General features: G+C 43.9%; 1 protein-coding gene across 7 annotated transcripts; it reads right to left on the bottom strand.

The window, feature by feature from the left end:
- Positions 1–5,225: 5,225 nt before the first annotated feature.
- LOC100558179 (TLE family member 3, transcriptional corepressor) lies at positions 5,226–54,659 on the bottom strand. 7 transcript variants are annotated; one of them, XM_062963182.1, is made up of 20 exons: positions 54,177–54,659; positions 49,853–49,953; positions 48,211–48,274; positions 43,594–43,638; positions 31,824–31,886; positions 30,701–30,805; positions 25,619–25,826; positions 25,461–25,477; positions 19,672–19,791; positions 19,458–19,508; positions 19,107–19,259; positions 17,895–18,042; positions 16,874–17,073; positions 15,688–15,764; positions 15,239–15,488; positions 14,019–14,266; positions 12,987–13,134; positions 10,430–10,580; positions 8,687–8,763; positions 5,226–7,184 (listed from the first exon to the last, which is right to left on the bottom strand). In XM_062963182.1, exons 1-20 carry the CDS (start codon positions 54,198–54,200, stop codon positions 7,077–7,079), a joined length of 2,358 nt encoding a protein of 785 aa, XP_062819252.1. In that variant the 5' UTR covers positions 54,201–54,659; the 3' UTR covers positions 5,226–7,076. The 7 variants fall into 7 exon arrangements, with proteins under 7 accessions (XP_062819252.1, XP_062819254.1, XP_062819253.1 ...); XM_062963184.1 differs by having other exon boundaries at positions 17,895–18,027; XM_062963183.1 differs by having other exon boundaries at positions 25,619–25,823.
- Between the last annotated feature and the right edge of the window lie 1,671 nt (positions 54,660–56,330).

Raw genomic sequence — 56,330 nt, 5'->3', positions numbered from 1 at the left:
AAGCCTCCCACAAGGATGGTCAAAACATCAAAACACCCGGGCAATGTCCCCTGCGCAACGTCCTTGCAGACAGCCAATTCTCTCACCCCAGAAGCGAACTGCAGTTTCTCAACTCCCCAGAGCAAAGAAGACGAATGAACAGACATCAACACGAACGTAAGCATTGGCCTAAAGTAGCCAGGATGATGCAGAATGAATGGCAGGGCTTTGGAAAGGCCCCTTTTGGGGACCTTCAAGCTGGATGGGGGTTCTGGGAGTGGTAGTCCAAGGGCTGGAATCAAAGCAAGAGGAAGCCTTGAGGTAGCTTGACAAGGCCCTGGGAATGGGAGACATAGAACAGGGGGTGGAGGAGCCCGCAAAGGCAGAGCAAAGACTCTGCTTCGGATTTGGGAAGGAACGGCATGTGCTTTGGAAAGAACGCAAAGCGGTCCAGCTGGAATCGAGAACAAGCCTGGGTTTTATGGTTGGGGAAACGGACAGCGTGCTCCATTCCTCCTCTGACATTCACAATTCCAAAAGAGGATTTCTTTTCCAGAGAAAGAGATGGACTTGAATTGTGTCCCACTCGCACTGGCAGCCCTTTCTTTTTAATCCGTGACCCAAAAAGGCTTCGTGCAACCTCTCCGCAAAGAAAAACAACCCTTTTTCCTCCTGCCTGCTGGTCATTTTTCTTATTTTCTCCTACGTTTAGTTTCTTTTTCAATGATGGATGTTGGAATGTGTTGCTTTTTTTCTGTTTCGCTCTTTTGAGTAAATGGCTTTGATTTACTTTCATGGCCGGAATCACTGGGTTGCTGTGAGATTTCCGTGCTGTCAGGCCATGTTCCAGAAGCACTCTCTCCTGATGTTTCGCCCACATCTATGGCAGGCATCCTCAAAGATTGTGAAGTCTGTGGATATAATGTCCATGGTGGGAGGCTTTCATGGCCGGAATCACTGAGTTGCTGTGAGTTTTCCGTGCTGTCAGGCCATGTTCCAGAAGCACTCTCTCCTGACGTTTCGCCCACATCTATGGCAGGCATCCTCAAAGATTGTGAAGTCTGTGGATATAATGTCCATGGTGGGCGGCTTTCATGGCCGGAATCACTGGGTCGCTGTGAGTTTTCCGTGCTGTGTGGCCATGTTCCAGCAGCACTCTCTCCTGATGTTCCGCCCACATCTATGGCAGGCATCCTCAGAGATTGTGAGGTCTGTGGATATAATGTCTGTAGATATAATGTCCAGAGTGGCAGGCTTTCATGGCCGGAATCACTGGTTGCTGTGAGTTGTCCGGGCTGTATGGCCATTTTCCAGAAGCACTCTCTCCTGATGTTTCACCCACATCTATGGCAGGCATCCTCAGAGGTTGTGGGGTCCCTTGGAAACCAGGCAAGTGGGATTTATATATCTGTGGAAGGTCCAGGGTGGGACAGAAAGAACTTTTGTCTGTTGGAGGCAAGTGTGGTTGTTGCAATTGGCCACCTTCGTTAGAAAAATCCTCAGAAAACAGAGGAATTCTAGACACAAAACAATCAGGGCCAGCTAACACCTCCCAACAAAGGATTCCCCCAGGCAGGAAGCAGCCAGGCTTTGAAGATGCAAGGCCATTCCGTGCTAATAAAGGTGATTAATTGCGACATTCACACTTGTCTCAAACAGACAAGAGTTTTTTCTCCCACCCTGGACATTATTCCACAGACCGCTTTGAATCCCACCCACAAGAGAAAAGCGGGATAGGAATGAAATAATAATAATAATAATAATAATAATAATAATAATAATAATAATAATAATAATAATAATATATTATGAAATCCAGCATATCTGTCTTGTTTGCTGTGTCATAATAAAATAATAATATAAACTCCCACTTGCCTAGTTTCCAACAGACCTCACAATTTCTGTGAGGATGCCTGCCATGGATGTGGGCGAAACGTCAGGAGAGAATGCTTCTGGAATATGGCCATACAGCCTGGACATCTCACAGCAACCAGTGAGTCCAGCCATGAAAGCCTCCCACCCTGGACATTATATCCACAGACCTCACAATCTCTGAGGATGCCTGCCATAGATGTGGGCAAAACATCAGGAGAGAATGCTTCTGGAACATGGCCATACAGCCCAGAAAACTCACAGCAATGCAGTGATTCCTGCCGTGAAAGCCTCCCACCCTGGACATTATATCCACAGACCTCACAATCTCTGAGGATGCCTGCCATAGATGTGGGCAAAACATCAGGAGAGAATGCTTCTGGAACATGGCCATACAGCCCAGAAAACTCACAGCAATGCAGTGATTCCTGCCATGAAAGTGTCCCACCCTGGACATTATATCCACAGACATTATATCCACACCACAGACCTCACAATCTCTGAGGATGCCTGCCATGGATGTGGGCGAAACATCAGGAGAGAATGCTTCTGGAACATGGCCTCCCGCTCTTTAATTCACAAGGAAAGGCCCTGGCTTTCAACTCAAGTCTCTGGTCGAAGAACTGGGAGGGGGAAAGTCAATAAGTTTCTATAAAAAACACCAGGCTTCAAAGCAAGATAAAGATCAAAGCGAGGAAGGTCAAAGCAGAAAATGTAATATCTTCAGCAAGATAAAAGCCGGAGAGGAAAACACAGGAGAGGAGATGGGTCTGCAAAAGGCAAAGGAGCCGGGTAATGGACAGGAAAGGGTAATGGTCAGAGAAGAGGAAGGGATGGAGGAAGAGAGGCCCAAACGGGGCTTATTTGATTGACCAGGGCCAGCCCAGGCCATGTCTCAATACCCTTGGAATGGACATTGGGTTATTTATTCCAGGTGCGCTCTGACCAAAGCAGAATAAACTGGGACTATGACTTCCATCGACCTGGACTCTATATTCCTATTGATGCATCCTGGCATCACATTGGCCTTTTTCGTTGCCGCATTACACTCTTGGCTCCTAAGACTCCTAGATCCCTTTCAATGGGCTATATACAGAGAAACCTCCCCAAACACTATATTCCTATTGATGCAGCCTAGAATCGCATTGGCCTTTTTTCGCTGCTCCATCATACTCTTGGCTCATGTTCATGGTCTACTAAGACTCCTAGATTCCTTTCAATGGACTATATATAAACTTCACTAGACACCATATTCCTATTGATGCAACCTAGCATCGCATTGGCCTTTTTCGCTGCCGCATCACACTCTTGGTTCACGTTCATGGTCTACTAAGACTCCTAGATCCCTTTCAATGTGAAACCTCCCTAGGCACTATATTCCTATTGATGCAACCTAGCATCACATTGGCCTTTTTCGCTGCCGCATCACACTCTTGGCTCACATTCATGGTCTACTAAGACTCCTAGATCCCTTTCAATGTGAAACCTCCCTAGGCACTATATTCCTATTGATGCAACCTAGCATCACATTGGCCTTTTTCGCTGCCGCATCACACTCTTGGTTCACGTTCATGGTCTACTAAGACTCCTAGATCCCTTTCAATGTGAAACCTCCCTAGGCACTATATTCCTATTGATGCAACCTAGCATCACATTGGCCTTTTTCGCTGCCGCATCACACTCTTGGTTCACGTTCATGGTCTACTAAGACTCCTAGATCCCTTTCAATGTGAAACCTCCCTAGGCACTATATTCCTATTGATGCAACCTAGCATCACATTGGCCTTTTTCGCTGCCGCATCACACTCTTGGTTCACGTTCATGGTCTACTAAGACTCCTAGATCCCTTTCAATGTGAAACCTCCCTAGGCACTATATTCCTATTGATGCAACCTAGCATCGCATTGGCCTTTTTCGCTGCTGCATCACACTCTTGGCTCACATTCATGGTCTACTAAGACTCCTAGTTCCTTTTCAATGCGAAACCTCCCTAGGCACTATATTCCTATTGATGCATCCTGGCATCACATTGGCCTTTTTCGCTGCCACATCACACTCTTGGCTCACATTCATGGTCTACTAAGACTCCTAGATCCCTTTCAATGCGAAACCTCCCTAGGCACTATATTCCTATTGATGCATCCTGGCATCATGTTGACCCTTTTCGCTGCCACATCACACTCTTGGCTTGCCGCCACCCAGCGGTCTCTACGACTTCTAGATCCCTTTCCACATTCCAAGGCCTGAAACATACGAAGGATGATGAGAGCAACCCAGAAGGGCCTTCTCTTCCAAGCTACGTCCTTCGCCATTACAGGGAGACAGATGTAGCTTGTTTATGCTACTTGTTGCTGACTTTGTCGCTTTGTTTTGAGAAAAAGAAATGGTGAGAAACTCCAGCAGCAAGTTGTTGTCAAAATATTTCCAAAAGCATCCTACAAAGTAACAACTGAAATTAACCAGAAAATCAAAACACCAAGATAGTAACATCAGTCAACTGTAACATTGTGATATCCCTTTTTAAACCAAACAGTAAGTAGTTACTAGTTAACTCTTTATCCCCAAGTTTGGTTTTTTAAAGAAAAAATCAGAGGTGTTTTAGAAAGGTTTTGAGCCCGAAAGAGTGTTTCTTGCCCAAGGCCACCCAATGGGTTTCTATGGCCAATCTTGCACTGGAAACGTGGCCCACAGAAGCCGGGTCCAACCACCCAAACCCATGGCGTGGCTACAGTCAGCCCTTCGTATCCACGGATTCTGCACCGGTGGACCCAACCATCCACAGCTTGAAAATATTTCAGAGAAAAGTATCAAAAAATCAAAGCATAATTTCACAATCTTACATAATAAAAAGTAAAGGTTTCCCCTGACGTTAAGACTCTGGGAATTGGTGCTCATTTCCATTTCTAAGCCGAAGAGCCAGCGTTGTCCGTAGGCACCTCCAAGGTCCTGTGGCCAGCATGACTGCATGGAATGCCGTTACCTTCCCGCTGGAGCGGTACCTATTGATCTACTCACATTTGCATGTTTTCGAACTGCTAGGTTGGCAAAAGCTGGGGCTAACAGCGGGAGCTCACTCCGCTCCCCAGATTTGAACCCAAAACCTTTCGGTCTGCAAGTTCAGCAGCTCAGCGCTTTAACACACTGAGTCACCGGAGGCTCCCATCTTACATAAGGAATGCCATTTGACTACTCCATTGTATATAATGGGATATGAGCCTCCATGGATTTCGGTATCCACAGCAGTTCCTTGAAACAAACTCCAGTGGATACCGAGGATCCAATGCAATTCTTCTTCCCCAAAAACCATCTGAACCATTCTGGCAAGCGTTCCTGAACCAGAAACCAAAACAGGCCCAAATAACTTCCACACTCCGTTTTCCTTTATGCACCAGCATGGCCTTTAATAAAAACAGGTAGTTTTTCCTTCCTTTCTTTCTTTCTTTCTTTCTTTCTTTCTTTTTTTTCACCTTTTTAAGCCATAGTTACTTCGTCTTCTCTTTCTTAAAACCAGATCAAAATCAAAAATTAAAAAATAATCCATAAAAAATGTGGTATAAAAATTCACTTCCATCTGCTACATCACAGGGCGAGATCTTCTGCTACACAAATATGCCGACTTCCCGTGGTTTAAATTTCATTGATGCCTTTAAGTACAAAAACTGCACCCACTTGCCCTCCTTTCCCCTCGAATCTCCCCAAAAACCGGCAAAAGCCACCAGAAACCCACACCGTTGTGGCCCCCTCCCCACAGAAACCATGTTTGTTAGTAAACTTAAGAAAAACAACGACCTGTATTTAAAACGTTATCATCTCTATTAGATTAACTTTCAATGGAGTTAAAAAAAATCCCACGTCAGTTGCGATTTTCTTTATTTTCCCTTGGCTCCCTGAGCGTATTGTTTAACTGTTGCTATCTTGGAGGAAAAAAACAAACAAAAAAAAGAGATTCTCCGTTGATGGAAACCCACCGAGATATCCTTGTTTGCTCCAAACCCACAAGTGCTTCTTGAAAAACAAACCAAAAATGAGAGAGAGAAATCCACAGAAGAAGAAAGACACAAGAGTTTGGTTGAAGTTGCCATCAAAAAGCAGGAAGATCCAACCAATATCCTCCAAGACCCGTTCCAGCACAAAACAAGGGGCTGTTTGTGTAGATGATGGTAGATTCAACTCCTTGGAGGAACAGCTTTCATGGGGGAGAACCTCAAAGACATCCATGGAAAAGAGGATGGTCATCACCAATGGACCAAACGGGAAGATGGAAATCGTCAATGGACCAAACAAGAAGTTGACCATCACCAATGGACCAAACGGGAAGACGGCCATCGTCAATGGACCAAACGAGAAGATGGCAATCATCAATGGACCAAATGAGAAGTTGACCATCACCAATGGACCAAACGAGAAGATGATCATCACCAATGGACCAAACGAGAAGATGGTCATCACCAATGGACCAAACGGGAAGACGGCCATCGTCAATGGACCAAACGAGAAGATGGCAATCATCAATGGACCAAATGAGAAGTTGACCATCACCAATGGACCAAACGAGAAGATGATCATCACCAATGGACCAAATGGGAAGACGGCCATTGTCAATGGACCAAACGAGAAGATGGCAATCTTCAATGGACCAAATGAGAAGTTGACCATCACCAATGGACCAAACGAGAAGATGATCATCATCAACGGACGAAATGAGAAGATGTTGTTTGCCATCAATGCCAATGGACCCAAATCACCAACTCAACAGGGAAGATGGCCATCCACCGTTGCCAACGAAACCCCCAATGCGACAGAGTTTACAGCAGACCAAACAAAGAAGGTAGATGGAAAGCCAAAAATACGTAGTCGAAATCACCGCCCCTCGCCGTATTAAAACTCATCCGCTATTTACATTTCCCAAAAGTCTGGCAGAGAGGCAAGAACTTCACCATCTCAGTCGAAAAGCCAACAGACGGTGTTCGCCTCCCGAAAGCATCGTAACAGATGCCAACTTGGTGAGGTCTCCAAAGCAGTAGCAGATCATCCAGGACCAAGCTGTAAGGCCTCGAATTTGCCCAGATGGTTCCAAGATCCACTCCGGTTGCGTTGACTCCAAAGGCTGGGTCAGGATGGGATGCTCGGCTGCCCCCGCGTTGCGTCCATCAGCCGGAGTCCCTCGTGACATTTGGCCGGATCGCGTCCAGCCTGGAGTGTGACGTCCTTCCCTGAAAAGCCGCTCAGTAGATGACCTCGTAGACAGTGGCCTTCTTGTCCCCGGAGCCGGTCACGATATACTTGTCGTCGGCTGAAATGTCACAGCTTAAGACGGAGGACGATTCTTTTGACTGGAGGGAAGCAACCAAAGGCAAAGGGGGACAATGAGGATTTTAAACACTCTTCCGTCTATTTTTCCTTACCACGCTGTATCACAATCAAGATAGGAAACAATAATAATAATAATAATAATAATAATAATAATAATAATAATAATAATTTTATTTTTGTACCCGCCACCATCTCCCCAGAGGGACTCGGGGCGGCTTACAGATATAAAACCAGCATACACTATACAGCATACAGTAATATCAAATACAAAAACACACAAATAAATTTAAAAGGTATTAAAAATCACAATAATTATAAAACACATGAAAAACACAGCAATAAAAACATAAAATGAGCTGGGCAAAGTGCACTGAGTGGAACTTGTAAACAAGAAGGAAGATTAACAGGCATCCTCAAAACTGCGGCCCTCCAGCTTCTTACACCTCCAACTCCAAAATTCCTGATCACTGAATAAGCAGGCAATAGGGGCTTCTGGGAGTTGGGGTCCCAGACAGCTGGGGGGCTGCAGTTTTGGGGGTGTCTGCTACAGAATAAGCACATCACAGAAAATGGGGTTTTCTGACCCTAGTCAGAACTCAAGGGCCACCTAGTCCATCTGTCCGCCAGGAAGGAATTGATGACCAAGGCATTCTCACGAGATGCCCACCCAAACTCTGTTGGAAGACCTCCCAAGGTGGAGGGTCCATCACCATCTGAGGCTGAATTTATTTATTTATTTTATTTATTTATTTACAGTACAGTAGTTTCACTTATCCAACACTCACTTATCCAACGTTTTGGATTATTCAATGCATTTTTGTAGTCAATGTTTTCAATATATCGTGATATTTTGGTGCTACATTCATAAATACAGTAATTACTACATAGCATTACTGCGTATTGAACTACATTTTCTGTCAAATTTGTTGTATAACATGTTGTATAACATGATGTTTTGGTGCTTAATTTGTAAAATCATAACCTAATTTCATGTTTAATAGGCTTTTCCTTAATCTCTCCTTATTATCCAACATATTCGCTTATCCAACGTTCTGCCAGCCCGTTTATGTTGGATAAGTGAGACTCTACTGTATTTATATTCCACCTTTCTCACCCCGAAGGGGACTCAGGGCGGATCACATTACACATATAAGGCAAACATTCAATGCCTTTAACATAGAACAAAGACAGAAGACAAACGCAGGCTCCGAGCTGGCCTCGAACTCACGACCTCTTGGTCAGAGTGATTTGTTGCATCTGGCTGCTCAACAGCCTGCGCCACAGCCCAGGCTCTTAGTCCAGAAGTTCTTCCTATTATTGAGGTGGAATCTCCTTTCTCACATCGGTTCATGTTCTGGTCTCTGGAGCAGCGGAAAACAAGCTGGCTCCACCATCTACTAGGCGTCCCTCCTGATCCCCTTTCAGTCTTCTCTTCTCTCTCATATCCCTGAGCCATTCCTTCCAAGGCTTGGTTTCCAAATCTCGCAAAACAAAACCCAAGGTGGCCAAGAGACCCTCTTACCTGGAATATGCTGGCTCCGTAGGGAGTCCTCCACGCGTTGAGCAAGTTGTCCTTCCCGGTGCTCACAAACCACTTCCCTGCAAGCAAAGCGGGGGGAATGCCCCGAGATTAGAAGCCAGAGTGACCCCGAGGAACATTTTAAAAACACCAAAAACCCGTAAATATCTTTTGTGTAAGTCAGGGTGAAAGCAATGGGCCCAATTTTCACCAACACGTTAGACTTCAGCAACTTTATCTGAGCCGCTGGGAGGCACCTTCTCAATTTGTACATGCACTGTTTAATAAATGCCTGCTCCAAATACACAAGCAGAGGCCCCATCCACACAGATATATAACAATACAGTTTGAGGGTTGTTGTATGTTTTCCGGGCTGTATGGCCACATTACAGAAGTATTCTCTCCTGACGTTTCACCCACATCTATGGCAGGCATCCTCAGAGTTTGTGAATATATGGAGAAACTAAACAAGGAACGTTTATATATATCTGTAGAAAGTCCAGGGTGAGAGAAGAACTCTTGTCAGTTGGAGGCCAGTGTGAATGTTGTTGTTAATCACCTTGATTAGCATTGAATAGCTTCATCTCCTGGCTTCTTCCTGCCTGGGGCCATCGTTTGTTCAGAGTCGTTAGCAGCCCCTGGTTGCTATGGTTTTTATTCTTATGTCTTTCTCACCCCGAGTTTTAACTTAAAGTTCATGTGGTCCGCCCTTGTTTTCATTGTTTCCTTGATTTGTATTGTAATATTATTATTTTTATTTAAATATAAATTTAAATATAAATATTATTATTTATTGTATTGTTCACTGTGTTGTGGTGTGTTGTTCTTTTATATGCTGTTTATATTGTATTGTTCTGGGCATGGCCCCATGTAAGCCGCCCCGAATCCCCATTGGGGAGATGGTGGCGGGGTATAAATAAAGTTTTATTATTATTATTATTATTATTGATTCATGTCTGGAACTCCTCTGTTTTCAGAGTTTGAACTGCATTATATGGTCAGTGTAGACTCATATAAGGTAAAGGTAAAGGTTTTCCCTTGACATTAAGTCCAGTCGTGTCCAACTCTGGGGGTTGGTGCTCATCTCCATTTCTAAGCTGAAGAGCCGGCATTGTCCATAGACACCTCCAAGGTCACATGGCCACTGGCATGACTGCATGGAGTGCCGTAACCTTCCCGCCAGAGCAGTACCTATTGATCTACTCACATCGGCATGTTTTCGAACTGCTAGGTTGGCAGAAGCTGGGGCTAACAGAGGGCGCTCACTCTGCTCCCTGGATTTGAACCTGTGACCTTTCAGTCCATAGGTTTAGCAGCTCAGCGCTTTAACACGCTGTGCCACTTGGGGCTCCATATGAGTCTATACTGCCGTCTAATCCAGTTCAATGAATGGTAGTATCGATGGGGCCAGACATACACGCAGGCATGCTTTGCGCTTTGCTTGCATCCTCTCGTGTTGTGGGTTCTCCACTGAAGGCAGCCATTCACCATGACTGTAATTCATATATGCCTTCATGAAATGACAAAGTCCCTTCTTGTCTCCCATAAAGCCATTGATGTGCAAGGCAGGGCTTCCCTGATTCACGGCAGTCCTTGGCTGCCCCGTCAAGCTCCAGTGGGGGTCCCATGGGTCGCACCTCCCCGCTTTGCCTGGCTGCCTGTCCCTCCGCTTGGCAACGACATGCTTCCCCCACCAGCACATCCTTCCCCAACAACCCAGGGACCCTCCTGCCCCAGGCCACTCACCACAATAGGCAAACTTCAGCGAAAGGACACAGCTCTCGTGGAGGTGGAGCTGGTATTTGTCGGGCTTGGTGTGGTGCAGGACCTCCACGTTGCTGCTCTCCATGCCCACCGCCAGCCACTCGCCCGTCGGGCAGTAGCCCAGGGAGAAGATCTGGGGAGGGAAGAGAGCGCAAAGGTGGGCGCAGCCAGGACGGGGCCAGACTGGGACCACCCTTGGACACACATCACACAAAATACAGCCTCGGATAGTAATCTAGAGGATACAAACCCTCCCTGAGTTGCAAATATCCAACTTCCAAATGACTCCTAGTGAAGAACGGGGTAAGACAACAGGAAAGTGACAGAACTATCCCTCTGAAGAAAGGGAAATCCACTCCTGAAAGAGTTATTATCATTGGGGGGGGGGGGGAGGGTCTCCTCCGAAGCTTTTTCCCCAATCCTCATTTCCACAACAAGCCAAATTTTCCAAAATCTAATCACTATGTATCATGATTTTTTTTTCTGGGTAATAAATGTCATTTTCTATTTGGTTCCATCATAAAAACATGGAAAAAGTTTATCAAACTGCAAGGAAATGAAATCCACTCCCGAAAGAGTTATTATCACAGGGGAAAGGGGTCTCCTGAAGCTTTATCATCAGTCCTTGTTTCCAAAATTCCATTCTCACAGGGACAGAAAGTGAGGTGCAAACTTCTGAACAGGGAACAGGCGGCAAAATAAACATCAGTTCTATGGTCATTCAAATAATAATATAATAATAACACTTTATTTACTTATATTCTGCCCTATCTCCCCATGGAGACTTAGGGTGGATCACAGTACACATACAATGCCATTTGGACAGGATAGAACACAACAGAACAGACAGAAAGGAGGTATGTTGGGCCGGGCTGTGGTGCAGGCTGGTGAGCAGCCAGCTGCAATAAATCACTCTGACCAAGAGGTCATGAGTTTGAGGCCAGCCCATGGTGGGGTGAGCACCCGACAATTAAAAATTAAAAATAGCCCCTGCTTGTTGCTGACCTAGCAACCCGAAAGATAGTTGCATCTATCAAGTAGGAAATTAAGGTACCACTCATAAAGTGGGGAGGCAAATTTAACTAATTTATGACTCCATGAAAATCATCCAGCTGGCGTTGGAATGAGGAAGTGCCTTCGCAGTGGATGATGAAGCAGCTTCTCCCCCGTGGCCGGAATCGAACATCTCCTCAGGAGAAGGTTAAATTGCCTCTGCGTCTGTCTCTGTCTTTGTTCAAGGTGTATATGGCATTGAATGTTTGCCTTATATGTATACAATGTGATCCGCCCTGAGTCGTCTTCAGGGTGAGAAGGGCGGAATATAAATACTGTAAATAAATAAATATGTTGTGTGGAAGTCCAGCTTCGGTGCCTTGGAGGCACAATTATTCAAATGCCTTCATAGGCCCATATTAAAAACTAAGAGCCACCGTCTGGCTTGAACCCTTGGGTCTATGCAAAACCCAGTCATTTCCTTTTCAAAAAATAAATTCAGAGGGAGGTTTTCTGAAAGAGGATTCCAGAGTCACAATGGTCCCTCTGAAGTCAGTTTTCGGCCATCAAAAACATTTTGGAAGGTCGGCATTCGCTTTTGGAAAAAAGTAATGAAAGGAAGGTGCTAAGGGCCATGCACGTTTTCCCCACAATGGGTTCTCCTCCTCAGCCCAAAGAACGCATTCCTCCTTGGAAGCCAAGAAGGAAGGAAGGAAGAGGAAAAACAGTGGTCCCTCTTGAAAGTATCACCTGACGTTCACACCCTTATACATTTTCTCATGGGAGCATTCATATAAAACAAAAGACTGAGGTTTTCTCCTAAGACATAGTGTAACATCAGAAGAAACCCACTCCTGACCGCTTTCCCTCCTGGTTTAGAAGCAGGCTAAGCCCCATCAGAAGAAAGTAGTGGGCCCGTTTTGAGACAGCATGGTGTCGTGTAGTGGTTTGAGAATTGGACTACGATTGTGGCTTGATTCCCCACTCAGCCATGGAAACCCACCGGGTGATCTTGGGCAAGTCACACACTCTCAGCCCCAGAAAACCCAATGAAACAGGAAATAACACTTTGAAAACAGGAACAGATTTCCTTATTCAAAGGCTGATGGCCATCTGTCAGGAGTGATTTGATGGTGTACTGTGATTTCTGTTCCTGGGTGATAAATGTCATTTCCTAGTTAGTTCTGTCATAGAAACATGGCAAAACTTGATTACACTGCCAAAACTTTGTCTTTGCACAAGGGACATGGTGCTATGATAGCACATTATGGTTTGCTGGGACACTGTCCACCAATTTCACTGCGTTTTAGCTACAAAAACAAAGTTTCTGAAGTAGAACAAGGACTTTCAAAGTAAAGACAACCCAATGAAACAGGAAATAAGACTTTCAAGCTAGGAACAAATTTCTGCAATTATTAAAAAAATGTTTTTTATAAAAACTTTGAAAATTCACCAGAAATCTGAGGATAAGTCAAACATTCTTAGATTTGGTGAGCTAACAGTGGTAAATGTATAAAGGTGAAAGAGAGTCCGAGGGTGTTCTCACCTGGGAGGTGAAGTCATGCTGCTGGAGCTGCCGCCCTTCCCGGAGGTCCCAGGAGCGGACTGTGTTGTCCAGGCCGCCTGTCCAGAGCTTGGTCCCGTCGTGGGAGATGTCGATGCAGCTGGCCCCGTCCGTATGGCCCTGGAACTGCCTAGAAAAGGGGGCCCAGGTGAGGCTGGGGAAAGGATGCGGACCCCACCCCTGACCCCGACACCTGAGGAAGCGGTCCACGGGGTTGGATGCGGGAGCCCTGTGTCCAATTCTGGGCCAAACAACCCAAGAAGGATACAGACAAGATGGAAAGGCCAAAGGTTTGGAAACTAAGACTCTTTCTGAGGAGCGCCTGAGGGAGCTGAGGAGGGTTGGCTTAGAGAAGAGAACGTTAAAAGAAGGGGACGTGAGAGTCATGTTTAACTATTGGAAAGTAGAAGCACTCTTAATGCTTACAAATGTGTAAGCCTGCAGGTTAGTCGGACTTTTGGATCTTGACTTTCATAACCTGACTCTTGCAGCGAAGACAACTTGTTCCCCTACCATGTCATTAATTCCATGTAAGCGTGGGAATCAAAGCCCCATTCACAACCTCCTTTCAATCCCGCCTCCCCATCCTGTCGCCTGGGCCTGCAAATGGGGGTCATCAGCCTCCTCATGGCCATCAGCCTCCTCAATCCCAGTTGTCTTCTGACTCTGTAATTCTGAGAGGCCACTGAGTGGGAACCCGTGGAAGGATCCCCAGATCAGGCTGGTGAAGGGATTGATTTTTTGATGCTCTGCCAAGGGCCAAATGAGGAAGAGATGGGACAAAGGATGAAACTCGGTACAAGGGAACTTCGAAGGAGAAAGTCCTGGATTCAATCCTCAGATGTCTCCAGGAAGGACTACGAAAGAGCCTGCTGTAGAACCCATGGAATTGACAACAACCCAAAATAAAGCAGAAGGTCCCAGATCCAGTCTACATCTCCAGGTATGAATCCTGCTCAATGATTACTGGGAACAGGTGGGCCAAGGGGTGCTTTTAGCATGGAGTCCTCTCACCTGACCAGTGTCTGGTTGTGGAGGTCCCAGACGGCGATGTTGCCGTCGCTGCAGCAGGAGAAGCAGACCTTGGCGTCGGGGCTGATGGCCAAAGCGTAGCAGGCGGGGGCCGAGGAGGTCAGCTCGGCCTTGATGCGGGGCGTTGGGGAGGCCAGGTCCCAGATGGTCAGCGTGCTGGCCTCCCCGCCCACAATCAGCGTCCGGCCATCTGGAAGCAGCTTGCAGGAGCGGATGTAGTTGTCCCGGTTCTGGAGATCAAAGAGCATTATATATAGTTCGTGTGGACTCACATGCCATTGAGCTGCAGTATACAAGGCCCAACATTTCAGTCCCAAAGCTCTAAGCCAGTGATTTCCAAAGTGGGAGCTACCGCCCCCTGGTAGGCGCTGGAGCAATCCAGGGGGACGGTGATGGCACCTATTAGGACACGAGGGCTGGGCCAGGGGAGGGGCGGGGCCTCTTTCCAAGAGCCTGAGACAGGGCTGAGGATCTATGCCTCTCCTGAGGCTCTTGTTGGGACACAGAGGGCGGAGCTAGGGAAGGGGGCGGGGCCTCCTTCCAAGAGCCCGAGATAGGGCTGAGCCTCTATACCTCTCCTGAAAGGCCTTTTAGGACTAAAGGGCAGGGCTAGGGGTGGGGCCTCTTCCCAAGAGCATGAGACAGGGCTGAGCCTCTATACCTCTCCAGAGAGGCCTTTTAGGACTAATGAGTGGGGCTAGGGGCAGGGCCTCTTCCCAAGAGCGCGAGACAGGGCTGAGCCTCTGTATACGTCCCCTGAGATGCTTGTTAGAACACAGGGCGGGGTATAGAGGTTCAGCCCCATCAGGCACTTGGGAAGAGGCCCTGCCCCCTCCTCTAGCCCCGCCCCCTGTGTCCTGGTAGGTGCTGCAGGACAGGGATAGAAGCTCAGCCCTGTCTCAGAGCTCGTAACTCCACCCATCCCAGTCCTGGCTGCCCATCTGTAGCCCCGCCCACCTCCCCCTCCCCCTCCCAGCCCTGCATCTTGGACTGGGGAGATACTCAGCCCCGCCTTCTTGTGCAGGAGCCACACCCACACCTCTAAGCCACACCCCCTTTCCAGGGGGCACTGAGTAATATTTTTTCTGGAAAGGCGGCTGTAGGCCAAATAAGTTTGGGAACCACTGGACTAGATGGCCCCTCTGTGGGTCTCTTCCAACTGTGTGAGTCTATGCGTCCACGTGTGCCTCCCAGGTGCTTACCAAGCAGTCCAGCTGGGAGACGGGGCTCTTGGTGCCCGGCTGGCTGATGTCCCAGATCTTGACGCAGCCCTTGCCCCCGGTGTAGACGTGCCGCGTGGGGTTGCTGATGGTCACAGCGCAGACCACCTCCCCGTGGCTGAGCGTGTTGATCTGCCGCGCGTGGCGGGGGATGCCGGGGCCGGCCAGCGCGTCGTGGGGGAAGGGTACCGGCTGCATCTGCCCGTCCGCACTCACGTGGAAGGAATATGCTCTGCAGGGGGAGAAGAAGCCCAGAAGCACCTACATGTGAATGCAGAAGGCCAACTCTATCTATCTTCCATCTAAATTAAGAGTGAAGCCCTTCCATTGAAGTTAAGGGCTTCAAACAGGCCTCGCACATCAAAAGCAATGCTTCAGATAAATAAAACATGGAGTGTTTGGAGGAGAAAAATAGATAGGGTTTGACTCACGGTTTGCCACCGGGGATGGAGGCCAGGCTGGTGGGCAGGACGGGGGCCCTCATGGGCGGATGGGGGTCAAAGCCGACCTGGAAGCAAAGAAACACCTTCAGGCTGGAAAGAAAGCTCCCAACAGACCCCAAGAGAAGGGCAACCAGACAGAGGTATTGCAGATTCAGATGGAAATGCTGAATAAGACAGCCTTTGGTTGGTTTTATTTTCTTCCCATTGATTATACGAGGGTTATCCAGAAAGTAGATTACGTTTTGGAATTAAAAATGAACAAAGTATAGGAAAAAATATTTACGATATAAAGTTGAAAGCCACACCCAAATACCACTTCTCAACATAGTTGCCATTCAAATCTAGGCACTTATCATAGCGATGAATGAACTTGGCAACTCCTTCCCCACAAAACTCTGCCGCTTGCATCCTCAACCAGCCGGTCACCCCTTTCCGCAGCTGCACATCGTCGCCAAAATGCTGCGTTGAGGACACAAGTGGCAGAGTTTTGTGGGGAAGGAGTTGCCAAGCTCATTCATTGCTATTGCAAGTGCCTAGATTTGAATAGCGACTATGTAGAGAAGTGGTATTTGGGTATGGCTTTCAACTGCATATGGTAATTGTCTTCTCCTATACCTTTTGAGGACGCAAGTGGCAGAGTTTTGTGGGGAAGGAGTTGCCAAGCTCATTCATTGCTATGATAGGTGCCTAGATTTGAACAGCAACTATGTTGAGAAGTGGTATTTGGGTGTGGCTTTCAACTACATATGGTAAATGTCTTCTCCTATACTTTTGAGGACGCAAGTGGCAGAGTTTTGTGGGGAAGGAGTTGCCAAGCTCATTCATTGCTATGATAAGTGCCTAGATTTGAATAGCGATTATGTTGAGAAGTGGTATTTGGGTGTGGCTTTCAACTGCATATGGTAAATATTTTCTCCTATACTTTGTTCATTTTTAATTCCAAAATGTAACCTACTTTCTGGATAACCCTCGTACAATACCGTCCACACCCTAGACCAATAGTTCAATAATGGGAGTTCATCCAAAGCAGCTGATTCTTGAAGGCTGTCAAAAGGATGGATCCCGCCTCCCAAGGATTATTCCTCAAACCACAAAGTCTTTGGAATTCCTAAAAATATCGCAGTCTGCTTTGTGGGACAGATTACTAAGGATAGGCTTTGAAACGTGTTCCTACCGCTCCGAAGCTGACCATGGGGGAGCGTCCATAGGCAGCGGCTGCAGCGGCGGCAGCAGCGGTCATCTGGGAAGGGATGTTGTGGAGGCTGGCGTAGGCCCCGGGGCTGGCGAGGGAGCCGTTCATCTCATGGTGGCCCATCATGGCAAAAGGGGTGGCGTAGGAGCCTGCGATGGAGATGGGCGCCCGCAGGGCAGAGGCTGAGGGAGCAAAGCAGAGGAAGGTTTGAGCACATGAAAGGCTTGTGCCCTCTCTCTCTCTCTCTCTCTCTCTCTCTCTCTCTCTCTCTCTGGGCACTGAACTGGGGATTGGCACCTTCAGCATTTGCGTACTTCGCTTAGCGGTTCAGCCGCCCCTGAGCACACTAATGCACTCCAGATCTCAATACAAGATTCAAAGGATCTCTCCAAAATACTGAACGCATCTGTAAAATAGAACCCCTTGGAGAACCCCTTGAAAGCCAGCCAAAGCCTAGAATGGGTTCCTTGCCTTTCTGACATGGGAGCCACCAGTCAAGACTCCTCTGAACAATAATAATAACAACAACAACAACAACAACTCTTTATTTATAACCCACTTCCAGAGCATATATAATTAAAACAATAACAGTAGAATAACATTCATACATTCATAAAATACATAGCGAGCATCATGACTAAATGTTGGGGCTATTTAGAAATTACGGGAAAGGCAGGCATGTGCAAAAATGCAAGGAATAGGGTAATAAGTCATTGAAAGTACAAAGGGTTGATATACCCACAGAGTCCATCCCCGAGGCTATGGGAGTAAGTAGAGAAAGGTTGGAAATCCACAAAGGGTTTGTACCCACATTAATGCACTTCAGATTTCAATATGGGATTCAAAGGAGCTCTCCAAGGTGCTGAATGCAGCCGTGAAATTGGTTCAGCACCCCGGAGAGTTCCTTGAAAGCCACCCAAAGCCTGGAATGGATTTGCTGCCCGTCTAACATGATAGACATCAGCCAGGAGTTCTCTGAAAGCCAGTGAAAGGGTCAACATACCCAAGGGGTCCATTCCGGGAGGCTTTCCCAGCATCGGTCGGAGGCCTGGAGTGGTGCTCGTCCCAGGGGTCGGCGCGTCACTCCTCGGGGTGGGAGTGTTGGATTTCAACCCCGGGGTGGATGACTTGTCATTCTGCTCCAAAAAGGACTGATTGAGAGACAGTTTGGCAATTCACAATCAGAAATCCACAGCAAAGGGAGAAAGGGTTGGGCACAGTGGGATCTCATTCTGAGACAGCCTCAGCTGGGTTTGATGCAGTCCCTGTCTCTCCCTCGGGCATATCCAATCATTCTCCTCCCATTTGGGGACAGAAGCAGAGAACTGTGCTCTTCGGCCCCAACATGCATGCCACATAAGGCTCCAAGTAGCAAACTGTCCTGTTTTGTCTTGCAAGAACAGCCTTAAGACACTTTGGTAAGTAAATGAAAACTGTTTACTTCAGTAAAACATAAAGTACAGCACACTCAGTGGAATAATGCAAAAGAATTCAAGGAAGTCTTAGGGCAAATGCAGTTCTTAGTCTCTGATACAGTTCCAAATCAAATAGCAGTCTTACTTCAGGCAAAGAAACAGCAATAAATCCAGATGCAGACTTGGAGCAGGCACACGGGGAGCGAAGGCATTAGAGTCAGTTTGTTACCAGCAAGAGCTGGCTGCACCTGCTTCTGCTTTATAGCCCTGAATCCCCTCCCAGCTGCTAGGGCAGTTCCCAATTACTCAGCTGCAATTCTGGCAGCTATTCTAGCTAAACGACGTCTCTGCTCTGTTTCCTTTCGCCTCTCCTGAAATGTGGGTACTTGCAAATTCTCCTCCTCAGATTCCAACTCACCCTCAGATTCATGGACACTTTCCTGCTCCCCTTCCTCTTCTGAAGAAGAGGAATCCCTAACATCAACTAACAAGTGGCCCAAACTCATTCCCTGTTTTGAGAAATGGTGAGATGTGGCCCGTGAGCCTCAGTGATCCAGAAAGCAAGAAAACGGGACACATGGCACCCATTCGCCCCTTCATAAACCCACCTACCCTTTCTAGGTCTAAATGAGAACCCATTCTTGACTTCAATCAGAACACTGGCGAAGAGATGAATGAGATCGCTATCAAAACCAAATCAGCACCTTGGACAATTCTATTAGAGCATGAGCTAAACTGTGAAATGGATCCATTGCCCCGCTAACGTGGGGTCCCTCCCAATCTGCTCCCGTGTGACTTACATGGCCCAAGTCTTTCGTCTTGGAGGAGGGGGTGCTGCTGGACGAGGCGACGGAGGCCGGGCTGTTTGGGGCGTCCTTCTTCAGGCCCCGTCCCTTGTCCATCCCGTTCTCAGGAGGCGAGTGGGCAGGGCTCACCCGGGGGGTGGCGGGGTCCTTCCGGGGAAGAGGATGCTCATTATATTCTGCCCCACATGACTCCCCTCGTGCCCTCCCCTGAAGTGCAGGATTAGATTGCAGGACTGCAAACGACAGGTCCTGGGGTCCCCAAAGGGCGATGGAGCCACAACAGCGTGGATTTGAGATGTGGGGAGTTTGGCGCAGAGACCAGACGGGAAAGAAGGAAACGCTTACTTCGTTGGAGACGTCCACCACCAGGTCGTCGCTCTTGTCTCCGTCACTGTCCTGAAAAAGGAGCAACTGCTCTGTTGGAAAAGACAAAGCGAGGCCTCCTCCAAATGGACCATCTGGCTCGGCATCTGGCTCAGGCCAAACAGAGGCCAGTCCCTTCAGCCCTGTGACCAAACAGGGTTGGTCTGCCCATGGATCTGCACCCCATAGGACTTACGTATCGGCTCATGCTGTCTTTCTCCTCAGCTTTGCGCTTCTTGGGCTCGATGCCATACTCAGAGGAGCTTCTGTGCTTCTCACTGTGCCTCAAACTCTCCGACGGAGAGATGGAGTTATTCTGGAACAGAAGAACGAAGAGACGGTTGCAGGAAGAAAATTCGACATATTTATGTAACAACACACTGACCCTCTCCGGTTTCACTTGGTTTCAGAGGCTAATCCAGGTCTGGCCTGGTCACTGTCGGTCAGTCTGAACACCACAGTCACCCAGAGCCAACAGCATGAGGACTGATGCGCTCCTTCCAGAGTTTGGCTCTGAAAAGGAGCGACTTCTCAAGTTACGGCTTCACAGAAGGTTTGGTCTCCAACATTTCCAGTCTAGGAAAGAAACCCAGGAGAAAGGCAGGGTCGCCGGAGAGGAGACCGAAGTGGGATGGATAGAGCTGACTTCCCGTTTATTGACTGGAATAGAGGGTTGAATGAAAAGTAATGCCTCCACCTTCGTAACTCCTCAACAGGTGGCAGTCCTGGTCTGTGGCAGGTACTGGCTTGTTCAGTAGACTCTCCTCTACAGTTCCATTTGGTGGGAAGCCTTAGCATTGAACGGTTGTGTTGTTAAAGGGCAAAGTATGGAACCCTGCACAGACGGGGAAGCCTTAGCATTAAACGGTTGTGTTGTTAAAGTGCGAAGTATGGAACCGTTTAATGCTAAGGCTTCCCCGTCTGCGCAGGGTTCCATACTTCGTACTTTAACAACACAACCGTTCAAAGCTAAGGCTTCCCCGTCTGCGCAGGGTTCCATACTTCGTACTTTAACAACACAACCGTTCAAAGCTAAGGCTTCCCCGTCTGCACAGGGTTCCATACTTCGTACTTTAACAACATAACCGTTCAAAGCTAAGGCTTCCCCGTCTGCGCAGGGTTCCATACTTCGTACTTTAACAACACAACCGTTCAAAGCTAAGGTTTCCCCGCCTGCGCAGGGTTCCATACTTTGTACTTTAACAACATAACCGTTCAAAGCTAAGGCTTCCCCGTCTGCGCAGGGTTCCATACTTCGTACTTTAACAACACAACCGTTCAAAGCTAAGGCTTCCCCGTCTGCACAGGGTTCCATACTTCGTACTTTAACAACATAACCGTTCAAAGCTAAGGCTTCCCCGTCTGCGCAGGGTTCCATACTTCGTACTTTAACAACATAACCGTTCAAAGCTAAAGCTTCCCCGTCTGCGCAGGGTTCCATACTTCGTACTTTAACAACATAACCGTTCAAAGCTAAGGCTTCCCCGTCTGCACAGGGTTCCATACTTCGTACTTTAACAACACAACCGTTCAAAGCTAAGGTTTCCCCGCCTGCACAGGGTTCCATACTTCGTACTTTAACAACACAACCGTTCAAAGCTAAGGCTTCCCCGTCTGCACAGGGTTCCATACTTCGTACTTTAACAGCATAACCGTTCAAAGCTAAGGCTTCCCCGTCTGCGCAGGGTTCCATACTTCGTACTTTAACAACATAACCGTTCAAAGCTAAGGCTTCCCCGTCTGCGCAGGGTTCCATACTTCGTACTTTAACAACACAACCGTTCAAAGCTAAGGCTTCCCCGTTTGCGCAGGGTTCCATACTTCGCGCTTTAACAACACAACCGTTCAAAGCTAAGGCTTCCCCGTCTGCGGAGGGTTCCATACTTCGTACTTTAACAACACAACCGTTCAAAGCTAAGGCTTCCCCGTCTGCGGAGGGTTCCATACTTCGTACTTTAACAACACAACCGTTCAAAGCTAAGGCTTCCCCGTCTGCGCAGGGTTCCATACTTCGTACTTTAATAACACAACCGTTCAAAGCTAAGGTTTCCCCGCCTGCACAGGGTTCCATACTTCGTACTTTAACAACACAACCGTTCAATGCTAAGGCTTTCCCGTCTGCGGAGGGTTCCATACTTTGTACTTTAACAACACAACCGTTCAAAGCTAAGGCTTCCCCGTCTGCGCAGGGTTCCATACTTCGCGCTTTAACAACACAACCGTTCAATGCTAAGGCTTCCCTCCGAACTGAACTGTAGAGGAGAGTCTGCTGAACAAGGCAGTCCTTGCCGCAGACCAGGACTGCCTTCTGGTGAGGAGTTACCAAGGTGGAGGCATTACTTTTCATTCAACCCGGGCTGGTCAAGGAGAGAAGTAGGGTTCACGTGGGGTGAGGATCTGGGCATTTTCTGGCTCACCGTCTCAAACTCATACATCAACATCAGGCGCCTGCTTTGCACATTGGTTGCCATGGCAGAATGGAAGAGGCCCAGGCTCCAAGCCCTTTCTAACCTCCAAGCCCCATATAAACAGGGGTGGAGGGTCTTACAAAGGGGCAACCTGCCAGTCATGTTTGCAGAGCTGCAGCCCCCTTCTTCCCCCCTCCAGCGCCCCCCAAATCCCTCAAAGAGAGAAAAGCGACGCTCCCAAGAGCCCCCTCCTCTCGTTTGTGTTTCCCTCGGCAGCCGCAATAAGCCGCGTTGCCAACCAGGCCGGGTTCTTTCTTTGGGGCCGCTCAGGCTGAAAAGGGCCTCGGCCCCCAAAGAAACTGCCCCCGGCCTTTGAAGGCATTGATTTGGGGCCAGCTTCCACGAAGTCCGGTCGCGGCTTGAAACAGGCCTCTTGTGTTGGGCCGATGCATTTGTTGCACGGGATCCGTGGGGAGGGGGATCTTGGACACAAACCCAGCAGATTCCAAAAACCCACTGCGTCTGTTGCCATTTCTAAGCCACTTTCAGCCCTGATTTTAAAGGTGGGATATAAATGATGACGAACTGGGATGTTGTGTAGTTTTCCGTCTGTGTTCCAGCAGCATTTACTCCTGATGTTTTGCCTACATCTTTATTATTATGATTACAGTAGTCTCACTTATGCAAAATAAATGGGTTAGCAGAACATTGGATAAGCGAAAATGTTGGATAATAAGGAGGGATTATGGAAAAACCTATTAAACGTCAAATTACGTTATTATTTTACAAATTAAGCAGCAAAAACATCATGTTTTACAACAAATCAACAAAAAAAGCAGTCCAAAACATGGTAATGTTATGTAGCAATTACTGTATTTAGGAATTTAGCACCAAAACATTGCAATACAGTAGAGTCTCACTTATCCAAGCTAAACGGGCCGGCAGAAGCTTGGATAAGTGAATAACTTGGATAATAAGGAGGGATTGGGGAAAAGCTTATTAAACGTCAAATTAGGTTATGATTTTACAAATTAAACACCAAAACTTCATGTTATACAACAAATTTGACAGAAAAAGTAGTTCAATACGCAGAAATGTTATGTTGTAATTACTGTATTTACAAATTTAGCACCAAAATATCACGATATATTGAAAACATTGACTACAAAAATGGCTTGGATTATCCAGAGGCTTGGATAAGCGAGGCTTGGATGAGTGAGACTCTACTGTATATTGAAAACACTGACTACAAAAACATTGACTACAAATAAAGATAGAACTGCATAAAATGAAGTTGCAGTAGCAACATTGTTGGAAATTAAATCCATAAGAGAAACAGAGAAACAGCTGTGGATCGGGGCAGGAGGCAAACTACGTTGGATAATACAGAACGTTGAATAAGCGGATGTTGGATAAGTGAGACTCGACTGTAATAGTAATAACGTAATGGGGTATTTTTGCTTCCTGTCTGCAAACTTCCCCTCCTTCTTCCCAAAAGTCTTTAGAGCTTTACTGCCATTTGTTTGGAAAAGGGAGCATCACGAGGCTTCTCTCCGCATGAAAATATTTTCCAACAAACATCAGAGTCAGCACTGGGGACTCTCCCACCAAAGTTAGGTAACTTCCTTTTGTTTATGCACTCTTTTATCTGCGATGTATTTACCTGCAACCATTTTACCTTTTTGAACCTTACCGGAGCACCATGTGCATTGTTCTCTCCTCTTTCCTACCATAAGCATCTATATCTATATCCATATTTATATCTATCTATATATATAAAAGGGTAATGAAATTTCGGCCTAGGGCAAAACAACAAAACTACACATCCCAGAAACACCAAACTTGGCAGCACAACCCCTCATCCATGCCTCTACATTCATACAACAACAACAAAAACGTAAAATAAAGTCCTAACTAGAGGTAGAGGAATCATTGTTTTTATCCAATTGCTGCCAGTTAGAAGGCTAAGCTCCGCCCACCTGGTCTGCTGACAGTTAGAAGGCTAAGCTCTGCCCACTTGGTCTCCTAGCAACCCACTCAGCCCAGGGCCTCAGTTTCGCTGTTTAGTTTAAAATTGAAATGGTCAGAATATTTTTATATATATAGATGATAGACAGTCAACTCACAGTTAACCGGCACCCGTGGGGAGTGGTTGATGCCGGATAACAGAGAGTCATCTCTGGTTGATTGAGAGTTTGTATTAATGCTGTGGCCGTCGACTCTCATTTAACCGGCACCCGTGGGGAGTGGTCGATGCCAGATAACTGAGAGTCATCTCTGGTTGATTGAGAGTTTGTATTAATGTTGTGGCCGTCGACTCTCATTTAACCGGCACCCGTGGGGAGTGGTCGATGTCAGATAACTGAGAGTCGTCTCTGGTTGATTGAGAGTTTGTATTAATGCTGTGGCCGTCGACTCTCATTTAACCGGCACCCGTGGGGAGTGGTCGATGCCAGATAACTGAGAGTCGTCTCTGGTTGATTGAGAGTTTGTATTAATGCTGTGGCCGTCGACTCTCATTTAACCGGCACCCGTGGGGAGTGGTGGATGCCAGATAACTGAGAGTCGTCTCTGGTTGATTGAGAGTTTGTATTAATGCTGTGGCCATTGACTCTCATTTAACTGGCACCCGTGGGGAGTGGTCGATGCCAGATAACTGAGAGTCGTCTCTGGTTGATTGAGAGTTTGTATTAATGCTGTGGCCGTCGACGCTCATTTAACCGGCACCCGTGGGGAGTGGTCGATGCCAGATAACCAGTTGTCTCTGGTTGCTTGAGAGTTTGTATTAAACAATTCCTCAATACTTTATTTCCCATACCACCATACTTCGCCACAGCAACGTGTGGCCGGGCATAGCTAGTCTATATATATAGATGAGTGATGGCATCACGGCGACCTGGACATTTGGGAGTAGTAGGTACTGTGATTTATAGTTCACTTGCAATCGAACCCCACCGATGATGGACAAAGACTAAACTTGGCACACAGAGCCCTCATAACCAACAGAACATATTGGACAAGTTTGAGGAGAAGGGAGTTATAGTTCACCTGCATCCAGAGACACAGTGACACCCACCAACAATGGACCGGGACCAAACTTCGCACAGAGAAGCCTCATGACCAACTGAACATACTGCAGGGGTTTGTGGGAATGGGCCTTGAATCTGGGAGTAGTAGTTCACCCGCATCCAAAGAGCACTGAACCCAGCCAACGACGGATCTGGGCCACACTTGGTACACAGACTGAACATTGCCTGCCATGGATACTGGCAGGGTTTGGGGAGGATTGACCCACGATTCTGGGAATTGTAGTTCACCCACTCCAAACTGAGAAAACCTAACATTCAAAGACAAACAGTGCCTTTCTCAAATAACCCAGACACCGCCGGGTCCCCAAGCTAGTATGGATATACAACTGGATGCGCCGCCAGAGAGCCTTGCAGGGCCCTTGGGTTTAAGTGTCTGATGGAGGAGAATGGAAACTCGGCCATCAGAGCGCAAAGAAAGCCCTTCACACATTTGATTCAACCCAAATAAACATCGTGGCGTCAAAGTGAACAATGAATGAGAGACTTACCGCGCTGGAGTCCCGATCTTTCCGGAAGAGGGCCCAAGCCGCAAGGAAGCCAATTAGAAAAGCAAGGAAAAGAGAACATGAGAGAGGGATCATCTCAAAAGAGGGTCTCAACTGGTCAATTTCTTCTCTCGGAAGATGGCCAGGCGCCCCTTGCTCACCTCGGTGGTCCAGGTCGTGGTGGTTCTTCTCGTCCTTGACGGCCAGGTGGGCCTGGCCCCCGAGGGCCCCCAGGGCCAGGAGCCCCGAGCCGCTGCCCGCCACGGAGGGGGGCATCCCCGGGGGAGGGAGGCCCGAAGGGTGCGGGGGGAGCTGGACCGGCGGCCCGTGCGCCGCGTGCGAGAGGTGCTGCGCCTGGAGCTGCTGCTGCTGCAAAAGAGCCCACGGTCAGAGGAGGAGGAGGAGAGACGAGCAAGGCGCCCAAAGGTTAGTCGGAGAAGGAGGAGAGAAAGAATAGAAGGAAGAAAAGAAGGAGGAGAGAATGAACAGGAGGAGGTAGAAAAGAAAGAGGAGAGAAAGAATAGGAGGAGGAGGAAGAAAAGAAGGAGGAGAAAATGAATAGATGGAAGAGGAAGAAAAGAAGGAGGAGAGAATGAACAGGAGGAGGTAGAAAAGAAAGAGGAGAGAAAGAATAGATGGAAGAGGAAGAAAGGAAGGAGGAGAAAATGAATAGATGGAAGAGGAAGAAAAGAAGGAGGAGAGAATGAACAGGAGGAGGTAGAAAAGAAAGAGGAGAGAAAGAATAGATGGAAGAGGAAGAAAGGAAGGAGGAGAAAATGAATAGATGGAAGAGGAAGAAAAGAAGGAGGAGAGAATGAACAGGAGGAGGTAGAAAAGAAAGAGGAGAGAAAGAATAGGAGGAGGAGGAAGAAAAGAAGGAGGAGAAAATGAATAGATGGAAGAGGAAGAGAAGAAGGAGGAGAGAATGAACAGGAGGAGGTAGAAAAGAAAGAGGAGAGAAAGAATAGATGGAAGAGGAAGAAAAGAAGGAGGAGAAAATGAATAGATGGAAGAGGAAGAAAAGAAGGAGGAGAGAATGAACAGGAGGAGGTAGAAAAGAAAGAGGAGAGAAAGAATAGATGGAAGAGGAAGAAAAGAAGGAGGAGAAAATGAATAGATGGAAGAGGAAGAAAAGGAGGAGGAGAGAATGAACAGGAGGAGGTAGAAAAGAAAGAGGAGAGAAAGAATAGATGGAAGAGGAAGAAAAGAAGGAGGAGAAAATGAATAGATGGAAGAGGAAGAAAAGAAGGAGGAGAGAATGAACAGGAGGAGGTAGAAAAGAAAGAGGAGAGAAAGAATAGGAGGAGGAGGAAGAAAAGAAGGAGGAGAAAATGAATAGATGGAAGAGGAAGAGAAGAAGGAGGAGAGAATGAACAGAAGGAGGAGAAGAGACAAAAGAAGGGGGAAGAATAGAAGGAGGAGAAAAAACAGAAGTAGGAAGGAATAAGAGAAGGAGGAAGACTAGAAGAAGGAGAGAGAATAGAAGTTAGAGGAAAGGAGGAGGAAGAATAGAAGAAAAGATAGAAAAGGAGGAGAGAAAGAATAGAGGAAGGAGAAACAGAAGAGAGGAGGAGGAGAATAGAAGGAGGAGAGAAAGGAGGACAAGGAAGAACAGGAGAGAAAGAATAGAAGAAGGAGGAAGAAAAGGAGGAGGAGAAAAAATAGAAGTAGGATAGAAAATAATACAGGAAAATAATACAAGTAATAATAAATAGAGTAAAATAATAATAATAATAAGATCAGAGTGAAATAATAAATGTATTATTAATAATAATAAAAACAGAGTAAAATAAATGTAATAGTAGCAACAATAATAGAGAAAAATAATAAATGTAATAATACCAATAATAATAGAGAAAAATAATAAATGTACCATATATTCTCGAGTATAAACTGACCCAAATATAAGCCAACCTGGACCCTCACCCGAGTATAAGCCGAGGGGGGCTTTTTCAGTCTTAAAAAAAGGGCTGTGAAGCCCATTTATATTGAAGAAGATGAAAATAATGATTTAATCAGAGTTGAAGAGTCATAACTTAAATTACAGTTTGATGTAAAGATTCAAAAACATTTAACTTACTGATGCCTCAATTAATGTAATTTTATTGGTTTCTCGGCTTATACTGGTGTCAATATTTTCCCAGTTTTTTGGGGGTAAAATTAGGTGCCTCGGCTTATATTCGGGTCAGCTTATACTCGAGTATATACGGTAGGTATCTGATACGATGATGGTGGCAGCCAGAAATAGAGAAGGCTCTCATCCTGACAGAGATGGCTCATCTTGGCGGATTACGGAAGATCACTTAACAGGGATCGGTTACCTTGCAGGGCATGCCACAGACTGGCAGGCAGGGCAAGGCAAGGCAAGAGAAAAGGTGAGGAGCCCACGCTTCGGGGGACTTCCGCTGACCACAGGCCAGCAAAGTGGATGGCGGCTGGAAACCTCCACTCTGGGATTCAGTCGGAAGGCATGGCCCCAAAGAGCTGGCCGGTGGGCCGGGGGGATATTCGGAAGCGAGAGCCCTTTCCAAGGAGAGGACTCCATTGCTGGATCACAACACTCTAAATGGGATTATCTCCATCCGGCTCTCTTGGCCGGTTTAAGGGTTCACCGCTCGTACTGAATGCAATCCAGTCATTTCTGGACACAGAGCTCAGGCCACAGACGCATGCTGTGAAGCTTGGACATGAGAGAGACAATTGCGCTACGTAACAAAAACTGAAAAATGCCATGTTCCTGCTTTGGAAGTGTAATTTCCTGTTTCATTGTGCGGTCCTTACTTTGAAAGGAGTTGTTATGCTCCAGAAACTTTCTCTTTACGGCTGCTACAAATCACATTTGAATTTTTATTTTTTTTATTTTTTTATTTACTACATTTATATCCCGCCCTTCTCACCCCGAAGGGGACTCAGAGTGGGTTACAAATTAAATTTGCATACAATATTATATTATTAGCATAGCACAATACTGGCATTAAATTACTATACTGTACTATATCGATATATTGTAATATTATGAGTAATATTACATGTACAGTAGAGTCTCACTTATCCAAGCTTCGCTTATCCAAGCTTCTGGATTATCCAAGCCATTTTTGTAGTCAATGTTTTCAATATAGCGTGATATTTTGGTGCTAAATTCGTAAATATATTATGTTATTATATGTTGTGAATCGTAATATATATTTAGCATAGCATGTTATTAGTTGAGATATCAATTAAAAAACTATTGCCAAATGTGCTTTTAGGATGTCCTTCCCACCCAAACAAATTTTTTGCAGTTTAATACATGTTTCCCATGTTTTTTATGATAGAACCAATTGGGAAATTACATTTATCACCCAGGAACAAAAATCGTGTTACATAGTGTTATCACTATACTGTCATTGATCTCAAAGACCTGGGGGGGATACAAGGGTCCCAGTCACTGGCTGTACCCATCCTAGCCATTTAATTCCGGATTAATGTCCCACCTTCTGAAAGCAGAGGCTAAATGGCCATCTGTTGAGAAGGCTTGGATGGGGTCTTCCTTTATAGCAGAAGGGGGTTGGACTGGGTGGCCTTTGGGGGGTCTCAGATGGCCAACAACTATCATGTCAGACTACACAGAGAAGCCATTGAAATTCACAAGCATGTGGACAACTTCAACAGAAAGGAGGAAACCATGAAAATGAACACAATCTGGCTCCCAGTATTAAAAAAAATTCAAAAATCAGAACCGTAAACAAAGAGCAACACTCTGAAAACAGAAGAATTCCAGACAGGAATCAATCAGAGGCACCTAACGACTCTGAACAGAGGATGCCCCCAGACAGGAAGCAGCCAGGAGATGAAGCTATTCAATGCTAATCAAGGTGATTAACTACAACATTCCTATTGACAAGAGTTCTTCTCTCACCCTGAACTTTCCACAGACATATAAACCTTCCTTGCTTAGTTTCTCTATACCTCACAACCTCTGAGGATGCCTGCCAGAGATGTGGGCAAAACGTCAGGAGAGAATGCTTCTGGAACATGACCAGACAGCCCGGAAAACAGACAACAACCCTACGCAAAATCACACACCAATGACATTTCACTCTTGTAGTAAATCAGAGACGGACCAAAACTCTGAGAGGTGGGAAGAAGGGAGAGCAAAGGAAGGCCAATGGGAATCGGGGCGAGAGGAGGAGGAGGAGGGCACTGACGCCCGGCTTCATCTAGTAAATGGCAAAATACAAAATACAGTAGAGTCTCGCTTATCCAACCTTCGCTTATCCAACATTCTGTATTATCCAATGCAGTCTGCCTTTTAATAGTCAATATTTTTGTAGTCAATGTTTTCAATACATTGCAATGTTTTGGTGCTAAATTTGTAAACACAGTAATTACTGTATAACGTTACCATGCTTTGGACTGCTTTTTCTGTCAATTTGTTGTAAAACATGATGTTTTGGTGCTTAATTTGTAAAATCATAACCTAATTTGATGTTTAATAGGCTTTTCCTTAATCCCTCCTTATTATCCAAGATATTCGCTTATCCAAGCTTCTGCCAGCCCATTTAGCTTGGATAAGTGAGACTCTACTGTATTATTATTATTATTATTATTATTATTATTATTTTATTATGACACAGCAAACAAGATAGATATGTTGGATTTCGTATCACAAAATCACAAGTCGAACACTTCCCAAAAGTCTAGGACTGTGTGATTTATTATTATTATTATTATTATTATTATTATTATTATTATTATTATTATTATTATATGACACAGCAAACAAGATAGATATGCTGGATTTCGTATCACAAAATCACAAGTCGAACACTTCCCAAGTGTCTAGGACTGTGTGATGTATTTTTAGATGATTCGCGCAGATCCCAGTAGGGTGGCCTTTTGCAGTTGGCAGATCGTAATTTTGTCAATGCCTATTGTTTCCAAGTAAGTGAGACTCTACTGTAGTATTATTATTATTATTATTATTATTATTATTATTATTATTAAATAGATATTTTTTTACCCCACCCTTGATTCTCTATTTTCTATAGGTAGAACTTTGTAATAGTTATGTATTATTATTAGAATTTAATAATTGTGTATGATTATGTCCATGTAGCTTGCTGGAAACTCCAGGATGCCGAGGACAGCCGTTTGGGCATTTTAGGTTTGCGTTTGCGAGCGCCTCCCTTCTCGGAACACCTCTCGAGGACGGGCCAGTCTCTGCTTTACGGTAAATGATAGGAATAAAGGGGTATACACACGGTGAGAGGCAGATTGGGAACTCCACGTACCCCGATGATGGCGTTCAGCTCCGTCATGGTGACCTGCTTGGCACGCTCAACAGCCTGAGCCACTTGCTGTTGGTGCTGCAGAGAGGAGGAGGCAAAAGGAGGCACACCGTAAGGCCTGTTCTTATTACTATTATTATTATCATCATTTATACCCTTTTTATCAGCTGAAAAAGCCTCCACCAGCTTATAATCGGGTCAAATCCTATACAGATATAATTATCTATATACAGAGAGATGTCTAGATAAATATATATAATATAGATATATAGGGCTTGCAAATATTTCAGAGGAAATGCACACACACACACACAGAGATTTCTAGATAGGTATAAACATAAATATATAGGGCTTGCAAATATTGCAGGAGGAAAATGCACATATATATATATATATATATATATATATATATATATATATATATAGAGAGAGAGAGAGAGAGAGAGAGAGAGAGAGAGAGAGAGAGAGGATTTGCAAATATTTTGGGGGGAAATGCATATGTGAAATTAGTATATATAATTATAGATCTATATCTAGCACTGCATTGTTTATGTAGGCATTGAATGTTTGCCTGTTACTATGTTGGAAGCTGGCCTGAGTCCCCATGGGGAGATAGGATACGGTACAAATGAAGTGATATTATTATTATTATTATTATTATTATTATTATTATTATTATTATTATTATTATTATTATGTTATTGTTAATACCATATTGTTTTTGTTGACCCTACTTTTCCACTTAGAGAGCTAGTTTACTGTTTATATTTGAAATACGGTAAATATTCAAAAACCATTAACCTACAGATGCCTCAAAATAATTTCATTGGGATCTATTTTCATTTTGAAATTTACCCATAGCTGCTGCATTTTCCACCCTCGGCTTATACTCGAGTCACTAAGTTTCCCCAGTTTTTTGTGGTAAAATTAGGCGCCTCAGCTTATATTAGAGTCGGCTTATACTCGAGTATATACGGTATGTTTATTGACGCCCCGCTTCTCTCTCCACAAGAAGGTTCCATGGCACAAAACCCTTAACATCCAGGCCTCCTCCTATGCGTCCCTCCCATTCAGCATCCGAAAAGCGCTTGCTTACCTCTTGGGACAGGAAAGGCATGATCTGGGCGAGGATCGTGTTCAGTCTTTTTGCAATCTCTGTCTGAAAGGGAGAGAGGAAAGAGAGCAGATTCATTACTGTGCCGTTATAGCAGCATCGTGGGAGGCAAGACAGACCCCAGCAGCAGTTTCCAAAAGCAAAGGTTTGCAGCCTTGGGGCAAAACGCATGGTTACCATCCTGCTGGGAGGCAAGATCAGCAAGCCAACCTTCAGGTCAGCAGTTCAGCAGGCAAAAGGGTTTAAACCCATTGTGCCACCTGTCGCACCTCAGGTTTGCTTCACCTTGCTAAATACACCAGGCTGCACACCGGTTATAGTCTTTTGTAGTTTATTAGAAGATAGGAAATAAGTAGCTCTTAAAAGCAAAGTTCCAAAAGATTGTAGCAAAATCAAAGCTATAGAGAATAATCCAAAAAACATTAGGCCTAAAAAAAGGTTACATGAATGCATGGCAAGGTCCCATGAACTTGGATACACAAAACTGCAAGGAAATCCAGGAAAGTCAGAGATTGCTTCTTTACTTCAAACAAGACGTTGCTTTTGACGAAGGTTGGTCTCTCAGCACACCCTTTAATATTCCCTGCATAGCATGAACGCATTTCTTTGGCCTCTGACATCTCTCTTGTTTGCTATTCTGACACTCCTGCAAATTCTGAATTCCAAATGGCCAGCTCGGTCCAGAGATGTCACTTCGTCAAGGCCAGACTGTTACAGACAGCTCGTTAGTAACAGCCTCTGTCTGCTTGCTATCTAGCTGGGAGCTATCCTCCCTTTGCACCTGGCTAGCTTCAGTATCATCTCCACCATTCCCTGCCATGGGAATGCCTCCCTGCTCCTCATCTCTCACAACAGGGACACTCTGAACCTGAATCCCATAATCCCCATAATCATCTTGAACCTGAATCCCATCATCTTGAACATCAGGAACCTGAATCCCACAATCTCCATCAGAGTCACTCTGAGACTCCAGCTGAGTCACAACAACACCAGAGTCAAGGCTGAGCAATGGCCTCGGGGACAAAGAGCCGAAGGGGAAAGGATGACACCTGAATGGCTCCTCAGGCAGAGAACAAGTACAGTAGAGTCTCGCTTATCCAACGTAAACAGGCCGGCAGAACGTTGGATAAGCGAATATGTTGGATAATAAGGAGGGATTAAAGAAAAGCCTATTAAACATCAGATTAGGTTATGATTTTACAAATTAAGCACCAAAACATCATGTTATACAACAAATTTGGCAGAAAAAAGTAGTTCAATACCCAGTAATGCTATGTAGTAATTACTGTATTTACGAATTTAGCACCAAAATATCACGATGCATTGAAAACATTGACTACAAAAATGCGTTGGATAATCCAGAACGTTGAATAAGCGAATGTTGGATAAGTGAGACTCTACTGTATTTCCACAAAAAACAGCTCTCTTCCTGGGTTATAAATGTTATTTCCTAATCGATTCTATCATAAAAACATGGGAAAGATTGATGAAACTGCAAAAACCTTGCTTTTGTGGGACATCCTGCAGTAAACACATTTTGCAATCGTTTTTCAATGAACACCTTGTAGAATCTCAACCAATTCAACCTCATTTGTAGCAGTAACAAAAATGAAGTTTTTCAAAGTAAGTGCGGCACAATTGAACAGGAGATAACACTTTCCAACCAGGAACAGATTTTTGTTTCCAAGTTTTGTTACAAAGTGTAGCTTAACTTGGGAGGAGTGACCATTCCTCCACCAGTCCATTGCTTAAAACTTAGGGAAGTTTTAGATGGGATTCCTGCATCATGAGAAGGTTGGACAAAAGTAAGTAAGTAAGTAAAAGTTTATTTGTATGCCGCCCTCTCTCCCGAAAGGGACTCAGGGCGGTTTCCAATATGAAATCAGCATAAAACATTGTACAATAAAACACTGAAAACACTATAAAACGCTCTAAGAATACAAAAAAAAGTAACAATTGACTAAAACAATCACATAAACAGAAGCAATATAATCACTTGGGGGGCCGGGCTGTGGCGCAGCTGGCTAGTAACCAGCTGCTATAAATCACTACTGACCGAGAGGTCATGAGTTCGAAGCCCGGGTCGGGTTAAGCCTCCGACCATTAATAGCCCCGGCTTGCTGTTGACCTATGCAGCCCCGAAAGACAGTTGCACCTGTCAATTAGGGAAATTTAGGGACGCTTTATGCGGGAGGCTAATTTACAACACCATAAAACTGCCAGCAAAACACGAGGAAAGGAATGCGGAAGTACAGCCACTACTGGACGGTGAAGCAACAGCTCCCCCTGTGGCCAGAATAGTGAAGCTGGAAAAATGTTAAAAATGCCTCTGAGTCTGTCTAATGTATGTTGTTTGTCTGTTGGCATTGAATGTTTGCCATATATGTGTTCATTGTAATCCGCCCTGAGTCCCCTTCGGGGTGAGAAAGAAGGGCGGAATATAAATACTGTAAATAAATAAATAAACAAACAAACATATGAATCACAGAAGAATTAAAAAGACCACTGGGATGGAGGAGAGGATGGCCTGGATGGGCCACTAGAACTAAAGTGCAATGTTATATTCTAAGATGCTTTGGGGCAGAGGAATAAAGTGCAGTGTTTCAAGTCAAAGAGATGGCCTGTGCAACTATTATAGCTAGGGGCTCGGTTATCCAAAAGGGCTTTTGCAACACCTTTCCACTCTGTGTTTCAGGTCCAGAATTTGAGATTTTTTTTATCGGCAATGGCACAGATCCCTCGAACCCAAGCCGGAAAGGGAACGGCGAATTCATGCTGGGCTTTGGGCCAAACTGTAAGAGCATGATCCAGAATGCAGACGCTACTTGGAGAAGACCTGGAGAGCACCTTTATTGGGTCTCTACCTCGTCCCAAAGTTGCCAGGCGAGTGCTCCAAGGTGCCAAGCCCTGTCCACATAAACATATCACTTTGGATGGCTTCTTTGAGATTCAGGCTGCACCGCAGAGCGGATTTTCCACCTTGACTCCCGAGAGTCTGTGTTGGTGGAAAAGGGACTCCGGCAATCCGATTTCACCCTTTGAAGGGGACTGGGAAAGATCACCTGCAGATATTACGAATTCCGGTTTTTCTCAAATAGAGAGCCCGGAGGCTGAGAGCAGAGGTTGAGGGGCAGTCCTTCCTGGACAAGGACAGCTGTGAAAACACCTTTCGGTTCCAACGTAAACAAGGTCTCCAAATAACCCAGAAACAAGGCTAACCAGCCGGGCAAAAACATGCTCTGGAACTGGATCACAGGCTTCGGAATCCCTCCTGGTCATTCAGAGCAGCGCGTGATCGTTAACCAACAAATAAGAACAGCATTGTCTAAACATTAAGCACAGCCACAAGCATCTTCATTTTCCAGTTTGAAAAAGGACTCAATGTTGTGTTTTCTTTATCCAAGGATAAGAAGCTGTTATCGGTAAATAATGAATTCAATTCTGGCATACTCACGGGCCATACATTATTCACAAAACACACTGGGACCCACATATTAAAATTTCATTTTTGTTGGCCAGTCAGAATCCTAAAATAACACACAAACAGCCCTTTTCCTATTCAAAGCAACACAGCTGAGAATTGCATATTTGGAATCAATTGGGGTAAATTGTGGAGGTGATGCAGATATTTGACCTGAAAGGGATCTTGTTAACAGCTTGTTTATTTTAACTTCTTTTGTATCGCGGGTTGTATGTTGTATGTATGTCTATGTGTTAAATGTTTTGATACGGCCGATGGGCTAATCAATAAAACGTGATTTGATTTGATTCAATGTTGTGAGCAGAACCCTTCGCTTTGGATGCACAACCAAAGTGCCTGAATGTTTCTGACCGAGTCTTTAAAAAGAAGCTGGATGGCCATCTTTCAAAGATGTTTTGATTGTGCTTTTTCTGTGTGACAGGGGGGATGAATTAAATGGCCCATGTGGTCTCCTCCAAAGCAAAGACCACCAGCATTGAAGCGATGCTCCTACGCCATCAACTCCGCTGGACTGGCCACGTTGTCCGAACGCCCAAAGATCCCTGTCTCCCAAAGCAGTGACTCTACTCCCAACTCAAGAATGGGAAATGGAATGTTGGTGAACAGGAAAAGAGATTGTAAGATGGGCTCAAAGCCAAGCTTAAAAAGTGTGGCAGAGACACCGAGAGAGAACTGGGAGGCCTTGGCCCTTGAGCACTCTAACTGGAGGTCAGCTGTGACCAGCAGTGCTGTGGAGGCACGAATGGAGGGCTTAAAGGAGAAATGTGCCAAGAGGAAGGCGCATCAAGCCAACCTGGATCGGGACCACCTTCCACCTGGAAACGGATGTCCTCACTGTGGAAGAACATGTGGGTCAAGAATAGGTTTCCACAGCCACCTAGGAATCCACCACCAAGACACTACACCTAGAGGACCATCATTCTCGGGCTATGAGGGATCGCCTAAGTAAGTACTGTATATACTCAAGTATAAGTCTTTTTTAGGGCTGAAAAAGCTCCCCTCGGCTTATACTCGAGTGAGGCTTCTATTCAGGTCGGCTTATACTTGAGTGTATAGGTATTGGACAATCTTATCTTATTAAAGTCTTATTATTATCTTATTACAGTTTTATATAAATATTCAAAAACATTTCACCTACCGATGCCTCAAATAATGCAATTTTATTAATATCTATTTTTATTTTTGAATTTAACCCGTAGCTGATGCATTTCCCAACCTCGTCTTATACTTGAGTCAATAAGTTTTCCGATTTGTTGTGGTAAAATTAGGTGCCTCGGCTTATATTCGGGTCGGCTTATACTCGAGTATATACTGTAAATAAGACTATCTGTCAGGGATGTTTTGATTGTGCTGTTCCTGCAAGGCAAGGGGTTGGACTAGATGGCCCACGTGGTCTCGTATGATTCTATGAGTCAGGCTGGATGTATTGTGTTCAGAGAGGGGCTGTTCATATGATGATATTTTGCACTGGATGCTCACTGAATGTGCAGCCACATGGGAGTTGCAATTCCTTGGGGGAATCACTATACAAAGTATAAATGTACACTCCATCCCTGCAGCAGAGAATCTCAATTTCCAAACATTGGCTCCTATATATTACACAAGAGATTGAAGGACCCACACCAGGCCAACTAGATGTTGTGACTCAGCCTTTGCCTTTGTGTGATTCTGATGAGGATTCTGGGATGCAAGTGCATCATGATGGGATTCAGAGTCAGGATCAGATTCAGGATGAGTTTCAGGATGACTCTGAAGAGATTCAGCTGCAGAGTGTGCCTGCTGTGGGAAATGAAGGGCAAGGAGATTTTCCCATGGGAAGAAATGAGGTTGTTTCTGATGATGGAATTCAGGTGTTGGAAACAGAAAGTAGCTCTGATAACACTAATGGGCTCAGCGGCCTTGACACTGGGGCCGCTGAGCTCTATTGGGGCGCGAAGGAGTCTGAATAGCAAACAAACGAGAGGCCAAAGGGCAAAGGAATAATTTCATGCTATGCTTTTAAAAAGGGTTTGCTGAAAGGGAGATCTTTGTCAGAAGCAACTTCTCAGCTTGAGTCAAGAACTAAGTCGGCTTCCCTGTTTCAAGTCTGCATTCCTGTATTACCTTGTAAGGTAAAGGTAAAGGTTTCCCCTGACGTTAAGTCCAGTCGTGATCGACTCTGGGGTTGGTGCTCATCTCCATTTCTAAGCCAAAGAGCCGGCGTTGTCCATAGACATCTCCAGGTCACGTGGCTGGCATGACTGCATGGAGTGCCGTTGTAGCCTGGATATATTGCTGTTTTTGGGACTTTGGCTTTCTTTAGAAGGATCTTGTTCTGTGCCTATGCTTCTCTGGATTGAAGGATGACAGCTTTGTTTGTGTAACTATATTTTGAAACTGAACTTTTACCTCTTTTGAACTACAGTAGAGTCTCACTTATCCAACGTTCTGGATTATCCAACGCATTTTTGTAGTCAATGTTTTCAATATATCGTGCTATTTTGGTGCTAAATTCGTAAATACAGTAATTACTACATAGCATTACTGCGTATTGAACTACTTTTTCTGTCAAATTTGTTGTCTAACATGATGTTTTGGTGCTTAATTTGTAAAATCATAACCTAATTTGATGTTTAATAGGCTTTTCCTTAACCTCTCCTTATTATCCAACATATTCGCTTATCCAACGTTCTGCCGGCCCGTTTACGTTGGATAAGTGAGACTCTACTGTATTCTTACACTTATTTCTAAATAAACTACAAAAGACTACGTCTCGTGTGTAGCCTGGTGTCTTTAGCAAGGTGAAGCTATCCTGAGGTGCGACACTAGAGACCCCCAACAGGAATGGGCTACCTCCCCATTTTGCAAGCCATGTGACCCCCATTCATCCTTCCCATTCCTTCCCTAAAAGCCCCCTCCCTAATTGACCTCAGTTCATTGCCTTCCCGTTGCCAAGACAACCCTTTGAACCCCCCCCCCCCCCCCCGCCAAATCTCTGCCAGAAGGGTATGCAAACAGCTCTCCTCGGCTGCTGCAAAATGATATCCTCCGGGCTTCAGTGCCAGGGTCATTACACTCCCTGGCTTAAGACACCAGTCTGCAAATTAACACTGGGACGCAATGAGGAGACGAGAGAAACAGGTGGCAAGGGGGGGGGGGGTCTCTGTGGCCGATGCCAAGCCAAGAGATGGAAGAGGATGCAGGAAGGCCCTGCCAAGAAATCGCCCGGAAAGAGAGATGTGCCCACTGGAAGGGTCCCTTGCCAGCAGCACCAACGGGCAAAGCTTTGCTTTCGAAATTTCTCCAAAATCTTGGGGGGGGGGGGGATTTAGTCTGGAAAAAAGGGTCTTGACAACACTATGTAACAAAATTTGAAAAAAAAATCTGTTCCTGGTTCGTTTTTGCAACTGCCAAAAACTAGGTTGCAATTGGTTGAGACGCTATGGAAATATAACTTGAAAAAGGATCACAAAATGTCCTGCAGGAGGTCCCTCCCATAAATACAGTAGAGTCTCACTTATCCAACATAAATGGGCCGGCAGAACGTTGGATAAGCGAATATGTTGGATTATAAGGAAAGATTAAGAAAAAGCCTATTAAACATCAAAATAGTATGATTTTACAAATTAAGCACCAAAACATCATGTTATACAACAAATTTGACAGAAAAAGAAGTTCAATACTCAGTAACGCTATGTAGTAATTACTGTATTAACAAATTTAACACCAAAATATCATGATATATTGAAAACATTGACTACAAAAATGCCTTGGATAATCCAGAACCTTGGATAAGCAAGTCTTGGATAAGTGAGACTCTACTGTACAAAGTTTTTGCAGTTTCATAAACATTTTCCAAGTTTTTGTGATAGAACCAATTAGGAAATGGCATTTATAACCTAGGAGCAAATATCCTGTTACAGAGTGTCAGTCAAAAGCATCATCAGCATCAGTTGTACCAGACAGGGAACACTAGAAGAACTAAAGGACTGTTCTATGGGGTAGGGTGGGGTGGGGTATACAACCTCTTCCAAAAGAATCCTGGTCAACTTATCCATGGGTCAATGTGAATATTGTCCCTAGACATTTATCCAAAATCTTTTAAAAAAAAGAATCAGATCCTTCTCTAAATAGAGGGGCAAAAGGCGAGCACTTACACAGTCTAGAACTGCCACTTCTGACCCATACGAATGCCTTAAGTGGAGACACTATTGATCTACCTTACATTTGCATGTTTTCTAACTGCTAGGTTGGCAGAAGCTGGGGCTAACAGTAGGAGCTCACCCCACTCCCCGGATTCGAACCACCAACATTTCAATTGGCAAGTTAGCAGCTCAGCCGATTAGCCCACTGTGCCACCGAGGACTATTACTAGTACACCCATTATTATTGTTATTGGAATTATTATTAATGTTACTGTTACTAGAACACCTATTATCTTAATCTATATATATAAAAGGGTAATGAAACTTCGGCCTAGGACAAAACAACAAAATGACATATCCCAGAAACACTAAACTTGGCACCACAACCCCTCATCCATGCCTCTACGTTCATACAACAAAAAGAAAACAAAAATAAAGTCCTAATTAGAGGGAGAGGAAGAATTGTTTTTATCCAATTGCTGCCAGTTAGAAGGCTAAGCTCCGCCCACTTGGTCTCCTAGCAACCCACTCAGCCCAGGGGACAGGCAGAGTTAGGCCTCACTTAGGCCTCTTCCACACTGCCTATAAAATACAGATTATCTGATTTGAATTGGATTATATGGCAGTGTAGACTCAAGGCCCTTCCACAGCTATATAACCCATTTATAATGGACTTAATGTAAGGTAAAACCTTGACCCTTTACCTTAACTACCACCAATTCCTCAATAGTTTATTTCCCATACCACCATACTTCGCCACAGCAACGCGTGGCCGGGCACAGCTAGTGTTACTATAAAAAGTATGCCCATTATTATTATGGTTGGTGCTCATCTCCATTTCTAAAATGAAGAGCCGGAATTTTCCACAGACACCTCCAAGGTAATGTGGCCATTGGCATGACTGCATGGAGTACCCTCCCGCCAGAGCGTAACCTATTGATCTACTCACATTTACATGCTTTCGAGCTGATAGGTTGGCAGAAGGTGGAGCAACAGCGGGCGCGCACTCCGCTCCGGGGATTTGAACTTGGGACCTTTCAGTCTGCAAGTTCAGCAGCTCAGTGCTTTAACGCACTTCGCCACCAGGGCTCCTTTGTTTGTTATTTTACTTCTATGTTAATTTTTAATTTTTATTTGTGCGTGGTTTCTGTTATTTGATGTTGTTTTATGTTTGTTATTGTATTTGCCTGGGCTTTGGCCCCATGTAAGCCGCCCCGAGTCCCCTTGGGGAGATGGGGCTAACAGCGGGAGCTCACTCCGCTCCTCGGATTCGAACCTGCGACCTTTTGGTCAGCAAGTTCAGCAGCTCAGCAGTTTAGCCCACTGCACCACCGGGGGCTCCAAAAAGCATATATAGACATAAATATATATGGCTGGAGTTATACTTAAATTCCGGGAAGAAGGATGCTATTGCTGCTGCCTCTGCTTTCCCTCTGGGCCCCTCCCACCAGGAAAAGCCTGGAAATGGGAGGGGGGAGGGGGGTCGGCCCTCCACCAGAGAGCCTCTTGCAAAGCTTGTTGAAAGCCGAATATTGTCTCTCTCAGCAGATGAAAATAAGGCCCTTGAGCCCCGGCGGCGGCTCTCTCTTGGGGAGACAATGAGGGGCACTTCCAGCTGTCTCCCCGCCGCTCAAGAGCCTCTTCAGGCAGCCTCTCCAAAGCACTCTTGCGAGAGCTATTTGCGGCAGCCAAAGAGAAATGTTATTACCAGGATTGGCGAGGGATGGGAAAGGGACAGAGCGGAGCACAGCCGGCTACGGTGGATTTGCCAGAAGGAACCCAAAGGGAAACCAAGGCCAAGTGGGTTGGAGATAAAAGGGAGAAAGAAGTAGGTGGCCAGAGGCATCGGCTATGGGAGGCAACGGGCCAGCCAGAATCCACATAAAGCCACGGGCAGAGATCTCATTCGGTTTAGAGGGTATTTGTTACTGACGTGTGTTTGTGTACCAACATGGCAGCAATAAACATCTCATTTGTCTGAGATTTGTTGTCGAAGGCTTTCATGGCCGGGCTGTATGTTTTCCGGGCTGTATGGCCATGTTTCAGAAGTATTCTCTCCTGACGTTTTGCCCACTTGCCTGCCATAGATGTGGGCAAAATGTCAGGAGAGAAAACTTCTGGAACATGGCCATACAGCCCGCAAAACACACAACAACCCTGTCTGAGATTTATGCATGGACACAGATTTTTGGGATTTTTGGACACAGATCCGTAACACTATGTTCTGGTGGTGCAATGGGTTAAACCGCTGAGCTGCTGAACTTGCTGACCGAAAGATTGCCGGTTCAGATACGGGGAGTGGGGTGAGCTCCCGCTGTTAGCCACTGTCGCACCTCAGGCTAGCTTCACCTTGCTATATACACCAAACTGCACACCGGTTGAAGACTTTTTAGTTAATTAGACAATAGAAGGTAAAAAGTTCTTAAAAAGCAAAAGTAAAGTTCCAAAAGACCGTTACAAAATAAAGCCTTAGAGAATAATCCAAGAAATCACAAGGAATAAACAAAGTCCCATTAGAGCATGACAAAGTCCCAGGAACATGAACACAAAAGCTACAAGATAATCCAGGAAAATGAGAGCTTGCTTCTTGGTTGAACAAAAGTTGCTTTGACAAAGGTTTGTCTCCAAACACATTGCTTTAATACCCTTTGCAAAGCATGAAAGCACTTCTCTGGCCTCTAACCTCCCTCTTGTTTGCGATTCTCACACTCCTCCAAACCCTGAATTCCAAACAATCAGCTTGATCTAAGGAACCCGTTTCATCAAGGTCAGCCTGCTGGTTAGTTTGCTGAGCCTCATTATCAGACTGAGAACTGTCCTCCTTTTCCAAGTCAATGTGCACCTGGCTAGTTTCAGTATCATCAACATCATTCCTTGCTGTGGGAAACTGAACTTGCACTCTCTATACCTCATCTTCTACAACAGGGACATTTTGAACCTGGTTTTGAACCTGAATCCCATCATCCTCATCAATCTGAGGTTCCACCTGAGTCACAACAGCCACAGCTTCTGCCAACTTGGCAGTTCCCTCCCTAGGCTACTGCCCAATGGGCGAGTGGCTGGCGATGGGCATAGAGAGTAGCAACGTGGAGGTCCTGCACCACACCAAGCCTGACAAATACTAGCTCCACCTCCACGAGAGCTTCATCCTTTCGCTGAAGTTTGCCTATTGTGGTGAGTGGCCTGGTTCAGGAGGGTCCCTGGGTTGTTGGGGAAGGATGTGCTGGTGGGGAAAGCATGCCGTTGCCAAGCGGAGGGACACGCAGCCAGGCAAAGCGGGGAGGTGCGACCCATGGAACCCCCACTGGAGCTTGAGGGAGCAGCCAAGGACTGCTGTGAATCAGGGGCCATCTTTGGGAAGCCCTGCCTTGCACATCAGTGGCTTTATGGGAAACAAGAAGGGACTTTATCTCATGAAGGCATATACGAGGGCTATCCAGAAAGTACATTACGTTTTGGAATTAAAAATGAACAAAATATAGGAGAAAACATTTACCATATTCAGTTGAAAGCCACACCCAAATATCACTTCTCAAAATAGTTCCCACTGAAATCTAGGCACTTATCATAGCGATCAAAGAGTTTGGAAAGTCCTTCCCCACCAAACTTTGCCACTTGGCTTGTGTCCTCAATCAGGCGGGCGTCCCTTACCACAACTGCGCATGTGCATGCGCTCAGCTTTCCCCACGCTCGTCCTGGATCGCTCTTCTGTTTTGCAAATGCTTGCAAGGAAGGCTATGGTGACCGTGTTTTGGGACAGGAAAGGTGTGCTTCTTGCAAAACCTTAGAAGAGCGATCCAGGACGAATGGTACCTCCGGAGCTCCCAAGCTCTGGCAAGCAACAACAAGCACCACAAAGAAAAGCCCACGAAAACCAAAAACCTTAAAACTTGTGACAACGTTGCAACCTACTTAAAGGAGGACTCTTCTCCCCAAGTTTCCAAAGAGTCAATTTACACTCTATCTCAACTTTTTGGCCTAAATGAGGGGAGGGGGACTGTTCTCTAGGGGTCTGGACAAGACAAGACAAGACAAGCGCCAAAGGGATGGCTTTCGGAGACCCAAACGTAACCCCGGGACATTTTCTGCCCTGCTCTGCAATAGAGGGGTTGAGGGAATCAATGGGGAGCAGGCCGGAAGCGCTCACCTGTTTGTGCATCTCGATGTTCAAGCCGTAGGACATCTCATAGTACTGGAGGGAAAAAACAAAGCAAAAACAACACGTTAGTTGTGCAAGAACCACCTTTTCAATGTGCTGAGGGTGCATTCACAGGCTATGTGTCCTTTTTTTGTCATCCTAGACCAGGGGTCTCCAAACTATTATTATTATTATTATTATTATTATTATTATTATTATTATTATTATTATTATTTTATGACACAGCAAACAAGATAGATATGCTGGATTTCATATCACAAAATCACAAGATGAACACTTCCCAAGTGTCTAGGACTGTGTGATGTATTTTCAGATGATGAGTGCAGATTCCAACAGGGTGGCCTTTGGGTTATTATTATTATTATATTATATTATTATTATTGTTGTTGTTGTTGACACAAAGACACAGTATAACACTGCAAACGAGATACAGTAGAGTCTCACTTATCCAAGCTAAACGGGCCAGCAGAACCTTGGATAAGCGAATATCTTGAGTAATAAGGAGGGATTAAGGAAAAGCCTATTAAACATCAAATTAGGTTATGATTTTACAAATTAAGCACCAAAGTATCATGTTATACAACAAATCTGACAGAAAAAGTAGTTCAATACGCAGTAATGTTATGTTGTAATTACTGTATTTAAGAATTTAGCACCAAAATATCACGATATATTGAAAACATTGCCTACAAAAATGCGTTGGATAATCCAGAACGTTGGATAAGCGAGTGTTGGATAAGTGAGACTCTACTGTATTTACGAATTTAGCACCAAAATATCACGATGTATTGAAAACATTGACTACAAAAATGCCTTGGATAATCCAGAACCTTGGATAAGCAAGTCTTGGATAAGTGAGACTCTACTGTATTATTATTTCATGTCCTATGTTTTCATCTCTGTTCTATGTATGTTAATATGCATTTTATAGATAGACTTGGATATTTATTTATTTCGTGGCAAAAGCATTGCATAAAAAAAATACATTTTAAAATGATGAAAAAAAGGCAATCACAAGCAACTACCCTGTTTCCCCTAAAATAAGACATCCCCAGAAAATAAGACCTAGTAGAGGTTTTGCTGAATTGCTAAATATAAGGCCTCCCCCGAAAATAAGACCTAGCAAAGTTTTTGTTTGGAAGTCTGCCCAACGAACAGAACAGCAGAGCATGCAGGATCGGTAAATGTACGTACCATAGAGTGTTGTACATGGAAATATTGGTAGTAACAAGAAATTCTTGATAGGATTCACAATTTGTCTGGTTATGCTGGTTTGTGATGACAACTACTGTACAGTATATAATAAATGTTCATTTTTTTGTTCAATAATAAATGTGAATTCTTCTTCATGGAAAAATAAGACACCCCCTGAAAATAAGACCTAGTGCATCTTTGGGAGCAAAAATTAATATAAGACATTGTCTTATTTTCGGGGAAACACGGTAAGTAGTTTTATAGACTTGGATAAATGATTGGATAGATTGGATAAATGAGACTCTACTGTAATTCACAAAAAGTAGGATATCAAGGCTGAGCTGGATCCTTAAGCATATTCTGGGCTTTCTTAAGGCAGCGAGAGGTATAACGTTCTTCCAAAGAGGGGAGAGGGCAACCCATAATCCTTGGGAGAGCAACACCCCCCATTTTGCCCCCATAAAAGCCCCCTAGTGAGGAAGAGGATGGGAAGGATCCCCACTTGATGCCAATTCAAAGGCTTCAAAGGCAACGGCAGCATGAATGGCTGCGGAAAGAGAACTCCCGCATTGTGGAAAGGGAGCCTTTAAGCCTCTCTCCTTCCCTTTCCCCCGCCAAATCCTCCCCCTGCTTTTCCATCTGCACATAACTGACCCCTTTCCAAGAGCCAATTCTGCCAGAGCTATTAACCTTCTGCCCGGAGGAGCATTTGCCCAACGGCCGCAACAACAACCCAACAACCGCAGATGATTAGCAACGAGGGCTGCAAAGGGGGGCCCTCTTTGCACGCTTCCTCCCCGTCCTTGCAAAGGCAGGAGTGGCTCCAGACCACAGCCAAACAACCGCAAGGGACTCATGGGACGGCGGCCCAAACCGGACAAAGCCAGGCTCTGGGAGATTCCCCAGGAGGAAGCCAACGCAAGGCTGACAACCTCACAACCTCTGGGGATGCCTGCCATAGATGTGGGCGAAACGTCAGGAGAGAATGCTTCTGGAACATGGCCATACAGCCCGGAAAACATACAACAACCCAACACAAGGCTCCTTTGCATGCATGCAAAAGGAAACATAGGCTGCTTTGGGAAGGGAACGCATCCTTGCGGCATGTAAACACGACGCCGGGGTTGGGTCCTAATGGAGAGCAATATGTCATGTTGGCAGGTCAGCCGGGAAGGTTGGTCCGAAAACATGGCCTAGATTTTGGGGGAAACAGAGAAGGACAAAAAGGGGATCAAGGGAGCGGCAGTGTGGTCATCCAGATGGCGGCAGAGGGGCTGAAACCTGCAGCGGCCAAGAGGAAGCCATGGAATGACTACAGAGCGGATATAAGGACCCCTTATGAGATCGTCTAGATGGGCTTTGAAGGTCTCTTTTCTTATCTATGGCCTTATGAGATCATCTAGATGGTCTTTGAAGGTCTCTTTGCTTAGCTACGGCCTTATGAGACCATCTAGATGGCTTTTGGAGGTCACTTTCCTTGGCTATAGTCCTATGAGACCGTCTAGATGGCCTTTGAGGGTCCCTTTCCTTACCTATGGTTTTATGAGATTGTCTAGTTGTCCGCTGGGGGACCCCTTTCCTTACCTATGGTCTTATGAAACCATCTAGATGACTTTTGAGGGTCCCTTTCCTTACCCATGGTCTTATGAAACCATCTAGATGGCCTTTGGGGGGCCCTTTCCTTATCTATGGTCATGAAACCATCTAGATGGCCTTTGAGGGTCCCTTTCCCTACCTGTGGTTTTATGAGATTGTCTAGATGGCCTTTGGGGGCCCCTTTCCTTACCCATGGTCTTATGAAACCATCTAGATGGTCTTTGAGGTCCCTTTCCTTATCTATGGTCTTCTGATGGCCTGATGAGATCATCTAGATGATCTTTGAAGGTCACTTTGCTTAGCTACGGCCTTATGAGACCATCTAGATGGTTTTTGGAGGTCACTTTCCTTACCTATGGTTTTATGAGATTGTCTAGATGGCCTTTGGGGGGCCCTTTCCTTACCCATGGTCTTATGAAACCATTTAAATGGTCTTTGAGGTCTCTTTCCTTATCTATGGTCTTCTGATGGCCTGATGAGATCATCTAGATGGTCTTTGAAGGTCTCTTTGCTTAGCTACGGCCTTATGAGACCATCTAGATGGCTTTTGGAGGTCACTTTCCTTACCTATGGTCCTATGAGACCGTCTAGAACAGGGGTCCTCAAACTTTTAAAGCAGAGGGCCGGTCCACAATCCTTCAGACTGTTGAGGGGCCGAATTATCATTTGAAAAAAAACAAAAAAAAAACGAACAAATTCCTATGCACACTGCACATACCTTATTTGTATTGCAAAACAACAATAACAGAACAATACAATATTTAAAAATCAAAACAATTTTAACCAACATAAACCTATCAGGATTTCAATGGGAAGTGTGGGCCTGCTTCTGGCCAATGAGATAGTCAAGTGAATTAGGATTGTTGTTGTTGTTGTTGTGCCTTCAAGTCATTTCAGAATCTGGGCGAGCCTAAGTCTAAAATTATTTATTTATTCATTTATTACATTTATTTATTACATTTATATCCCGCCCTTCTCACCCCGAAGGGGACTCAGAGCAGCTGTATGTACATACAATATATTATATTATTAGCATAGCACAATATTAGCATTATATATTACTATATTGAACTATACCACTATACTGTAATATTATATGTAATATATAACATATAATTATTATTATTATATGGAATTATTATTAGTATTATATTGTACAAAATGATAATATTATTATCAATATCATATGTATATACAATATATTATATTATTAAAACTGATATAAAATATTATATTATAAATGAGGGCGGGGGCCAGGTAAATGACCTTGGAGGGCCGCATCCGGCCCCCGGGCCTTAGTTTGGGGACCCCTGGTCTAGAATATGCCTACAATTCTGAGGTGCACCCCATTTTTGGAGAAGGGGGAAATGTGTGCCGTAGAATTGCAGAAATACAGTACGAATCCCATCTGTTTTTAATGACGGGACGCATATATGGTCACCTTGCGGCAGTGAGTTCCACAGGGTGAGTGAGCTCAACTCCAAAAGAATTTCACCGAGAAGGGAAAGAAGACGTCTGGATTCTAGGGCTCCCTTAGTAGCGAAGACCAAAACTCCCGGGCCTGGCTTGTGCAAAGGCATTTCCCAGACGTGTGGAGAAACACACATGCAACACAAGTGGAGAAATTGCAAGAGTTGGATGCACCCAGTTAGAATCATAAACTGGGTGCATCCAACTGGGACGCAATGCTTTTGGGGTTCACAGGAAGGTCCACCATGTTGGGGTCCCTCTGCCGCAGTTTCCCAAAGCAACCCCCCCCCCCCAATTGCACCCCAGCACAACCAACGGGGAGGCCTTTGCAACGAGTTCGCTTACCATCACGTAATGGCGCTGCATCTCCGTCTTCTCGTTGGCGAGCTTGTCGTACTCCACTTTCAGACTGAGAGGGGAAAGGAAAGCACGGGTTAGAGGGGGGACTGCAACACGGCCCAGGGCAGGGATGCTGGGACCTGCTGTCCGACAACACTAGGCAACAATATTTGGAAAAGCGTTATTTCCTGTTTCTTTGTGGCTCGGGCTGTGGCGCAGGCTGGAGAGCAGCTGCAATGAATCACTCTGACCAGGAGGTCATGAGTTCAAGGCCCGCTCGGAGCCTATGTTTGTCTTGTCTTTGTTCTATGTTAAAAGGCATTGAATGTTTGCCTATATGTGTAATGTGATCCGCCCTGAGTCCCCTTTGGGGTGAGAAAGAAGGGCGGAATATAAATGCTGTAAATAAAATAAATAAATATTGTACAGCCCTAACTTTGAAAGTACAGTAGAGTCTCGCTTATCCAACATAAACGGGCCAGCAGAATGTTGGATAAGCAAATATGTTGGATGATAAGGAGGGGTTAAAGAGAAGCCTATTAAACATCAAATTAGGTTATGATTTTACAAATTAAGCACCAAAACATCATGTTATACAACAAATTTGACAGAAAAAGTAGTTCAATACGCAGTAATGCTATGCAGTAATTACTGTATTTACGGATTTAGCACTAAAATATCACTATATTTTGAAACCATTGACTACAAAAATGCATTGGATAAGTGAGTATCGGATAAGTGAGACTCTACTGTAGTTGTTCTCCTCCAGAAACCTCCTTTTTGTGTCACAATCTATGAGGGCTATCCAGAAAGTAGATTACGTTTTGGAATTAAAAATGAACAAAGTACAGTAGAGTCTCACTTATCCAAGCCTTGCTTATCCAAGTTTCTGGATTATCCAAGCCATTTTTGTAGTCAATGTTTTCAATATATCGTCATATTTTGGTGCTAAATTCGTAAATACAGTAATTACAACATAACACTCCTGCGTATTGAACTACTTTTTCTGTCAAATTTGTTGTCTAACATGATGTTTTGGTGCTTAATTTGTAAAATCATAACCTAATTTGATGTTTAATAGGCTTTTCCTTAATCCCTCCTTATTATCCAACATATTCGCTTATCCAAGGTTCGGCCGGCCCGTTTAGCTTGGATAAGTGAGACTCTACTGTATAGGAGAAAACATTTACCATATGCAATTGAAAGCCACACCCAAATACCACTTCTCAACATAGTTGCCATTCAAATCTAGGCACTTATTATACCGATGAATGAGCTTGGCAACTCCTTCCCCACAAAACTCTGCCGCTTGCGTCCTCAACCAGCCGTTTTGGCGACGATGCGCAGCTGCGGAAAGGGGTGACTGGCTTTGCGGGTGATTGGCCTTGGCATCATGGAGTTATAGTTCACCCCTATTCAGAGAACACTGAACCCAGCAGATGACGGATCTGGACCAAACTTGAAACACAGACCCAACATGGCCATCTGTGAATACTGGGGGAGTTTTGGGAGGGCTGACCCAAGATTTTGGGGACTTGTAGTTCACCCACACCTTTATGCATTTTCTAATGGGAGCATTCATTAAAAACAAAAGCAAAGACTGTGTTTATTTCTAGGAAATAGGGTAACATGTCCTCCTCTTCCTCACCTGTGGTACTGGGCCTGCAGGAACTGGAACTCGTCCTTGATACGGTCGCAGGACTCGGCCACCGTGAACTTGAAGCCCGGCTGTCCCGGCTGGTGGGGTGCCTAAAAGGGGGGGGGGGGAGAAGAGAGGCATTGAGTGACTGACAGGCCCCCGAGACACAAAAGCGGGAAGGCAGGCGGACTCAAGTGCCCATTCCTTCCCATGACGGTTGCCGGTTCGAATCCAACCCAGGGAGAGCATGGATGAGCTCCCTCTGTCAGCTCCAGCTCCCCATGCAGGGACATGAGAGAAGCCTCCCACAAGGATGGTAAAAACATCAAAACATCCTTGCAGACGGCCAATTCTCTCACACCAGAAGCGACTTGCAGTTTCTCAAGTTGCTTCTGACACACACAAAAATAGTAATAATAGAAATAATAATAATATCTCTAACATCCTAGGCTCTTGGGAAGAGCCCGATATTCGGAGACGAATCCCAGACACTTGGGCCTAATGTGCATGTGTGCTGTAATGTACATGTAATAAAATAATAATTATAATAATGATGATAATAATGATAATAGTAATACTAATAATGATGACAATAATAGTAGTAGTAGTAATAATGAGAACAATAGTGATAATAATAATGATAACAATAGTAATGATAATAATAATGATGACAATAACAAAAACAGTAATGTTGATGATCCTCACAACCTCTGAGATGGCTGCCATAGATGTGGGCGAAATGTCAGGAGGTAATGCTTTTCTAGAACATGGCCATACAGTCCAGAAAATTCACAACAACCCAACATTGATGATGTTGATAAAAATAGTAATGTTGATTATGATAATAATAGCAATAATAATTATGATAATAACAGCAATAGTAATGATGATGATAGTAGTGATAACCATTATGATAATAATAATAATGATGATGATAATAATAATAATAATAATAAAACTTTATTTATACCCCGCCACCATCTCCCCAATGGGGACTCGGGGCGGCTTACATGGGGCCATGCCCAAAACATGATTATGATAACAATAATAGCAATGGTGGTGATTTTTTAAATTGTGTCAGAAGCTAACATACTGCAAGTCGCTTCTGGAGCAAGAGAATCAACCGTCTACAAAGACGTTGCCCAGCGGCCGTTCGGGTGTGTTACCATCCTACTGGGAGACTTCTCTCATGTTCTTGCATGGAAAGCTGGGGCTGACAGATGGGAGCTCACCCCATCTCACGGATTTGAACCTCAAACCTTCAGGTCAGCAGTTTAGCCAGCACAAGGGTTTAACCCATTGAGGCGCCACAGCCCCTAATGATGGTGATGATGATAATAATGATAATAATGGTAATAATAGCACCAATGGTGATGACGTTGATAATAATAATAGTGATGATGATAGTAACAATGATGCTGCTGATAATAATAGTGATGATGATAATAATAATGATGATGATAGAAACAATAATAGCGGTGGTGATAATGATAATAATGATAATAATAGATGATGATGATTATGATGATTATAGTGAATACGATAATAATAATGACAATAATAACAGTGATGATGATAATGATGATGATAATAGTAATAAAAATAGTGATAACAATGATAATGACAATAATAATAGTGATGATGATAATAGTAATGATGATGATAATGATGATAATAATATTAGTAACAATGATGATGATGATAATAGTAATGATGATGACAACAATAATAATAGTGACGATGATGATGATTTATTATAATAATAATAGTGGTGATGATGATGATGATAATAATAATGACGATGATATGATAATGATAATAATAATAGTGACGATAATAATAGTGATGATGATGATAGCAATGATGATGATAATAATATTAGTAACAATTATGATGATGATAATAATAGTAATGATGATAACAATAATAATAGTGACAATGATTATTATAATAATAATAGTGGTGATTTTTTTTTTCGTGTCAGGAGCAACCGGAGTTGCTTCTGGAGTGAGAGAATTGGCCGTCTGCAAGGACGTTGCCCAGGGGACGCCCGGATGTTTTTGATGTTTTTACCATCCTTGTGGGAGGCTTCTCTCATGTCCCCGCATGGAGCTGGAGCTGATAGAGGGAGCTCATCCACACTCTCCCCAGGTGGGATTCGAACCTGGCAGCTTTCAGGTCAGCAACCCAACCTTCAAGTCACTTAGTCCACTACGCCATCTGGGGTGATAGTGGTGATTATTATGATAATAATAATAACGATATGATAATGATAATAATGATGATGATAATGACATATTAGTGATTATGATGATAGTATTTATGATATGATGATGATGATAATAATAATAATGACAATAATATTAGTGATGATGATGATAGTATTTACGATATGATGATGTTGGTAATAATAATAATAATGACAATATTAGTGATGATGACGATAGTATTTACGATATGATAATAATAATAATAATGACAATAATATTAGTGATGATGACGATAGTATTTACGATATGATAATAATAATAATGACAATAATATTAGTGATGATGATGATAGTATTTACGATATGATAATAATAATGATAATAATGACAATAATATTAGTGATGATGACGATAGTATTTACGATATAATAATAATAATAATAATAATGACAATAATAATAATGATAAGGACAATAATATTAGTGATGATGATGATGATAGTATTTACAATGATATGATGTTGGTAATAATAATAATAATGATAATGACAATAATATTAGTGGTGATGATGATGATGATGATAGTATTTACGATGATATGATGTCGGTAATAATAATAACAAAAATAATAATGATAATGACAATAATATTAGTGGTGATGATGATGATAGTATTTATATGATGATAATAATAATAATAATAATAATGATAATGACAATAATATCAGTGATGATGATGATGATAGTATTTATGATGATATGATGATAATAATAATTACATATTAGTGATGATGATGATAGTATTTATGATGATATGTTGGTAATAATAATATTAGTGATGATGACGATAGTATTTATGATATGATGATAATAATAATAATGACACTAATATTAGTGATGATGACGATAGTATTTACAATATGATGATAATAATAATAATGACAATAATATTAGCGATGATGGCGATAGTATTTACGATATGATGATAATAGTAATAATAACAATAATATTAGTGATGATGATGATAGTATTTACGATATGATGCTGGTAATAATAATAATAATAATGATAATGACAATATATTAGTGATGATGATGATGATGATATTTACGATGATATGATGCTGGTAATAATAATAATAATGACAATAATATTAGTGATGATGATGATGATGATGATGATGATATTTACGATGATATGATGCTGGTAATAATAATAATAATAACGACAATAATATTAGTGATGATGATGATATTTACGATGATATGATGCTGGTAATAATAATAATAATAATGACAATAATATTAGTGATGATGATGATGATATTTACGATGATATGATGCTGGTAATAATAATAATAATAATGACAATAATATTAGTGATGATGATGATATTTACGATGATATGATGTTGGTAATAATAATAATAACAATAATATTAGTGATGATGACGATACTATTTACAATATGATGATAATAATAATAATAATGACAATAATATTAGTGATGATGACGATAGTATTTACGATATGATGATAATAATAATAATGACAATAATATTAGTGATGATGACGATAGTATTTACGATATGATGATGATAATAATAATAATAATGACAATAATATTAGTGATGATGACGATAGTATTTACGATATGATGATAATAATAATGATGATGATGATGATGATATTTACGATGATATGATGCTGGTAATAATGATAATAATAATAATGATAATAATAATAATAATGATAATAATAATAATAATGACAATAATATTAGTGATGATGACGATAGTATTTACGATATGATAATGATAATAATGACAATAATATTAGTGATGATGACGATAGTATTTACGATATGATGATAATAATAATAATATTGACAATAATATTAGTGATGATGATGATAGTATTTACGATATGATGATAATAATAATAATAATAATAATAATGATGATATTTACGATGATATGATGCTGGTAATAATGATAATAATAATAATAATGATAATAATAATGATAATAATACTAATAATAATAAATAATAATAATAATAAATAATAAAATAATGACAATAATATTAGTGGTGGTGCTGCCGTCTGTGCTGGGCCTGGCTGACTCACCGGGTGCCTCCCTTGGGGATACATGGCCGGCCGGCCGGGGCGAGGGAGGGAGCGGGCCTTCCTCTTCCTCTTCCTCTTCCTCTTCCTGGGCGGCGGGACAAAGGCGGCAGCGGAGGAGGGGAGGGGGAGGCGGGCGGGCAGGCAGGCGTCTCAGCGCCCTCCTCTTCCTCCTCCTCTTCTTCCTCTTCCTCCTCCGGCTCTTCCTCGGAGTCCCGGGGGCTCTTCCTCCTCTTCTTCCTCCTCCTCTTCCTCCTTCCCGGTCAGATCCACAGGCATCCTACCGGGCCCCTCGGAGGGGGCTCCCGGAGGGGACGAAGGAGGGAACCGTGCGCTTCCTCTTCCTCTTCCTCCTCTTCCGAAGCCGAGAGAGAGCGAGAGAGAAGGCGGGGCGGAAGGAAGGAAGGAAGGAAGGAAGGAAGAAAGAAAGAAAGGGAAAGGCGGGCGAAGGCTGAGGAGAACGCTGAGGAGAACGCCGAGGGACAGGGGGCGGGGCGTCCCGGGCGCGGGCAGCCAATGGCGCGGAGGCACCCCCACGTGGGGGACGGCGCCTCGGGCCGGGATTGGACGCCAAGGCCATGGAAGGGAGCGTGGCTTCAGCCACTGCCGAGGATGCCCGTGCTGCCCCCTCCAGGCCGGCGCCGGGAGTGCAGCGCAGAAGGGATCAATGGGAACACACAAACAACCACCGCTCAGCAGTAACAACAACTCCCGAAACGGCAACAACAATCACAAGAGTAGCACTAACAAGGACAGTAACAAGGCAGGAAGACACCATCCAAGCCCTCCCAGCAGATGGCCTGCCAGTCAGCCCAAGATATGGTAGATGTGATAGAGATATGTACTGTATTATATGTACTGTACTGTAGGATATATATATATATTTTTATATATATATATATATATATATATATATATATATATATATATATATATATATATATATATATATAATCCTACAGTTGGGAGGGTCCTCTAAAGGCCATCCAATCCAACTCCCTTCTGTCAGGCAGGAAGACACCATCGAAGCCCTCCCAGCAGATGGCCTGCCAGTCAGCCCAAGATATGGTTATATGTACTGTACTGTAGGATATATATATATATTTATATTTATATATATATATATATATATATATATATATAAAATCCTACAGTTGGGAGGGTCCTCTAAAGGCCATCCAATCCAACTCCCTTCTGTCAGGCAGGAAGACACCATCGAAGCCCTCCCAGCAGATGGCCTGCCAGTCAGCCCAAGATATGGTAGATGTGATAGAGATATGTACTGTATTATATGTACTGTCCTGTAGGATATATAATAATGATAAGGACAATAATATTAGTGATGATGATGATGATAGTATTTACAATGATATGATGTTGATAATAATAATAATAATAATAATAATAATAATAATGATAATGACAATAATATTAGTGGTGATGATGATGATGATGATAGTATTTACGATGATATGATGTCGGTAATAATAATAACAAAAATAATAATGATAATGACAATAATATTAGTGGTGATGATGATGATAGTATTTATATGATAATAATAATAATAATAATAATAATGATAATGACAATAATATCAGTGATGATGATATATATAGAATCCTACAGTTGGGAGGGTCCTCTAAAGGCCATCCAATCCAACTCCCTTCTGTCAGGCAGGAAGACACCATCGAAGCCCTCCCAGCAGATGGCCTGCCAGTCAGCCCAAGATATGGTAGATGTGATAGAGATATGTGCCAGTCAGCCATACATATGATAGATGGATATATATATATATATATATATGTATATATCTCATATTATTATTACAACTATTGCAACTGCATCCATTATTATTATTTTTATTGCAAGTGCACCCATTATTATTATTATTATTATTATTATTATTATTATATCTATTGCAAGTGCACCCATTATTATTATTATTATAACTATTGCAAGTGCAGACATTATTATTATTATTGCAAGTGCACCCATTATTATTATTATTATAACTATTGCAAGTGCACCCATTATTATTATTATTATTATTACTATTGCAAGTACACCCATTATTATTATTATTGCAAGTGCACCCATTATTATTATTATTATTGCAAGTGCACCCATTATTATTATTATTATTATTACAAGTGC

This window comes from Anolis carolinensis, unplaced genomic scaffold, assembly GCF_035594765.1.
Source record: "Anolis carolinensis isolate JA03-04 unplaced genomic scaffold, rAnoCar3.1.pri scaffold_11, whole genome shotgun sequence".
NCBI lineage: Eukaryota > Metazoa > Chordata > Lepidosauria > Squamata > Dactyloidae > Anolis > Anolis carolinensis.
This window is presented reverse-complemented; position numbering and strand designations above follow the sequence as displayed.

Excerpts from the sequence above, each read along its gene's own strand:
- LOC100558179 (XM_062963182.1), bottom strand. The coding sequence starts at position 54,200 with ATGTATCCCCAAGGGAGGCACCCG. Across the intron at positions 19,509-19,671 it reads AAGACAGCATGAGCCGATAC|GACAGTGACGGAGACAAGAG; the intron begins GTAAGTCCTATG and ends CTCCTTTTTCAG. Across the intron at positions 8,764-10,429 it reads GCTGAAGTTTGCCTATTGTG|GGAAGTGGTTTGTGAGCACC; the intron begins GTGAGTGGCCTG and ends CTTTGCTTGCAG.